The sequence below is a fragment of the Diplotaxodon limnothrissa genome, linkage group LG1 (genome assembly GCF_057381915.1).
Source record: "Diplotaxodon limnothrissa isolate DT_005_m linkage group LG1, D_limnothrissa_male_GT1.1, whole genome shotgun sequence".
Classification (NCBI taxonomy): Eukaryota; Metazoa; Chordata; class Actinopteri; order Cichliformes; family Cichlidae; genus Diplotaxodon; species Diplotaxodon limnothrissa.
The window spans coordinates 43,168,669-43,238,458 of record NC_140596.1 but is presented as its reverse complement, the minus strand read 5'-3'; the positions used below and the strand labels follow the sequence as shown (position 1 = coordinate 43,238,458).

The following is a 69,790-nucleotide window of genomic DNA, read 5'->3' as shown; positions in this document are numbered from 1 at the left end:
CAAATTTAGACGATCCCAATGATGTAGTTTCTTTCCACTGTGTTCCCGTTAATGAAAAACTACAAATTTACCCCAGAGTACTAAAATATCGATATTTTAATGTGAGAATCAATTCTAGAACATAAATTGCTGGTATCGGAGGAACTGAGATTTCAATATCGATCCGCACACCACTACTGGAACCTGTGGATTATTTTCGCTGGTGACTGTACGAAGTTTTGTTTCCTCACCAGGATTTTTGTCTCCCTTTTTCTCCGGATCGCCTCGTTTGGTTTGTTTCCCTTTCGGAGGTTTTTGGCAAACAGTACTAAGTAAGTTCTCCAACTCTCGGTAAAGTCTCTTTTATAGTTTTCTCGGTTTCGGGCAAGACCCTCCTAATTCTCCTGTTCCTCTCTCCTCAGATCGAGTGCCAGTGTGCATCTCCTCACCCGCATGTCCCGGCTCCGCGTTCACATTTTATTGTATATACACTGTCCCTGAAAATGCATCCCCTTCACTGTAAATAAATTGTTTCACCGCAACTCTGTGCCTCCGTGCGTTCTGCCCGGTATGTTTCATGACATTTAGAGTCATTTAAATCACTTTTCCCCACTCTAATGCTCGTTTTCAACTTCAGCACATTGTCTTATCCAGGTCTGCATGCCTAACTCTACAGTTGCTGTATATATTTTTGTTAATGGCAGCTGAATGCTTAACAGGCGTACCTAATATAATGGCTTGTCAACACAACGTTAAAGCTTACTTTTCCACAGCCTAGTAAAGGAGACATTAAAATCACTTCTGTTTGTCACAGAAAAAAGTATTTTTAATGTGACAGATTGAACAGGCATTCTTGGTGTGTTCTGGTAGCTGCCATTGCAACAGTGTAAAATGGTCAATGAAACAAACTGACACTGACAGACAACCTGCTGGTCACAAGAGCAGCGCCCTGTATGGACAGAAACAATGAAAATAGACTTAGCAGCAAATTTAAATGAAGCATAAAAACATTTTTTAAATCACCAAGCGCAAGCGCAGATGGACACCTACAGACCAGTGCGCTCTAAAAACGAAAACTGATATTTACTTAACATTTTTGAGGCAACGCCTTTACACTTAAAAATATTGAGTAGATTGGAAACCAGTCAAATCTGTTCAATATACTTGATCAATTGCATAACTAAAGCTTGAACTAAAGCTTGAACATATTAAGTTGAAATGAATAATTGTAGTTGTTACAGAAACATGAAAAAATTGAGTAAATAACACTGACATGCTTGGTCATGTAACTGAAATATAGATGTCAGTTAATCCAAACTTTTGTTCCATTTGCTTAATATTGTAAACTGAACGTGATCAAAATTGTACTAATAAATAGTATTTGTATGTCGCTTTACTCAGTCCCTATGGACCCCAAAGTGCTTTACACTACATCCAGTCATCCACCCACACTGGTGACGGCAGCTACGTTGCAGCCACAGCTGCCCTGGGGGGCACTGACAGAGCAGGCCAGGCGACTGAGACTGTGCCGGGGCTCGAACCGGCAACCTTCCGATTACAAGAATACCTGCCAACTCCTGAGCCACGATCGCCCCCTGACATTCAAACATGAATGTTATTGTATTTCACTGGTAGTTTAAGGCTAAAAAACCAAACTAATATGTAGTTGTGTGTTTCATAATACATGCATGAAAAACGACCACATCTTAAACATTTTTCCAAATAAAAATTTTATTCTCATAAACATGGCGATAACTTGAAATAAACAAGCACTAAAAAGACAAGAGCCTCTCCCCTTTTAGCTCAAAGCCTCACATACTTGCAGGATGAATGTCAAACCAGGAGAGCAAACACAAACGCTCAGAGTATTTAAAAAACAAAATGAACAAAACAAGGAAAAAGGCTCATGGTACTCAATTACTCTACGTTATCGTGTTTTACTTGTTTATGATTTTAGTCCAAGATACTGATGAGTATAGATACCTATTTCTCAAATATTTTGATTCAATTTTAAACAAAAATATTAAGCACATGCAAAGAAGGTATTCTGTGAAGCACATACTGAATTTTTTGTCTGAGATAACAACCTTAATTTAACACAAACATATATGTTAACATTTTAGACATTTATTTCAACTTATCAAACTCAAATAATTACTAAAGGGATAAGATAGATTTTATCAGGCTCGTCTAACTTATATTTATAGTGATATTTACTAAGCCTCTGAAATACTTAGACTCTTTCAATGATGAGGATGTAACATCCTGGACAAGCAGGAACGCTGGTTTGAGGGCGGAGTCAAGGAGGCCATTTACGTGAAAAGGGAAAGACCATCTCTGAATGGAGGAGGGGCCTAAGGGTACATCTGTCACCATCTTACACTGCTGTGATTGCAGCCATTCCCCAACTCTCTGTGAATGGGACTCATGGCCATTGGTCAGTGGTTGCTGATCAGTGGTCATGACAATTTGCATATTAATGATCAAAAAACTCCCATCACAGCCCATTCTTCACCAGTGGTGGTCGTTTCAGTCGTTATACAAATGTACTGTTTATAACACAGGGGTTCAAACTTGCGGCCTGGGGGCCACTTGCGGCCCACGTCACCCCTACTTACGGCCTGTATATTTACGTAAAGAAATTAGTGCTGTCAGTGTTAATCTCATTAAAATGACGTTAACGCCATAATCGCATTAGCGCAGCAAATCTCTGTTAGCGAGTTAACACGGATCGCCCTGCGCGTGGGGCACGGCGTCAACACGTTAGCACCTTAGCACCGTCCAGCCCCAACCATGGGATGATCCGCGTTAACTCGCTAACGGAGATTTGCCACGTTAACAACATTTTTTTCAGATTAACGCTGACAGCACTAAAATAAATATAATGCAATTTGGCCCTTGAAGTTGTGAAGTTGTGCTAATGTGGTAGTGGTTCTGGTAGTTCAATGAAAGGCTTCAGTCAGTTAAGAGTGAGGAAAACACAAAAGATCTGCACTCACATTTGCAGTTTTGTCTAAAAAACAAACAAAACGTTACATCTTTGGATATATTTCTGGGTGTTTTCTTGTTTGTTTGATTTTTTTTGTACTACTTGAACAACACTAAAGTGGCTCTCCACTGAGGTGACAGTGGCAACAGTGGCCAACAGCTCATTTATGCTTGATACCCCAGGTTTATAAGGTTGGGGAAACCTGCAGTCAGCCGACTCTGGATGAGTGACGAAATGTTTCTCCCACTGAAAACGTTACGTCCAGATGAAGCTTTTGGGATCAGCTCTGAAAGTGAGCCACAGCTGATCAGAATCCAGCTAAAAAGACAAGGGGAAAGTAACCGTAAATGGGCTTAGCCCTGGGTCTGTGGCCCAGTGTGTGTTTTCTAGTTTAATTAAAATGAGTTGAATTTGTGTTATATTTCTAGCTCTTAGGTTCTTGTTCATGTAATCTGTATAACACAGATTAACACATATTCTGGCTCTCTTGGTCTGTGTTCTCCCAGCCTGTCGTGTCTCTCGCCCTCTCCGTCTCCTCAGTCTGATTGTTCCCATGTCTCTCTCCCCCAAGTCCCAGTGTCAAGATTTTATCTTTTAGTCTGCATCTCAGTGTGTTTCTTGTTTTATTTTGAAAGCCTCTCGTCCTGTGTTCAGTTTTGCTTCCTCCCTGCCCAATTGTGTCTGATTACTTCAAGATGTGTCTGTGAAGGTTCCCAGTCATCCAGGTCATTGTCTAAGAAGCTTGGAAAGAAAAGTGTCTGAATTTCTTTAAGTTTCCTTTAGAGATGGACCGATCCGATATTACGTATCGGTATCGGTCTGATACTGACCTAAATTACTGGATCGGATATCGGAGAAAAATAAAAAATGTAATCCGATCCATTAAATATCACGAAAGCACCTCACAAAACTTGCAACACGCCGTAACTCACCTCAGAACGTTAGCACGTCGGAGCAGTATGCATCACGTGATAGAGCGGCTGTGGCATGCGGGACCTGTCGGTGGTCTGGATAGCATGTGGAGCTTCGCTAGCAACCCGGCATTTCATCTCCGACAAAGTTATCCCCGAGAGAAGTAAAGCAAGTGTGTAAGTCCATCTCTGAATGTAAAGCATTCCTGCGTTAAGCTTAACAAGCGATATATGGAGCGACTGCCTCTTCTTGCTGCTACTTCAATCATGAAACTGCTTAACGATCAGCTGATCGGCTTTTCTGTCGCGAGTCTGTCTCTAGTTTGTTTTTGGCCCACTTTGCACCAGAAAGAGGAAACCAGCGGCTGAACAACAGCAGCACGTTTAAGCTTGATAAGCTGTTGTTAGAATGTATTTAATATTACTTTCTACTCGACGGCTGGTAACTGTGCAGGGGCGGATCTAGCAAAGTTTAGCCAGGGGGGCCGATAGGGCATTAACAGGGAAAAGGGGGCACAAAGACATACTTTTCTTTCTTATTCTCATTTAAAATGTCGAGCTTTTAATAAATAATTATCTGACACCCAAAGTTTTAATTTGATGTAAAATGAATAGAAGTCAATTACTGTATATAGTAACTATTAAGTCTATTATAACCTAGTAAGCTATAGTACTTTTTCCTTTGGGAAGGTACCATCTGTGCAGTCTGCAGCTCTGTTGAAGAAAGATGTTGAGTCTATTTAATATTTCTTGAAAAATAATTGATTTCTGTGCATTTTTTTTCACACTGCATCAAATTAAGGTTGATTACGTCGATTAAGCATCATGAGGTGGAGCGTGAGGGGTGGTTCCCTATTTTTTATTTATTTATTTTTGTTGTTGCTGGGAGTTGGAACCCTATTAGTTAGGTTGCTTAATATTTACGCTAAGTACTCTTTAAAATACCAGAATAGGGAGGATGGTGTAGGTTTAAGTTTATTAGATTGATCAGTATTGCTGAACTATGAAACATTTTTTTTGCATACAGGTATAACAGAATAGCTTTAGTGTAGTTGTTGTTTTAAACTTGAGTATGAACTTATACAAAATGCAGCAAGATATTTAAAAAACAGTTTTGTTGATTAAAAAACACTATATCGGATTCATATCGGTATCGGCAGATATCCAAATTTATGATATCGGTATCGGTATCGGACATAAAAAAGTGGTATCGTGCCATCTCTAGTTTCCTTAACCTCCTAGGACCTGATGTCCACATATGTGGACATCAGATTTTGGGTTGTCTACACCAAAATACAGTGGAACCCCGACTTACGAAATTAATTCGTTCAAGACGGTCTGTCGTAAGTCAAAATTTTCGTAAGTCGAAGCACCTTTTTCCGTCGCCTTTTGAGTGAGGCGATGCTGGCTGAAGACGAAGTTCTTGGTGGAGGTGGCGGAGGTTGAAGAAAGCATACGTATGCATGCATACATACGTACATGTGCATGTACATAACATGGAATTTCATTTCATTTTTTCTAATTTTCTATTTTTTCTATTTCGTTACGCGGGCATTTTGCCGTACCTCGGGCAGACATATTGCTTTTAAGTGCCTTCGTAACTTTAATTTTTCGTTAAACGGGGTCTTCGTAAGCCGGGGTTCCACTGTGTTGTAAAGACCCACGTTTTAGCACATCCCAGCACACCCACTCACTTCACCAGATGCACCTTGTTTACTTCTCTCCCCTTTGATTGGGTGTGGTGCTTGTCCTTAATTGCACTCACCTGTCACACATTATATAAGGACTGCATTCACTTTTGGCTCACTCTTTCTTCACTCCCACACGGGGCCCCAGCAGAGGTGAGGTTCTGTTTGGGGGTTTTTATTTTATGTATTGTTTAAGGTAATGAGTAACTTAAATCTGTTTTCTTTCAGCATTGGCAGTCCATGTGTGTCTTTCCTTCCTTCTTTGCTTTATTGATTTGGAGAATAAAAGGAGAACCCTGTGAATGATTAGATGACTGCTTATTCTTATTCTAATCGGATGAGCTCATGATGCTGATTACTTAAGCCCTGAGCCTTCCTTCCTTCCTAACACGCTGTATTACGTTTTGCTCTACAAGGGCCTGATATCCACTTACGAGGACATTAAACTGCCACTGTTCTATTGAAATTTTAAACAAATATCCTCATATGTGGATCTCATTTTTCTCAGAAACAAAAATTATGTAAAAAAAAAAAATCTGGTAATTCTTTGTTTTTACATTCATCAGGTGCCAATCAGTCCAAATATCAAAGAGAAATTTAGATGAATGTCATGGAAGAGTTTGGGTGTTAGGCGGTTAAAGATATTTCCCCTCTCATCTGAGAAGCTTTTTCAGTTCTGAAGAACTGAAACGTCTTCAAGGAAACTAAAGAAGCCCAGACACTTTTCTTTTCACGCTCCTTAGATTTCAAGATGTTTTCCCTCCTGTTTCCTGTTCTCTCGTGATCCTGTGTTTTGAAGTCCTCTGTTGTCGTGTTGTCCCTTATTGCTGTGTGTCCCTTATTGCTACTCCCTGCTCCTAGTTTCTAGTTCCCAGTTTCTTAGTTTACTGTTCCTAGGTTCTAGTTTAGGTTTCGTTTTGTTTGTATTGTTTGAATTTTTCATAGCAATAAAGCTCCTTCTTTTTGTTTATCCCTTTGTGTTATGAGTCCTGATTTTGGGACCAATTTCACACATGACAAGACAAAAGGAAGTACCAAAATAAAACAGAAAGCAACTAAAAATAATAGGGACTTGGCATCAACGCACTGTAGAAACTAGCCCAATACCAGCATGAGTAAACTGAAAACAAAATGACAGTTCTAACAGAACCCAGAAATGCTAAAATAATCATGAAAACAATAACAAAACTCCATTTACAATAATAACGAGAACTAATTGTCATAGCAACAAAACTAATTTCGACTGGTCAATAATCATCCATCCATCCATCCATTCGCTTCCGCTTATCCTTTTTCAGGGTCGCGGGGGGCGCTGGAGCCTATCCCAGCTGTCATAGGGCGAGAGGCGGGGTACACCCTGGACAGGTCTCCAGTCTGTTACAGGGCTAACACACAGGGACAGGGACAATAATAACCAGAAACCCCAAAATAAGCCAACAAAAACAGACTTATTTAACATACATGGACTACACACTGGGGGATGGTTGAATGAAGAAACTCTGCAACCATTCACCATGACTGCAGTGGTGTCTCCCCAGAGAAGTCTTAAGAAAAACTTGGGTGTGGGCTCTTTAAAGCAACACCCAGGGCAACGAAAGTCTTTTTATTATTGAGAAACACAGTAGGTAGACTAAGCTCATTAAAATGCACACCTCTTTTCCCTTCTAGCATAGCCTGTTCTGAAATTACCACTGTGAAGGCTTGAGTTTCAGCACCAGTGTCCATACTGACAGTCATGATGAAAATGTGGCAAATTCTTTGCAAACAGCAGTCCCTGGTTTGATTTGAAGCAGCTGTTGTAGGGTTAAAAGCACAGATGCTATAGTCTGACATCAGGCTATACCCCACACAGGTCAGGTTTGATTGCTTTCACTGTTGCATTAAGGAACTGTGCATTCACCAACAGTGTATACATGAATTTGCATGCATATGTGCATTTAGTCCTGATGTATGCACGTAAGCAGCGGCACCCAGTTCTGCTCTACAGATGAAAGAGCTTCCTCTTGACAGCGAGTAGATGTAAAATTCCACACCACCACATCTGCTCCTCCCACTGCAGCTCTTTGCAAATAGTAAACTGAATGTGCTTTTATTTTGTAGGGGCAAAAGTTTACAGTTCAACCATTCATAAGGTGTTTCTGTAATTATTGCAACTGCTGTTACTGCTGCTGCTTTTTCTACTTTTGCTGCTAATACTGCTACTACAACTGCATTTGTTGTTGTTCCCATTAAAGGAAGCAGGAGGTCGAAGGACTAAACGTAGAATAGATGGAAATACGACAGGATAAAGTGCATGGTTTAGAATGGCAAATAATATGATAATGCTTGTCCACACTGCTTAAGACAAAGCTATCTTTAGTGATGCACCACACCCGTTCTATAGTCAGTATGAGGTATTACGATCAGGATGGAGTAACAGGACACTATCTTTGCATGGTTTGGACCCACAGAAAAGGATCTAGATCACTTGTTCTAGACCAGCAATGCACAAGACATGCATTCATTTTTTAGTGGATTTTTTACTACTAGCTCTTCCTTTTCTAAACAGGAAACCTCTGCACACAAAGTTGCACTTTGAATAGGGAAATACACATGCTGCTGAAACATTTGGTAGGAAAACATTTAAGAAGGGTTCCCGATTGTTGTTCGTTTTTCTCTGCAACGCATTGTACATTGCCTGGTTGCTGTCAACAAAACAAGACAGTTTCCTACATATATGCAGTTTGTCTGTTCTTTAAAAAAATTTGCTCTGTCCTTAAACATGACTTCAGAGGATGTGTGTGTGTGTGTTTCAGAACTGGAAAACTACCAGGAGTCTACTGCAAGTCTGAACATGCCTGTATGGGAATGACTGTTTCTGAGTTGCCTCCCTGTCTGCATTTGTGATATTGCCTTGCCTCTGTCCATCCATCCTTAATAAAGAAATTCATGCTATCACATCTATCAGCCTGACAGTCACAGCATGCATGTTTTATTTGCTTTTGGATATGTACTCTGTGGGCTTCGCACCATTCAGTCCCATGCTTGTACAGTGCCACATCACACAACCCACCAATTACTTAATTGTTGTGGGAGGAGAGTCTTTACCTGAGAAGACCAGAGGCACTTCCTCCTCCACCCTCTCTGTACAGGTGAGAGGGAAGTATTAGCTTGTCAGTACTTGCATTTACCTTCTACTAAACTTTGCTCTGCAACTCCGGAAAAACAGGTAAATATTCATTACTATCAACGAGACAGTTTTCCTTTAAACTGGTAGGAAAGTTGCACTTGCTGTCTCCTGCTTTCTTTATGCTTTTTGCAGAATGCAGCTCAGCCTGTTTGTTTTTATGTCATTTGTCTATATGGTGTGTGATAGCTGATCTCTCTCTCTTTGATTGACTTTAAAAACATGCATTTATTGTCTGTTTTGCGTCAAACGACGCGATACGCGTTTGCCTATGCGCGTTCATTTAAATCTTTGAGAGTCGTGTTTGTGCTGGCCCGCGGAAGGAGACGCGCTTACAGTTGTTTGCTTCATGAATTACAAAATGGATCGGTCGCGGTTCATTCGCGTCGTTTCCAGTCTCCGAGAGTTTAGACCTCAATATTCGCGATTAACTCTCCAGAAGGTGTCACAGTGTGACAGTCACACTGAAGGCTGGCGAGCATTCCCCCTGTGGGCACGGAGAGCAGACACACTGCAGTCTAACATGGAGAGAAGAAGCATTTCTTTCTGGTCTGGGTAGAAAATGTCCTAAACTGACAGAGTTCTTAAGAGCAGACCGATATCTCAGACTGCGGCGGCGTTTATAGACGTCCATAGCTGCTTTCTGCGGGCTTGGATCAGTCTGTTCCTGATTGCCACTTTACGCTCACCTCGCACCCACTGGAAAAGACCCCAGCTCGAGTAGGCGGCACCAGTTGACTCAGTGATGCTCAGGCTCGACAAAAATGCGGCATTCACATCTGACAGGAAATCATAAGCTCTACAGTTGAAGCAATTCCTGAGCTCCCATTGCATTCCTTTACTAATTTGCTAGTGCACATTTTAAATATTTGTCATCACAGCTGTTTGTACAGCAGATCTCTAATCTTACATCCACCAAAATGGAGGGCTGTGGGACAAGGTCGGGTTTCTATGTCCACATGCTGTCTTTTAATGTAATGACAGCATGGATGTAACTTGACCTCTGCACAAGAATTCCAATGTGCATGGACTGTTGGTCCTGTGCGCAAAATGCAAATAGAAATCTTGAATCTCACCTGCTTAGCTGTCTTATAAATGACCGTCTCACTGCCATAAATCAACGTTCATATTTAATTAGTACTTGTCTTGTGCTTTTAAATGAACAGTCATGTCTTGTACACGCCCTCTCAGCTTGTAAATGACATGTAAATGTCCTCCTCCTCTCCCCTCCTTGAGACTGGTTCTGCCCGAGGTTTCGTCCTCTTAAAAGGGAGTTTATCCTTCCCACTGTTGCCAAACAGCTTGCTCATAGGGGGTCATATGATTGTTGATTATTACTGCTACTAATAATGTATGTTAATGAAGCTTTTCCTTTTCGGAGATATTTACGATTCCCAACCGCGAGTGAAACGTTTCCCTGTTTTTATCATGGAAATGAATGCAACATGCTTGTGGGGCTTTTTTTCAGCACGATCTTTCGCTGAGCGCCCGCGCGTTAATGCTGTGCTGTTTGTATCCAAAAGACGTGTTCGCACACACGGGCATGGTCATTTTGACACATTTCATGTAGACGGGGCTAATTAAATTCTGAAGGACCTCCACTTTTCATCGCAGTCACACAGTCGCGTCTCTGGTGCAGTTTCTTTGGAAACAGTTGCTTTTAGTCTCCGAGCTGTCCAAAGGATCGGTAGGTGGCAGCTCTCCGTCCAGCGTTTCCATGCAACAGCGCGGGCGGCTGTGAGGAATAGATGATGCAGCAGAGGGCCATGTTTCTGTAGATTTGGTAGGGTATCTGTGGAACCCTGAGCGCCTTCATATTTCCGATGGACCGTCAGAGGAAGCGGGCGGATAGCTTGGACCAAAATGATAGCGCATTGGAGCTCGGTAAGAGGTTTAACATTTTCGCTGGAATGAGTTTGATGATGATGAAATAAAGCTCTATTTTTGTCATCCGGGGAAGACCTTTAAGCCATTTCAGTAGCTTTCGCTGTATTGTGGCTGTAGCTGGGCACATAGGCGCACTGATACAGAGTCGATGGGGCTGTAGTGCTGCGCCATAGTCTCTAATCATGTTGCTACATTAAGATGCTGATGGCTTTGAGTGCCGTAGACTTGATGCCCATTTAACTTGCACGCAGGCCTGCTAGTACCGAAGTGAACTCCTATTATTTTACCAGCCTTGACCTTTAAACGGCTAGTTCAGATTTTGTAGTAGAGCTAATAAACAACGTGCCATTTTCATTTGAATGGCTTCTCTGATTTAGCCCGCAGGTCCTCTGGGGCTAAATCACAGAATACTGAATACTTGCTTTGCATGTTTCTACGGACCAGAGCGTGACCACATACACAACGTTGCGTTGACACAGTGTCCTACTTTGTCTTGGTCCCTGTTAGCTCCTGAGAAAACTGCCTGGATCTTCAGCTACTGAAGGCTGCACTGGGCTCACCTGTTGATCTTTCCTTTTGTCTGTGAGGTCGGGTAGAGTGCTGTGGCATGTCACAGCTTATTGGTAGGTTCAATTAGGTTGTGTGAAATCTGTGAACCAGAACAGACCGCATCAAAAAGTTTAATGTCAATCTCGAGGAGCACATTGTTTTCATCCTCACTGAATGAGATGTTCTCAAAAATGTAGATTTCAACACTGTTTTGTGCAGTAAATGAATGTAATGTAACAAATGTATTTCCACATATTAACATAAAAATATGCATTTAATTTTAACATTTTAATTATAGAAATTTCCAAAGAAAGCTGTTGATGTGAAGCTGCACGCGTGTGGTATACACTGCTCAGGAATTCCTGATGTAGCACACAATGACCAATCCACCATGCCATACAAGCAACACCAGTTTCACCTCTGGCATTTCAGGCTCCTGAGTATAAACAGGCAATATTTGTTCTCTTATGGTTACTGCAGGCCAGGTAAGGTCAAGGAAAGTTAAAAAAAAAAAAAAGTTAAATCCTTAATAAAACAAACAAATTTTGAACTAACTGGGTTTTGAAGTACGCGTGTTTTATACAGAATTGTAGAAAGGTGGTCATTTTGAAATGGCTCGGCATTCTGCCACTTATATCTTATTGTATCAGTATTAGTAAATTTTCGCTAATAGAAACTGACAAAGAGGGAAAACTCCCTAATATGTACGTCCATAGCAAAGAGTATGTCCTCGCTCTTTGCCGTAAATGGACACAACCTCTTAAGACACGAGGTTCTTTATATTTCTGTCAGAGAGAGTACTTCAGAATACTTTTAGATGAGGTACATCACTAGGGTTTTCAGTCATTTTCAGAGTTGTGCGTCCACATTGAAACGTCTGAAAATGCTCACGTTCCAGTCCTGCGCATGCGTGAAACCAAGAAGATTCGGCCTGCCTCATTTCTGTCTGCCGTTAATTTACTTTCCAGCTCGTTGAAACGTCGCGGCAAAATGTCAAGGAAAAGCACCGAGTTTTTTTTTAAATGGACCAACAATGAGCTGGAGTTGTTGCTGCGAGTAACACAAAAGTACAAAGTTGCAAAAGCGAGTGAGAGTTAAAGAATTTGAAGAAAAGCTCTCAGGAGCGCGTGCAGACTGGTGTTAATCTTTAATAGGGCTGTCAAACCTGAGAGCAAACAAAACAACTGCTGTATAATGCCCTCCGCTATCTTAGTTTGATTGGTCACATGACTGCATCATATGACTAACATGTGTCATCGTTTTGGAAAGTTTGCACTTTCGCTGTCCACACTGCGACGCGAAAGCACCGTTTTCAAAATGCTGCGTTTTCCATCAGTGAAAACGCAGCATGGACGGGAGGCCAAAACGGAGAGAAAAAGATGCGTTTCCAAATGAAAACGCATTATTGTGGACATAGCCATAAATAGTCTCTGGTTTCCGAAAACTTTGACTCCAGCTCCATGTTTAACACAGCACTGTGAGAGTGGCAACCCTCTTCTTGAATTTCAAGTTCTTTCTTCAAAAAGCCAAACATGGGGTGCATATATCTGTGATGTGCTCATAATAATGAAATAAAAATACATCATAGATTAAAAACATCGATCGAATTACCGGTGTTCTTTTGAAATGTATATAGATTTGTATAAGCACGTTGGTGGGCTACAGAGAGCCCTTTATGAACGTGGTAAAGAACTGAACACTAGTATATTCAACTGAATATTACTTATTGATCAACAGACTGCTCTGCATATCATATTTAAAAACATTATACATGTATTCATAATTACCATTGCTCATTAAAGAGAAAAACATATTTTTCTTATCATCTTTTTGTTCTAGTAGACTCAGAGAATTTATAAGAGACGGCTGGTGTGTAGAATACTGTTGAATAAATATTAAGAACCTTTTCTGGAATAGGCCTGGTATCGCTGTTTTGGATATCCAAAGACAGTGTCAGCATCACCCATGGGAGTGGCTGTTGCTCAGGAGGTAAAGCAAGTCATCTACTGATTGGAAGGTCAGTGGTTCGACCCTGGCTCCTCGAGGCTGTATGGCAAGATACTAACCCCAAGTTGCTCTCTGATGCATCTATCGGAGTGTAAATGTGTATGAATGTTAGCTAGGAAGCACTAAGAAATTTATAAGAAAGTGCTTGGGTGAATGTGGCATGTTGGATTGAGTGCTTTGAGTGCTCTGGGAGAGTAGAAAACCGCTATATTAGAATCAGTCCACTTACCATTAGATATCGCCTAAATGGGGGATAAACAGAGGATATAACTCAGTGAGACGTGTCTGTCTGTAGGGGGGTTTCAGGGCTTTAGCTTTGATGAATCCTCAATACCAAATATTCGAAGATTGCACCTTAAAAAAAATCTTAAGTGTATTTTATAGCACAGTAACTTTCAAAGCTTTACACAATTGAGACAATTGATTCTAAATGCACTCCAGGATGCTTCGTTCCGTTATCAGGGATATAGCAAGGCAACCAAGCAGATGTCAGGGTCTGCTGATGAGCCACCGTGACAGGTTGGATTATTTGAATGCTTCTCAGTGTAAATGATATGAGCAGTTTCTTGGGAAAGTGGTTTCATTTCAAAAGATGGTGTCAACACTGCTGATTATCACATTATGTTCATTTTCAACAGTTTTAGTGAAATATCAGAGAATAGAGGTCAAAATCAGCGGTGTGCAATACCACAACCTGCGGTGAGACAACAAAGGCAAGATTTCCTGAGACAGTTTGAAAAATCTACAAAATTCAGTAACTTGAATTAGTGGTACTAATAGAGCTGCGCCATTGTATTCTTATTGTTTACTGAGGCAGATTTAACAGGACTTTCTTTTTCAGGATTCATCAAAAGTGAAATGTTCAGCAGAAACATGATTTGTATTTTAAAAAGCTCTAAATGCATTTCTGATTTCCTCCTCAGATTCTAGCCCCCTATCATCTTGTGAGCACTCAAGCAGCCTGCAGCAGACGCATCCTACAATTATGAGTGCTGATTATGAGCCGGTCTGTAGTGAGGAGAAGAACCTGGACGTGGATTTTGTCACCAGGGCAAAGAACAATGAGTCTATAGTAGGTATCTGCTATAAAGGTTTCCACAGGTCTCAGAAATACATAGAAACTGTATGATGTGAAGGGGGTGGCTGCAGGAATGTGTTTGCAACTGCTATGCAATTGCAAATTTATAGCACCCTATCCCGTAAATGCAGGGAGGTGTAACACGCAGTGAGTGAAAAGAGGTGACTGAAGAAGAAATACTCAGTGCATCACGGGAATCCCCGGCAGCCTGGAGCTATTGCAGCATAACTAAGGGAGGATTCAGGGTCACCTGATCCAGTCCTAACTATATGCTGTAGTAAAAACGAAAGTTTGAAGCCTAATCTTACAAGGAGAGCTAGTGTCTGTTTCTCCACAGAAAGGGCCCTGAAAGCTGAAGGCTCTGCCTCCCATTGTACTTCTAAATATTCTAGGAACCAGGAGTGAAGCGCTCTCAGACTATGAGGTCTTTGAGATAAGATGGGACTTCTCCTTTCAGCAAGACAAGGCCAAATCACACACTCAGGTTGTCAGCAGCAAAAGCTTGAATTAACTGTACCAAAGACTGATTGGAGTCGTTTGGACGTAGATGTTTGACCTGATGCATCATTTGCAATAATAATAATGAAGGGATGACTGATGTTTGCAGTAAATTGATAAAGAAAAAAAATCAATCATCAAAAATTTCCAAAGAACAGAAAACAAATGAAATAGAAAAAAAACAAATAAAAAAATCAGATGAAACTAAAACGGAACAAGTAGACACAAGAACAAAAATTTAAAAAGGCCTGGAACTCAAATTTTAATGCAATCGTAGCATCCCAGGCTCGACAGTTACTAGAGTCAATATCTTTTTCTTAATTCATGTCCATGAAATCAGTCGAGCTTTTTTTACTCCACCCAGTGTTACCAATTAATGCTACACAGACACTCTTCACAATAAAAGAATCGAAAAATGTAGTCAGTATTATTATGCACTAAAATAAGATGCCTTGGAGCTTGATTATTATTTCTCACTGTCGAGTAGGGCTGCCACGATTAGTCGACTAGTCACGATTACATCGACTATCAAAATCGTCGACGACTGATAGTCGACGCATCGTTTGAAGCTTTGCAAGATCCCAAAAGACGCAGGAATAAGTAGCAGGATTTAAGCGTGTAATAACGGACTGAAACAGAAGATGGCAGCACTGCATGTACAAGGATGCCAGCTGCCGTTAAACCCCGAAGAAGACGAAGTAGCAGCTGTGTCCCAGAATTCATAGCGCAGCTCAGTTTCCAACAATGGTGGCAGCTAGTTAGTTTTAATGTTACTCTTATTATTCTTTCTGGGTCACAAAATAAACGTTTTACATATGTTCAGGCGAGAATGTAGCTGTAAACCTCAAATATCTGCTCAGTTTATCAGGACACCACATATTTTCAAAAGCGCTCCGACGTTTTCGGAGACGTCTGTTACCCACTAGCTCGATAGCTAGCCGGGGGCTAGGCTAACTAGAGCCGTGAGAACACCGGACTCCCCGCAGATCATTTTCAAACCCACCGCCGTCTTTCGCTACTCAGGTTAAACATATATAAGTCACTTAGATAACTTAAACATGTTATTGTTTGGCTTTTTTAGTATTTTATTTGTTCCTGAGTAAATCGGTTTGGCTGAGATTAAAGTTATAGTTTTTACACAGCTGAATAAACGTCAAGCAGACAGCTGATTATCAGAAGTGTGAGATGCTCGAGAATTTACTGAATTTACTATTAAACTTCACCGAAACAATCTGCAAATTTCATTAAAATTTAATAAACTATCATCTTGTCTTTATTGTTAGTTAGCACAGACCTTAAACACTTAAAGCTGTAAGCTAATGATAGTTATATAAGAGCAGATGCTGCTGGTGCAATAAGCTGTAGTTTTACATCCAGTGGATGATGATCTGATTAGTCGACTAATCGCAGAAATAATCGGTGACTAGTCGACTATCAAAATAATTGTTTGTGGCGGCCCTATTGTCAAGATTCTCCTAGTTTTAAGTAGAGCTGGGCGATATAAGATTTTTTCATATCACGATATGTTTTTTTCATTTCAGGCGATAACGATATCTATCACGATATAAGCCAAATAACTATATTTGTAAGATTTAAATGTGCCGTTGCTCACAAGTAAAATGTGAAATAATCAGCAGCTTGTTTTTATTTAAATATTTATTTCCCATAATAAGTTCAACAGGGTAGATGTACTTAAGGAACATGAGACTTTTTCAGATAAATAAAGGCAAATATTGCAAACTACACAAAAGACAGCCGCTAAAGCGTTTAAGTTTCAAAATAGAACAAACGAAACAGACTAAACTGTCAATTCCACTTAGAAACAAAATATTAATTCTAAAAATAAATCTTAGTTTGTTTTACAGAAGAACAGACAAAACTGACTAACTTTTGTCAACATCAAATAAACTGAGAACTAAAAGGAAATTCTCAATCTCTCCTTGTTGTATAGCTGAGCTTTTCAAACAGTTTTAACAGTTACTTTAGTCTGACAAAAGCCGAATGAAGAATTAGCGCTTCCAGTCAGAGACTGAGGCTACGTCCACACGTACACGGGTATTTTTGAAAACGGAGATTTTCCGTTTTCGTTTTAAAAAATAATCCCGTCCACACATAAAGGGAGAAATGAAGGAAAACGCTGCTATGAACATGCCAAAGCAGCAGGTGGCGCTAGATTCCTAACCGTGCAGAAATGTTGGCCAATCAGAAGTCTAGAAGCCTCGGTGGGAAAAAGTAAACAAAGCTGGGGCATAGAAGCAGAACCGAGTCGTATGTGTGGACGGACAGTAACTGTGTGTATATGTAAGCATTTAAACACTGCAGAGAGTAGAATTAACAGTATTGTAGAAATTCATTTCACCGAAACAATAACGTGGCGCACAGTGTGACGTCAAAAAGTGCGCACACCTTTGATGCTGCGTTTTCTCCGTTTTTCTGGTCCACACGTAAATGCAAAAACTGAGTTTTCAAAAATCTTCGTTTTCAGTGACCAAAAACGCCGTTTACGTGTGGACGAAAGGTGCAAATGCATAGAAAAATCTGCGTTTTCAAGAATGCCCGGGTACGTGTGGACGTAGCGCATGCACCAGTTTATTGTATTTCCAGACTTGCTTTCGGCACAATTTACAGTGCACGCTACTCTGTTTTTTGTCAGACTTGAAATAGCCGAAATACCTTCACACTACGGAACTTCTATGGCTCTTCCGTTCGACAATCTCTCCGGCGTTGGAACCATCGTCTGTTTTCTCTTCGGTCACGCTCGGTTGATTTTTCTAGTCGGCACACTCATTTCCTCCATTACCCGGGCAGTACGGTCGCTGGCTGCTTCCCAAACAAATACACATGTGCGGCTTGGCACTTGTGCTGTACGTAACAAGTCACGTGACGTGACGCTGCGGCTGTGATTGGTTCGGCTCTGCGCTACGTAATTTGGATTGGCTGTTCTTTTTTTTTTTTTTTTTTTTTTTTTTTTTTTTTAAAGAGGACAAGATCGGCGAGGTCTATCGCGATAGTTTAATTTTTCTATCGAGAAAAAGTTATATCGCGATACATATCGTTATCGTTCTATCGCCCAGCTCTAGTTTTAAGTTGAATCCTGTACACGTATTCATAAAATACATCTAAAAGTATTCTAGAGTCAAATATGAAGCATCGGTCTGACAGCTAAAGCTTGCCTGAAATTGGGTCCTCTACTGTAAGGTAAAGACTCTACAATAATCTTGAGATCCCTCCTGAAGTGCTTCAGGTGACCTCAGTAGGTCACATGATAGGTGATGGTAACAACCCATGGCTAATGTGACGACTCGCACCACCTCTCCACACCTGTGACTATCCAGCTTTTGTTTTTAGAACTGAAGAAGCCTCTTGGCTGAGACATGAAATGTTTTCACAAACTTAGAGCAGCCAGTGATTACCTCAACGGTCTAAAGAAAACAGATGGCAACTGGGCTTCTTTAAGTCAACAGTAGGCTCGCAACATATGTTACATTTCAGATGACCAACAGCCAGTTATTGCTAACCTATATGCAGAAGAGTCTGTCAGTGTCTGTGTGCACAAGTCAGCAGAATAAAAAGGAAGGATTCAGCGTAATGCAGTGCTGTTTAACAGCTGCACTTCTATTCTTCTCTTCCACCTTTGAGTATGCTGAAGCCCTGGAGGAGAGGAGAACCACATTTCCTGGTGGCTTGGTGAGAAAAGAGATCCTTTTGGTCTGTGATGCATGGACTACTACATCCTCATGGGCCCTCAGAGAAGCAACCTCTGACCTATGCAGCTATGACTACTTCCTTTTAAGAGGGGGTGAACCAGAGTGTGTGTGCTTAATCAGCGCGTGTGTGTGTGTGCTCCTGTAATGCTTCCTATCGCAGACACACACACACGATTGCTGCACAGTGGAGTGGCTGCACACTCCACTGTGCTCAAAAAAAAAATGCTCACAAAAGCTAAATCATTGTGAGTTTTATGATTCATTGTTGACCTACAGTTATGAAGAGAATTCACATGTATTCACCTGGATTTCGACATTTGACTAATCTGTGTAACCTAGTTCTATTCTACACTGTTTTATCTAGTAATATGCAAAAGTCTTGAGCCACCACTCTCTTTATACGTTGATAGAAAAATTGGAAATAGATGCACAGATTTATCGAAAAATGTGAAAATATACATGTAAATATAGTATATAAGGCAACACAGATTTTAACAAGCTTGAATTAAAATCAGGTATGACTACATTTATTCTTCAACGCAGCCTGAACTCTGAGGCAGTTTTCTTCTGATCTCTTTAAGCAGTCTTTGGGAATAGGACAGCCGTCTTGAAGGACTTCTTTGGGTGTTTCTGCCTTTGGTTCTGTTCTCTGTCAGGCGGGTCCCAGACTTCGCCTTTTTTTTTTTTTTTTTTTTTGCTGACCATATTTGATTTAATGGTGTGTTTGTGATCATTGTCTTGCTGAAAAATTAAAAGTTCTCAGACAGATTTTCATGAAATTGTATTTTTATTTATATAGTACCAAACCACAACAACAGTTAGCTCAGGGTGCTTTATATTGTAAGATTTAAGACTTTAAGTATGCTTGAATAATTTTCCAACAGGACTGTCTGTTATCTACTTTACCCTCCCTTCTCAGTACTCACCACATCTATCAGTCTCCATCTTTGTTTGCATTTCCTCCTCCTCCCCCCACAGTGCATGTGTTATCGTCACTATTCACTTTAGCTAAAGTTATTAAGTTAGCTAAAGAGTTGGGATGCTGTGTAAGGCATAAATAAAGCTAAAATACAAAGGTTTGGACACCGTTTTGCATGTTTCCCTACTGTAGGGGTCTCTGCAAGCATACAGAGGGGGTACTCTGAGAGGGTCCAAGATGACAACTTTGGAATTCTACTAGAAACAGTCGATCATATTTGTTTGTCGAAACTGAATCCAGAGCAAACTACGCTAAATTAGCGTTTTGAGCTAACAGCTACAATAAGCATAACAGTTACTGTACGGCTATCATTTGTTAACATGACGCTTGTTCTTATACATGTAATACATTTATTACCAACCTGAGAGTTTATCCGCTGGTCATTCGACATGACGAATGACTTCTGAAGTCTTAATTCAGCTCAAGACGCTGTAGATTCCCGTCAGTAACACTTTCGGTCCGCTAGTAAAACGTAGTTCTATTAATCTGCACTAATCGCACTCTAACCGGATTTAAGTCCCAAAAAGCTGAACTGTAGAACTGAAACTGAATGGTGAGAAGTGAATCTGAAATTATTCGAGAGCTGAATTTTTAAAGGATAAAATGCAGTTTCAAAGCAAATGAATTCAATTTCAAAATATAAAATTCAATTTCAATTTAGTGATCGATTTAGTGATCATTTTCAAACCAATAAATTGAATTTCAAATTGGGCTAATTCAAATTCAGTTTTTAAAAACATTTATTCAAGTTACAATTCAGATTCGATCCGAGCAATTCAAATTTAACTTATTCAACTTCAGTTTCTGATGGCACAGATTTCTGCCCATACATTTTTCTGTGCTTCCACACAATGACCTTTCTAAAACATAGTGACTTACAGAATTTAAAATGGGAGGCTATAACTATCAAAAGTTCCTTCCACCTCTCCTGTTCACTCCATTGTTGATTTCACTCTTCTCGAGTTAAAACAGAAGTGAAGGAACTAATTTCATTGTTATTTTTAGTGTTAGACACGCGCACACAAACTTACTGCTTTAGCCCTTTTTATCAAGTTTTTGACTGGATGTCCTTACCGGGCAAAGTTATTCCAGGGTCCTTCATTGAGAACATATTAAATCAGGAATAAAATGCTTCTAATTGGTGGATTCAAATGGAGTTCTCTCTGGTCTGTCTCTGCTGGACTGCATTACATCAAAATTCAAATTTTAATGTGGCCGTGGCATAAAGACAATCACAGGGAAGAAGCACCATTCAAAATTTCTCCTCAACTTGCTGCTGTGTCTGCTTAATGCGCCTTATAATCTGGTGTGTCTTATGGCCCAAAAAATACAGTGTCTTCTACCTTCATTTACTTCATTTATGTCCAAAGTCCAACTTTTTGTGCGATGGTTAGCATCTTCCTCTGCCTTTTGGGTGCTACTGCAGGTGCCTTCCCATATGGAAAAGAAATAGTAAAAACTTACATGATTTACTCATGAAAGTGGCCACTTTCTCATTACTTTCATATATTTAGTAAGTATCCAAAACATACAAGTTTCATTTATATAATTTTTCAAGGGATATTATATCTGTTTTTACTCTTGTATGCTTTTCATACAAGTTTCACACAAGACAGATACAAACTTTATAAGATTTATAAATATCTTTTCCATTTGGGTTTGACGGTGCAAAACGTTTCGTCGACATTGTGGTTTGTTGGGGAGAAAACGTACAAACATAAAGTACAGCATTTCAGAGTCACACTGCTAGCGATCGAAGATTTATGTCAATTCAACAAGCTGAATGCATTCTGTACGGCACGGCACAATACTGATCGACAATGGTCTCCAGCCAATCAGGATGCAGAACACAATGCGCTGTTTAAAGAAAAAGAAAAAGAAAAGCGTGCAAAATTGCACAAACAAATCTGCAAAACAACGAGGCCGCGAAAGGTGAACCGCGTTACAGCGAAGTTTGGAGTCTTTAGTGAATAACTCCATGACTCTACAGGAAGTTGGCGACCTCTGTGCACTATGCGCCTCCGCTCTGTGATTTTACTTGGCCTACTATTTTGTGACTGAGTTGATGTCGTTCCTAATTGCTTACACTTTGTTATAATACCATTAACAGTTGACTGTGTAAAGTTTTGTAGCGAGGAAACTCCATGACTAGACTTGCTGCACAAGTGGCATTCTGTCACTGTACCAAGCTGGAATTAACGGAGTACCAGCTGAGTGACCCATTCATTCACAAATGTTTGTAGATGCAGTCTGCATGCATGGTGAACACCTAAATTCAATTTGGGTGGAAGATGTTATAAATAAATTAGGGTGGCTCAACACTTTTGTAGAATACTATAGTTATTGTTAATATGAAGCATTTTAAAAGGTTAATTTGGTCTGTCCATTCAGGATATCCAGGTGCTTTTTGCAGCATAATTGAAGCTGCATTGTATCAGTTTTATATTACCGTATATTGAGCTAGTGTCAGAAAAACAAATGTGCAGATGCCATCCATTCTTGAAACCAAATGAATTATTTCAGTGACATTGCCTTTGACAAAGAATCATCTGTTGTGTGCTACATGTAAAAAAGCTTAACTTCACACAAGGCCTCTTCAAAGCTCATGTAGCTCGTGTGTAAACATGACTCCCAACAGCTACCTGTACTGTTTAGTATATCAACATTGGTCCTGTTTAAATAATAATATCAGTGAGGTTTTCAACATTGAAGGTTAAAACTGCTCAATGTGCCTGACTTGCATTAAAAATACAGAAGAGAAGAAAAATCATATCAAGAATGTCGTATATTTTTCCTCTGATTTTATTGCATACATAATCAGTGACGATCAATGATACTCCCTGTAAGTGTAAAGTAGTTTAAACAAGACTTTGCATTTAATCATCAGTTGTTATTATTCTCTGGTTCCCTTCCACAGTGGGCGATTTGTCTTCCTCCCCTCAGCCAGTTACAGCTCTATGGCCCTTCCTGTTCTGCTGCAGGTTTCCTGTTAAAAGGGAGGTTTTCTCTCCCACTGTCACTAAACCACTTGCTCAAGGGAGGAAGGGGGGTGTAATTGTTGGGGATTTTTTTTTGTATTATTTTAGGGGCTTCACCTTACAGTATAAAATGCTTTGGTCCTATATAATGCTATATAAATACAATTTAATGGAAATGTTTTGAATCTCTGTCTTGCTTCCAGCCAATGAAGGATCTATGCTCAGACAAAGTGCTTGGCCTGTACTTCTCTGATGGGAAGCGACGTGTGGACTATGTTCTGACTTACCATATCCAAAAGTCTGGCAGCACACGAAGACAGTCATCGAAGTTTGGGGATAACAGCTTCATACGACGACTTCGGCGCAGCCTGAGCAAGAGAAGCAGCCGAGCTCCGCTACAACCAAAAGAAGACCCAGAGGTTGCCGCACAGGAGCATCAGACTGACTATCATGAGGATGACAAGCGCTTTAAACGGGATGAGTTTGAGGAAAACCTCCAGAAGACAGGGCTAGAACTGGAAAAGGATGAAGGGGTGAGAAGGGAGAGGGCTGGGGTGAGGGAAATTGTTTGATTAGGGTAATGTAATGATGACATTTTGATTTTAACATAATCCTGTTCGTTTTTGCTCAGGTTTATCCCTGCTCTCAGTTAATAACAGGACTGATTTGCTAACAAAAAGTCCTCTAAGCCGGTGGTCCCCAACCCACCACGGACTGGTTCATGTCCGACAGTATTTTCACAGACTGGCCTTTAAGGTGTCAGAGACAAATACAACAAAATAAAACCAGTACCGGTAACAAAAGAGAAGATTTATTCATAACACGTGGGAAAAGACCCAGGGAAACCGAGTTAACAATAAAAACCCTGAAAACCATAAATTTCACACCCGAGCCTCAACTTTCGCGGCCCGGTACTAAACGACTCATGGACCGATAGCGGTCCGTGGCTCGGGGGTTGGGGACCACTGCACTAAGCAGTATGTGCTGATTCTTGATCATCAGCTAATGGTGATGTTTCATTTCTTTTGCACTTCAGAAAACTATTAATCCCTAAGGAAATTCATACATGTGGTCAGCTGCTCCCGCACTCAATAAAAGGCAACAGTCACTCTATAATGAGTTGATCCAATAACGAATACAAAATATATTCATTAACAATAATTCAAAATAAGAACACACTTCCTCCTGAGGGTCCAAGTTCACCAACAATTGAGCCTTTTTGATTATTTTATTTAGTCTGTGAATGTTCTTTTTGAAACAGCACCCCCAGCACCACATAGAGAAGCATACTGGGAACCATCGACTGTTAAACTCACTCCAGCAGATGTTAAGATACAAGCCTCCATAGGGAGGTCCTTCCTGTAGAGAAGGTTGGTGTTAGGGGTGGGTTTTGATTATCGGTTTATCGATTAAAATCGATTCTGGCTTGGATAAGGTGATATCAATCGATTACAATCCTGAAATGATTTTTAATATAAATGTATTTTAGCCAAAATGCCAGAATCTCAGGTTAAACCTCACAAAATTTCAACAACCGCTAAGACAGTAATGAGAGCAGGAACACGGATTCTGCACAGAGACGTAAACACAAAGCGCCGACCCGCCGACAGATCAGAATCAGTGAGATGCAACTTTCTCACGGTCGGGGCTGAAAGCCGACAGCTCGCTGATTCTGATGTTTCGGCGGGTCGGCGCTTTGTGTTCACGCCCTTTTTGCGCTGATTCTAAAGCTGTTAGTTTGATCTCTCTCCAAACAACATTGACTGAACCAGCAGCAAAAGAAGATCCAAACTGGGCTTCACATAAACATCGTTATGGATTCAGTCTGACTTTTACTGTTTTGCTTCCACCAGGATAAAACCACACTTCATGCACAGCTCTCTCTCTCGCGCTCGCTCTCTCTCGCTCGCTCTCTCGCTCTCTCTCTCGCTCGCTCTCTCTCTTCAAGAACAGTTTCCTGTCTAAAAATCTGTTTTCTGCATTATTCGCTTGCTTGTTACGCACAAGTCTACCGTTGTTTACAGGCTGTTGGCCGCTGTTTTTTCCCTTTTACTTACTTCCAAAAAGAAAGCCTCATTTCTGCTGTTCAATACTGAACAAATTTAAACTTTAAAATTATGCAAAATTGCAAAACGCTGTGTCTCTAATAAAACCTGTAACTTTGCTCTGCTTCACGTCAGCAGCATCAGGTAACGTTCATATGTTGATTAATGGTTTTCTTTTGTTTTTGATCTACTGCAGAATGTTTTTATAAAATCCCAGGCCAGGAAATCACCTTCATGTTTTTCTGTGTTTTATGCTCAGACATCGGCTCTGATGCTCACACCTTTGACAAAGTCCCACAAGTGTCAGCTTTCTTTTTATAGATATAAAATTATCTGAATTATAATATTTCTGACTGTCTGAGGCAAAAATTCCCCGATTCGAATTGAATCGAATTGTGGATCGAATCGATTCGGGACCTTGTGAATTGGAATTGAATCGATTCTACACAGCAAATTCAAAAGTGTTAAATGTTTTGGTGTTAATAGTCTTCTTGCAAAAGTAGAGTTAATTTTACTCTAAGCAGAGTCACATTCTTTTAATGTAACTCTGAGGTGTAAAATGATAGTAGTTAAAATCGAGTGTTAAAAATGAGTGTTTCTCTGTCAAATCTGGAGGTGTTACAATGGAAACATTAACTCTTGACCTCTTAACTCTGAACTCCTACAGGGGCTATGACACCAACAGAGTAAATTCACAGACTCCGCCCCCAGCACGGCTCCAATCGAAGCTGAAGTGAAGCCGTTTCAGAACATTTTGCTCTACATATTTGAGTTGTTTGCCATGCTTGGTAAGTCATTTTTTCAAAGATTGTTTCAATTATTATTATCAGCTTTTACTTCTGTGGCTCTTTGGAGTTGAGACAAAGCTGTGTGAAAGGCATTAGCCATGTTGCTCGCTGATAGCATAATATTCTGTTTTAGCTAGCTGAAAGGTATTGTTTGCGGGCAAATACCACAGCCATGAAAAAAAGCTTGCATGCGAATTTTCAGTCAAACTTTTGGTCAAATACACCTAAAACAATGTCTAGAATGTGAAATGTTGGTATAATGGTGCTACTTGAAGCCTGAAAACGATCTCCCATAAAAAAAAAACGAGCAAACAGCAGTAGCTGACGTCCTGACTGGGTTCTACGTTAGCATTTAGATCCCTCCAGAGTTTTGTGCACACGGTTTAGGTAAAAATGAAAAAGGTTGAGGTTTTACATTTAGTTCAGTATTACCTGTTGCCTGTGTCTTTGTCTTTTGGGAAAATACTTTACACAAGTAATGGCTCAAAGAGGATTCCTTTTTTTTTTTTTACTGTGCTGCAATTGTTTACTGGATTATTTGTGCCATTAATTAGTGTCAACTAATTTTTATTCAATCTCCGCACAGGATATGCTTGTGAAGATGGAATATGGGGGAGAGCAGAAGTGCGTTGAAGTTCCACAAAGGGATGAATGAAGGACATGCATATTGTATTGAAGAAATAAGTGATGAGAACGCTGTTATTTGCATTTACCATGTCAGACCTTTTGATAAACAAAATTCTAATGAAAGTGAGAACATGTATACTGTTACATCTTTCAGAAAATGTTTTGAAATTGTGGTGCACAGTTCAGAATAAATGTTTTTCAAAAACCATTGCATCTTTTTAGTAAATGTTTATTTCCAAAAGAAATTTCTAGAAGTTCAGAACAGTAAAATTCCCGCTTTTTAGAATGAATTAGAAGATAACTCTTACGTAGTTAAACTAAAATAGTCTTTGAGAGTTAATATATAAACTCTTAACACCAAGTGTTAAATTATCAACTCCAGACAGATTTGGTGTTTAACACTAAATCAGAGTTAACGTACCAACTCTCCAAAAAGAGTTAAATTAACACTCTCTGGTGTGGACCCATACAGACACTTTAATAGTGTTGAAATCAAATCCGACAGTGTTAATTTGGACATGCTGGATTTGCTGTGTAGAAATCAGTGATGATACCCAGCCCTAGTTGGTGTTTGGCTCACAGTCCAGTTTATTGTCTAGTAGGAACCCCAGATATTTAGAACGCGAGTATCCCTACAGATGAAGACACTCCAAATTGTCATTCCTGTGGCGTTCAAGAAGACGAGGACTTTGTTTTTGAAGCCCTTCAGTCTCAGATGCCATCTGATGGTTATGGGGCTGCAGCTACAGTAACTGCCTTAATCTGAGTCGAGGATTGTCCAGTGTCTTGGCGGACAGCCAATTGGATCCTCCGGCTCAGGACTGGTGACATTTTCCACTTGACTTTTTCGTTCCATAACCCTCAGGATCATTTAAGAAATTCCAAATGACTGTCTTCCTGCAACCCACCATCCCAACAGTGATGGCGTGTTGCAAGAGACCCTGCTTGTGCAGCTGAACAACGTTCAAGAGGGGAAAGTTTCTTTACCTGACAGAAAATGACAGTGAATCCAGATTTTTTTTGCACAGATTTACAGATTTGGCCTTTTAAAGGCATGAGGTCCTAAACTGTAAAACAGCAAAATATTTCAAAATAAATATTTTTCAAGGTAAAAGAGTGCAAATGCATTTATAAAAATAAAAGGAAGAAAGAAAGAAGGAAAATGAAAGGAAAATAAAATTAAAAAGATGTTTTTTCTACTGGGTTACACAGTCTCTCCTGCATTAAGTCCAGATGGGTGGGTGTTTGATGCTACAAAGCTGACTCGGAGCTGTAAAATCCTCCATGAGTATGGTAGGGAACAGATTGCATTATTTAATTGTAGTAATAATATAGCTTCATAGTGATTACACGACATCAGACTACTTGTTCTCATTGCTTAATAATGCAGAATAATCATATAGAAATAAAAAAAAATCTGAAGTTGTGCGCTAATTGAGCATGTTGCCTGCCTGCAGCACTAAAGGACTCTGCGAGAGACGTCTGTCTCGCCCCAGCAGCACCTTCCCCGTCCTCCTCCTCAACATAAGCTCATCATATTCTGTGATATGATTTACTCTGACGTGTTTGATGAGGTCAGTGGTGTTGCCACAACACCTCACTGTCTTGACACATGTATCGCAAACCGCGTCTGGGCTGTTTGCGGAGGTAAAATACGTCCACACAGGACTCCGTTTACGCTCAGCCATTGTTGTGAGTGCGCACGCCAGGGGCTGGACACATTTACACAACTGTGTTTTGCATATGACTATGAAAGGCGGAAGAGGAAGTAGTTCCTTCCAATTTAGATGATCCAAATGATATAGTTTCTTTCCACTGCGTTCCTTTTAATGGGGAAAAACTACAAAATTACCCCAGAGTACTAAAATATCGATATTTTAATATGAGAATCAATTCTAGAACATAAATAACTGGTATCTGAAGAATCGATATTTCAATATCGATCCGCACACCACTAGTCAACACACAAACAAAGACACAAAAATAATTGGTTGATGTTTACATTTTCTAAAGTATCAGCAGTGATTTAATAACTTTATGACCTCTGCGAAAATAATTTCCACATCATTTACTGTATATAATACAGCATTCAGGGCCTTTGTATCTTATCTTCTGTACCTTTACCACACGTTTGACTAGCTTTAGGTACTGTACAAATTCTACTGATTGAAATATACTGGACATTCAATGCTAAGATTCAGCATACCGTGTTCGGGGCTGGGATTGGATAAATTCATAAAACATCCAACTTTTATGTATTAATTTTCAGATTGCATTAATAAAGACAGGCATCATGTAAAAAATAAAACTGCACATTATCCTCGATCATCATTTATCTGCAGAATGAATGTGTGCACTCACGTATTCAAATAAATTAACTTAAATAGTGCCATCTCCAGTCTTAGCAGACACGAGAGAACTGACAGCTATCCGGTCGTTCAGTCTGACGTCACTAGCCGTGTCTGGGCCTAAACTCCGCTGCAGGTCCATATATCAAACGATCATATGGCATTACTGAGAGTTGAAAAACTGTCTAAAGTCTTTCATCTTTAATAAAATGATCAGCGTTCTGCTCTACCAGGTGTAACAATTGAGTTTAACATCCAGGCATCCATGAAAACGGAATTTATGACATTTAACGGAGTTAGAAGTTAGCAGGAAGTTAGCTCGCTAGCTTCTATCTAAATACAATATAGCATGTCCTGACTGCGGGGTTTTGGAAACAAATTAAAACGTACAGCTCTGTTATCACTTCCAGCATAAATGAAGACAGAAAACTAAACAGCATGACGTTTGTAGGGTTACTGAAGTTTGGCTAGCTGGTATATAATGATGTGCTACGTGACCGCTAGCGACACAGCTATGTTAGCATAATATAAACAAGCTAACTTTTTTTCCACTCGATAAAAGTTAACGTGAGTGTTCTCGGTGGTCAGGAACAAATGTAATCGCATGGCAGGATGCTGTAAAAGGACCAAACTTTCAGCCAGGAGAACAACTGAGATAATCCATCCACAGTGTTGGGGAGTAACGGAATACATGTACCGCCGTTACGTATTTAGAATACAAAATATGAGTAACTGTATTCCGTTACAGTTACCGTTTAAAAAGGTGGTATTCAGAATACAGTTACTTTGTTGAAATAAATGGATTACACTGCGGTACTTTCCTGTTTCATTTTGTCGCGGGTCAGGACTGTTTGGGTTTTGTTTGACAGCTGTGTTCTGTTGTTCCAGGCGGCAGCGTTACGGTTGCCATGGTTACAGGGCGACGCTCTCTCTCTCTCTCTCTCTGCGACTGTGTGTTTCCTGGGTGAGAGAGCGCCTTTTCGTTGTTGTTGTGCTAAGCTAACAGGCAGAATGCTACAAGCATAGCTCTAAAGAATGTAGCATCATGGGCAGTGTAGTCCGTGTTGCAGGGAGAATGGGCTGCCATACACATTATGGGTCTGTGAGCGCGAGGAGGGAGAAAAAGGGGAGTGGAAGCATGTAAATATAATAATAACCACTGCAGCCAAGAAGAGAGCCTGACGAGCCCAGTTGTAAGTAAGCTATTAAGACTCGACTGTACACCGTGTTCGTGTTTTCCTCCGAAAACAATAAGTTCCGTTGGAGCAGCCTTTCAACGCCTCTCTCTCTCTCTTTCGCAAGAAAAGTTGACCCACACAACAAAGTAAAGCTAGTTTTCGGCTACGAGCCGACAGGGACCCCGCCGTATTAGTCAGAGGTCCCTTTACTACAGTTCGGAGTCGCGGACCTTCAGTAACAGTAATAAATCACACAGCAATAGTACATTCACGTTGTTGTAAAAAGCATGATAATATATTAAGTAATCCAAAGTATTCAGAATACGTTACTGTCATTGAGTAACGTAATGTAATACGTTACAGAATACATTTTGGGGCATGTATTCTGTATTCTGTAATGGAATACATTTTAAAAGTAACCTTCCCAACACTGTCCATCCACAATACGAGGTTAGTCATTCATATACTGCTGCATGGGCTGGGCTGTAGTTACATCCTAAGGTTTTAAAAACTGAGCTTAAATAAATGATTAGCGGTAATAAAAGCCGAGGGAGGTCAACAGTGATCACTGACTGTTTTAGGAGCTTTTTGAGATTAAATAGAAGAAAATACATAACATTAAACATGTTAACAACACAAAAGCCATATTAAACGCAGACTACTTTAGACCCGGAAGCAGGATTCGTCATGTCATCACTTAATGACCGGATTATTTTAATCACCATGTCTCAGTTCTTTTAACTCTTTTAATGTAACTGGGCTCAGTGTTGGTTCAAGCCTTTATTCGTGGAAAGCCCATTAGCTTACAAAAACGGCTTGTACTAAAATATGAATACGTAATATTTGTGATGCTAACTAACATTAGTCATGTTAGCACCTTGACTTCAACAAGCGCACAGTTCTCATTTCACTGCAAAGACGCTTCATTCTTCATATATCCGTGTTGGACAGAGTCTAAATGCCGAAGCTGAAAGACCTTTGCACAAGCACACACACTTCTTAGCTTCGCTGTGCAAAACTAAGTGCACAAACAGGAGTGTAAAAAAGACAGGCAACAAGCCTGTCTGTCTAACCAATCAGAGACCTCCTTACATCACACTGTGTGGCTAATTTGCATTGCTCCGGGATTTCTGAAATGAGATCCAGTCTTTAAGTGATAACGTGATGAATTCTGCTTCCGGGCCCAAACTACTCTGTGTTTAATGAGCCTTTTATGTTTTTTTTACATGTTTTAATGCTTTGTATCTTGTTCTATTTAATCTCAACAAGTTCCTAAAAACAGTCAGTGATCACTGTCGGCCTCTCTCTGGTTTTATTACCGCTAATCATTTTAAAGCTCAGTTTTTAAAACCTTATGACGTAACTACAGCCCAGCCCATGCAGCACTATATTAATAACTAACCTCGTACTGTGGATGGATTATCTCAGTTGTTCTCCCGATTGAAGTTTGGCCCATTTACAGCATCCTGCCCGAACCTTCGGGAACCCTCACGTTAACTTTTATTGAGTGGAAAAAAGTTATTGTTCATTCACCAGCTTCACTGTTTATATTATGCTAACATAGCTGTGTTGCTAGCAATCACGTAGCGACACAGCTATGTTAGCCAAACTTCAGTAACCCTACCTATGTCACAGCCGTTTAGTTTTCTGTCTGCATTTATGTTGGAAGTGATAGTAGAGCTGTACGTCTTAATTTGTTTCAGAAATCTCTCTGTCAGAACACGGTATATCATGTTTACGTGGAAACTAGCGAGCTAACTTCCTGCTGACTTCTAACTCCGTTAAATTTCATAAATTCTGTTTTCATGGATGCCTGGATGTTAAACTTAATTGTTACACCTGGTAAAGCAGCAACGCTGATCATTTTGTTACAGATGAAAGAATTTAAACTGTTTTTAACTCTCAGTGATGCCGCAGTGATCATGTGACTTGGGGACCTGCAGCTGAGTTTGGGCCCAGGCACGGCTAATGGCGTCAGACTTAAAGACCGGATAGCTAATCCAATAGTTATTAGTTAAAAAGTTAATTCACAGATTTGCTAATATAATAGCAAGTCTGTGAGCTAACAGGAAAGGGAAAAGGAAAGGCATTTTCAAATGAGGAGTGGAATCACCATTTTTAATGTGATAGTTGGAGAAGATTATATTTTTATAACTCTTTTTGAACAGTTTTATGTTTGGACGTTGCTTTAATTCCATATTCAGACTGTTCCACAGTTTCACTCCATGAACAGAAACACAAAACCTTTTTCTTGTAGTACGTACCTTCCCTGTTTTGAAGTTACAAAAACCCCTTAAATTATAACTTCTTTCAAAAAAACATACTCTGAATATTACCTGGCAGTTCTTTATTTTTTGCTTTGAATAGAATTTGTGCTGTCTGGAATTTTACTAGATCGACTGCAAAATAGTGAGTTTGTATGTTCCCTTTAACCTGCAATGTGGATGATTCGAATTGCTTTTTTTTGAAGAGTAAAAAGTGAATGTAATGTGGTTTTATAGTTATTGCCCCAGACCTCTGCACAATAGTTTAAGTATGGTGAAACCAGTGAACAGTATAGAATATGAAGTGATGTTCTGTCGAATATCAAGTATTTATTAATGGACTAATAATTCATTTTGAAATATTGATTTATAAATAGTGTTTTTATTTTTAATTAAATTGCTAAGTAATAAATTACTAATGTTTCAGTACATAAAATAATTAATAATGAATTTACAAATACATATCTTATTGCATAATTCATTATTCAAGCACAGAATCTCGATATGTGTGACTCTTGTGGTCCTCCATGCTCCCTGTGTTACTCCGGGTACACCAGCTTCCTCCCACAGCTAAAAGACATGCACTTAACTGGTGAATCCAAATATCCCCTAAGTGTGAGTCCAAATGGTTGTCTGTCTCTGGGTGGGAGCCCTGCGACAGACTGGCGACCTGTCCAGGGTGTACCCCGCCTCTTGCTGTATGGTAGCTGGCTCCAGCCCCCTGCGATCCTGATAAGGATAGGCTCTGGATAAGAGCCTCTCAAAGTTATTTATTAATTTTGTTTTTGTTTTTTTAAAAACAAAATCACAAAGGGTGTTCTTTTGTGATTTTGCTTCCATCCATTTTTGTAAAATTGTGTCATTAGAGGACATAGCATACATTTTCACTGCTATGCAGGTAATACTCTGCTTTATCTGTTCATAAAGCCATATACCACACCAGTTAGTTAAAACGCGGAAAATTCCTTAAAGACATAAATGAACAGTTTTATAGGGGTATGGGCTATCATGATAATGATCAAAATCAAAGCGTCCTCTGAACACTCTGTTTCCTGACTTTTGTAGCTGATGAAAAAAATATTTAAAAAAAATACTCCAGGATGCTTCACCTCAGTCTGTGTAAATGGTTTGTGAATTTTGTTGAGATGCTAGGCTTAGATCTTGATGCCTAAAGGTCAAACTGGCTCAGAATTGCATAGGGGTATTTGCATCCTTTTATAATTGCTTATATCTGTACTTGTTATTCTTCACTGTGCATAAGTAATGGTATATATAAAAGTGATTTTAACTCTGCCCTTATGGATATAACTGAATTAAGTTTTACTTTAAATGATGAAAAAGGCTCTCTGCAGAAACACATAAGCATGTTTTTAACTTGATTCCTGCTAAGAAAACAGTAGAATGTGTATATATTATGTTTGTGCACTTTGCAATTTAGGATGTGCTCTTTTTTTGGAATTAATCCGTTAGAATTTTTAATGATGTTTTTTTTTTTTTTTTTTTTAAATATCCAAACCTCTGTTGTATTTCAGAGTACTATCCCTGGAGTTGGCTTCTTAAAGATCCATGCTCCTTGGAATGTTTTGTGTCGAGAGGCTGAATTCATGAAACTCAAAATGCCAACAAAGAAGGTACTCCACCAATTATTTCCCATTTCTAAAATATGAACTCAGTGTTGCTGCTGTGCTTTGACTTCAGAAGTGTTCAGATGCTGTCCTGTAGCACAATCCTTTGCACAAAATACAAAATATCAGCTGACTCAGTCCAAAAATATCATATCATATCATACAGTCCCCTATTTGTATTAGTTTGTGCTTTTCTTAAAGTGTTTTGAAAGTATCTCCAATAATGTAGTCCAGTTTATGATCGCTGTAGTACCCAAGTAAATTATTTTTAAATTTATTGACCATCAGCCTGTTTTTAATAAACTGACAGCAAAATGTATGTGAAAGAACACAGCAACAGAAAGAACTACAGCTCTCTACACCTCAACCTTTCAAGGCTCTTGAAGTGAATGGCTGGTAAACACAAAATGGAAAAAGTATATATTACATTTTAGCTCTTGGAATGAAATCATTATTCAATCAAATTGCTACTTTTGGGTAGTTTTTGGATTGTTTGGTTTTGTTTTGTTTTTTTATTTCTTTTCTTTTATTATTTGGATCTCCTCTGCAGGTTTATGAAGTGAAACAAGGCAGTAGTGTGGTGGAGAAGATCAGGATGTTCATTCACAAAGTTACAGCTCCTCTCCACCCTAAAGTCGATACCAGCCGAGCACAGTGTCAGAAACCCCTCTCTCAACCCTTCTCCAGAGAAAAACAGCACCTGTAAGTAAAATATCTGGTTATAATTATAAAGACAATTGAAAAATAGTATATCTCAAACTTAGGCTTTTACACATGTTCTTAGGCATACACTATAGAACCCGTGTGTGTTGTCTCTGAGTTGTCCAGTTTGTTGACAACCACAAATTTGTAGCTTGTTACTAATTTCCAATTTCAACTCCAAAAGTTGATTCTGTTCATCTGGACGTTTTCAGTGGGAGAAACATTTCGTCACTCATCCAGGTGACTTCTTCAGTACATACTTCTTATAAACAGTACAGTAAATGTCCTGTTTATAAGATTGGGGAAACCTGCAGTCAGCTGAGACTGAAGAAGTCACTTTTTACTTTTAACTGCATTTTCACAAGTTTTACAAAAACCCACCCCGTGTTATTCACAATACAGCAAAGTAATTGATAATTTCTCTAATTTTACACATTTAATTCTTGTGGTTTAAGACCAAAGCGTCATGCTTTGATGCTTTGGTCTTAAACTACAGGGAGTGCAGAATTATTAGGCAAGTTGTATTTTTGAGGAATAATTTTATTATTGAACAACAACCATGTTCTCAATGAACCCAAAAAACTCATTAATATCAAAGCTGAATGTTTTTGGAAGTAGTTTTTAGTTTGTTTTTAGTTTGAGCTATTTTAGGGGGATATCTGTGTGTGCAGGTGACTATTACTGTGCATAATTATTAGGCAACTTAACAAAAAACAAATATATACCCATTTCAATGATTTATTTTTACCAGTGAAACCAATATAACATCTCCACATTCACAAATATACATTTCTGACATTCAAAAACAAAACAAAACAAATCAGCGACCAATATAGCCACCTTTCTTTGCAAGGACACTCAAAAGCCTGCCATCCATGGATTCTGTCAGTGTTTTGATCTGTTCACCATCAACATTGCGTGCAGCAGCAACCACAGCCTCCCAGACACTGTTCAGAGAGGTGTACTGTTTTCCCTCCTTGTAAATCTCACATTTGATGATGGACCACAGGTTCTCAATGGGGTTCAGATCAGGTGAACAAGGAGGCCATGTCATTAGTTTTTCTTCTTTTATACCCTTTCTTGCCAGCCACGCTGTGGAGTACTTGGACGCGTGTGATGGAGCATTGTCCTGCATGAAAATCATGTTTTTCTTGAAGGATGCAGACTTCTTCCTGTACCACTGCTTGAAGAAGGTGTCTTCCAGAAACTGGCAGTAGGACTGGGAGTTGAGCTTGACTCCATCCTCAACCCGAAAAGGCCCCACAAGCTCATCTTTGATGATACCAGCCCAAACCAGTACTCCACCTCCACCTTGCTGGCGTCTGAGTGGGACTGGAGCTCTCTGCCCTTTACCAATCCAGCCACGGGCCCATCCATCTGGCCCATCAAGACTCACTCTCATTTCATCAGTCCATAAAACCTTAGAAAAACCAGTCTTGAGATATTTCTTGGCCCAGTCTTGACGTTTCAGCTTGTGTGTCTTGTTCAGTGGTGGTCGTCTTTCAGCCTTTCTTACCTTGGCCATGTCTCTGAGTATTGCACACCTTGTGCTTTTGGGCACTCCAGTGATGTTGCAGCTCTGAAATATGGCCAAACTGGTGGCAAGTGGCATCTTGGCAGCTGCACGCTTGACTTTTCTCAGTTCATGGGCAGTTATTTTGCGCCTTGGTTTTTCCACACGCTTCTTGCGACCCTGTTGACTATTTTGAATGAAACGCTTGATTGTTCGATGATCACGCTTCAGAAGCTTTGCAATTTTGAGACTGCTGCATCCCTCTGCAAGATATCTCACTATTTTTGACTTTTCTGAGCCTGTCAAGTCCTTCTTTTGACCCATTTTGCCAAAGGAAAGGACGTTGCCTAATAACACCTGATATAGGGTGTTGATGTCATTAGACCACACCCCTTCTCATTACAGAGATGCACATCACCTAATATGCTTAATTGGTAGTAGGCTTTCGAGCCTATACAGCTTGGAGTAAGACAACATGCATGAAGAGGATGATGTGGACAAAATACTTATTTGCTTAATAATTCTGCACTCCCTGTATTTTAAGAGCTGCTTTTCTTTCATTGGCAGCATTTCTTTATCTTTGTGGGACAAACACACAATTATCCCATACATGATGTATTTTCCCAAAAACAAGGTTAACAAATCATCACTTAATTTAATTGTCGTAAAAGGAACTGTCCAATTAATTATTAATTACATTTATTAACTTGAAAAATGAATGTGTGTTTGACATATACCTTGACATTCAAAGGGCTGTGCATAAAAATATCTAAAAAGAGAATCAAATATGCTGGAGCCTACTTCCATAAAGTTAAACAGAAATTGCTTGCATCTTTAATTACATACCAACTGATGATATCCAGGTAAGTAAATCTCCAAAGGTTTATTCTGTTCATCTGGACGTAGCATTTTCAGTGGGAGAAACGTTTCGTCACTCATCCAGGACTGCCTAGAGCTTGGACGTCAGTATGAGCAAACAGCACGTAAGATGGCGGATAACAGGAACCACCTGAGATTCAGCCTCAGATGCCGACAAAACAGGATTACTCCTAAAAGTCTGCAAATGAGCTCTTCAGTTAAAGGCTTCCGGGCAACAAAAATCCTCCAGAAGGCACAGCATCAGCTGCTTAATGAACGGGTGAGGCAAACAAATTTTACCATCGACGTGCTAAAATCTCAAGAAGAGCGGATGCGACAGAGACTGACAATGCTTCTAGATGAGAATACTCTTAAAAAGGTGTTTGACTACACTGAGAAGGCTCGTCTAGCACAGCACACGAAGTCTCAGTCCAGGCAACAGAGGAATTTTGACTTACTTGTTGTATGTCGGAAACCACGGCAAAATACGGAGAGTGTCCTCAACAGCCAGAAGAGAGAAGGATGCAACACCGATGTGGACAAGTGGGTGAAGAATTTGTCTGACAGACAGATCACCCAAACAGAGAAAAACATCCTTGCTAAAGGGTTGAATTTTGCTGTCATGCCGAGACAAATCCTGCTAGCGGACCTGATCACAGCCACAGAAACAGCAATTTGAAACAACAATATTGCAGAAGTGGAAGCAGAGCAACTACGGACGAAAGTTTTAGCCTGTCTCAGCAATGCAAAGCCCCCAGCATCCAACATCACCATGGAGGAGAGGAAGGCACTCACATCACTTAGTAATGACAACAACATCATCATCCTTCCGGCAGACAACTGTCACTGCTCAATCATGAAAATACTTATGAGCCCCTGAAACGAGACCCAGGTAGTGGTTATAGGAAGAGGGTGATAGACCGTCTGAAGCAGTTAGAACAAGACAATGTTGTTGACCGGACCTCATACCACAGGCTGTACCCAGGGGGGTCTACACCAAGTCTGTATGGTTTACCAAAGATACATAAACAGGACGCACCTTTAAGACCGATTGTCTGTATGATTAACTCGGTCAAGCCCAAGACAAGGTCTAGAGTGTGGCCCTTGCGTGTTGGCCCAGACACAAATTGTGTGAAGTTTAAGGAATCAAGTACATTCAAGAAATCTTTGACCAGGGGTTTATCCTCACAACACAGATGAATATTAAAGTCCACCACTATAAGAATCCTTTCATAGTGAGTGATAAAACATGTCAAGAAGTCTGAAAATTACGAAGTAAACAAGTCATTATATTTAGGTGGACGATAGATGACTATAATTAGAACCACAGGACAGCCTAAAGTCAGAAGTTGGGACTCAAATGAGGTAAAAACACCAGGACTTTGTTTTAAATGCAAACAGATACAGTCTTTGATGATAGAGGCTACCCCGCCTCCCCTCCCACACAACCTGGGGGAGCTGAAGAAGCTGGCATCGGTGGGGCAGAGTTCCAGCAAGGGTGCCACTTACCAACGCGCAGCCATGTCTCAGTTAGGAGCATGGCATCCAGCTTATGAGTACCAAAGAAGTCCCGAAGAACATGAGTTCTATTTGATACGGATCTTGCGTTTAAGAGAGCTAATTTAACTCTCTGTCCATCCGTGGCAGCAGGCAGTATTTGTAGGTTGTTCATATTTGCTCCACCGCTCCTCGTATCCCGTCGGCATGGCGACCAATGAAGCAGCCTCGGGTGAGCGTGCTCCGATGACGTCGGGTAAATAGGAAGAAGGCAGCGCTGTTTGAGGCCAAAATAAAGTCCTAAACAGCCAGGGTCACCGATGGTAAGGACCCGCCGCATCCGAGTTCTGACCCGAACACGCTTCCCAGAGCGTGTGCCGCGCATTCGCACTGCCGTTTCAAAGGATTCCAGGGGGGATCACGGCGATGTAGTTCCCCCGGTACCGACGCCAGAGCGAGTCCTCCACATCGCTCGCTAACGCTGGAGAGCTTCAGTAGTGAGTCACGGATGTAAAGCAGCGTCTGTCGCTCATATACCAACAGGGAGTGAGTTTTTAAAACTAGCAGGGACACCACTAAGAACATAAAACGTAAACATTGCAGAACCGAGAGACGGCGTGCCATGACATCCGGCGCCATCTTCAATCTATTATTTAAAACAAAATTAAAATGAAGACAACAAAGTAGTTGACCCTATGTGAAATTTGCAAGTAAGCTTGCTTACTGGTTTGAGTTTCCAAAAATTCAGTGACGATATATTCAACAGGGATTCAAACCTTACCCAGGGCACCACCCTAGAGCCAATTCATTTGAAAGCATGTAGGCCTTAACCCATAGGGCCTGGCTGGGCTCAGCTTATATAGGTAAAGACCTACAGATCCTGTATTTTGTGGATTGGTGTACAGTTGAAGGTCTTGCTGATCTAATATACAGCTCCTTTAGGCATATGGAGTGCCACCTCTCTGGTGTGGAAGGAGCCTGAGCTTATGGTTGAGAAACCTCAACCTCATTTCACAGCCTTTTTGCTGAGGAGGCAGCACAGACCTTTCATTATTTGGTAGCTGCTACTTGTTGTAGCACCAGTACATGATCTACATGGTGGACACCAGAGATGAAAAATGCTGTCAGGTGAAAGCAGTCCTGTTGAGCTTTGTTGGCTTTTGGGATCCTGGATACACCTGTTAGGTACCAACTGAAACAAAACCTTGGTGATTTCTGAAAGGCTTTTGTTTGGTTCAAAGTCATTCGGGTAGACCATCAGAAAATTTTGGAAAGGGAAAATTTTCCCTACCCACTGTTTACTGGATTGCTATTGACTTCAACTTAGGATGCATTCAGGCAGTAGCAGCAATTTGAGTTTTCCTAAACAGTACTGACATGTCTGCTGTAGAGAAGGTAGTCTGGAAACACAGGGTCAGCTGAGATCCCTGGGATGGTTAAAAACATGCTTTAAATGTTGGGGGTTATCCTAGTTATTGTCTGAATTGCTGTGGTGGTCCACCTATTAAAAAGGGGGAACAAATAGTGTGCTTTAACAATTCTCAGATTCCCTGAGGAGCTCTATTTGAGGATACTAGAGAAGAACGTCTCCCCGTTAGTCAAATCTTGAATTCAGAAGTTAAAATGTAGCTTTTATCCCAGTAGTGGGACACTCAAGGCTATTCAAGGATACATGGAAGGTTGTCCAGCCAGTCTTCATCTGAGTTTTGCACTTCAAGAATGTATTCAAATGCATCCTTTGAGATGTACACTACAGGGAGCTTTGGTAATATGGGGTTCTGGGCTTAATGGTTTTGGCTATTTGGACCATGTGCAACCATTGTGGAAACTTGGTTTTGTACTGCTGGCAAAGAGTAAGACTTCGCTGAGTGTACTGGACTCCAGTCTCTGTCACCAGTTTTAGTCATAATTTATGGATCAAATTTCTAGGCACAGCTAAGAGGTTGAGGATGTTGGATTCAATTTTCTCTGCATCTAATCCTAGCTTTTTCCAGTTGGTGTGATTCTGTTGGCTTTATGAAGCATTTAGGTTACTCTGGGGTTTCTGCAGCCAAAAGTAGAGCTACTAAGATGTGGATTGGAACTTCTGAGTCTGAGGCCATGGTTCTCAGTTGGAAAAGGTTGCAGTGCCACCTCCAGGTTGGGAATGAATTTCTGCCCCAAGTGAAAACATTCAAGTATCTTCGTGGCTTTCTAGAAAGAGCCTAGAAGCCCACTTTATACTCCGTAGCAAATAGCAGTAAGATAAGAAGCTATAAGGCTGTTTCTGAACAAGTCTTAAATAACAATTTTCAGTGCCTGCTGTACATTGAAACAGAGGCGATACAAAATGAAAATATAGGTTTTAGATTTATCAAGTGACCAAAAACTAATTTAAAAATATGCTAATTGTGTTTGATGTCAGTTGTGTGTTAATTTTAAACACCTTTAAAATGTGGATAATAAAGAAAGGAAGCTCGATGTATCCATTCAAAAACATTAAATAGTTGAATAAATGAGCAATGTTAGCTGACAGAGAGTGTTCTCCGAGGGAAACAAGAACATTACTATCAGTTTTAGAATTAAAAACCAGAGAGAAGATTACTGCAAATCTGGAATCAGAGAAAAATACATTCACAGGATAGACTTTGATATTTCATATTGTTTTTCTAAACTGAACTGAAGTTGGAACTGGCAACTTTACAACTTTATAACAGGAAAGCTGAAGCTTTCATCATGATCAGGTTCGCATAGTGATCAAATAAAGCTAGTCTACAGCAAACATTTATTTTATCAGCACAATGAAAGAGAAATCCCAGAATAAAAGATTTAGAATAACTTGACTAAATATAGGCTGCACAGGCTTTATGTTCTCTCTATAAGTGAATTTGCTTTTAAAGGCAGTAATAAGAGAACACTAATGTCTTACAGTCATCCTGCTGGGATGTATGGAGGAGAGAGTGGGCAGTGAGCAGCTATATTTGGAGCTCTGACTAACAGCTTGCAAGAGATATCCCTCCACATTTTCTCTGTTACTTAATGTTCGGCTCTGAAATCACTCTAACCTAAGCAACTTTCCTAGTTCTAGATTACAAAATGTATCTTACAAAGCATTTCTGGCTTCATTAGAAATGCTTTTGATTCCTACATATCTCCACAGTTGTCTTGAACTAAATGATGTAATTTCCAAAGAAATGTTACGTTTCTTGGTATGAAACAAGAACACCATTCAACCAATAAAACTGCAGCTGTAACATATTAATGCTGGCTGACAGAGCTGATGGAACTTATAAACAAGGCCAAACAACTACTATGAAAAACACAATTGCTGATTGACTGGAATGATTCAAAATGACCAACAGAATATCACCGAGAGGCTAATAAACATCACAGAACTGGAAAGAAGAACATGAGATGGGTGGGAGTGCCTGATCTGAAAAGAAACAGTTCATAATGAAATGATTAATAAATAATAATTAATAAATGAAAAAAAAGCCAAAAGCTTTATTTAAGTTGAGGGTTATCGAGGTAACATGGGGAATAGCTTTGTGGAATTCCTGTCTGATATTGGAATTATAACGGATTCACTCAGTTCAGACTTTCTGTATGTTTTTCTTTTCCTGCATCTATTATATAGACTACATAGTGAAAAAGAGCACATTTCACAAACATGTCACAAGTGTTTCTTTGCATCTGTAACTCATCTGTGTTGTTTTCTTTTTTCTTTCTTATCAGATTTGATCTCTCTGACAAGAACAAGTTCTTTGACAGCAAGACTCGGAGCTCCATAGTAAGTATTTGTTTTAGTAGATGGATGGTTGAAGAGTTAATCCTGTATATATTGATACATGTCAAAATAAAGAAATAATTGTTTGGCTTATGATTATAAGGTTCTAATTCTGTACAACAAGAGAGTGGCTGGAATTTAACCAAAACACTTCATGAATCGGAGTTCCCTGCTTTGTTTTCTGTTAAATGTTCAGCTCCTCATCCTCAAAGAGACAAACTGCATTATTGCTACAGTTTTCTTTTTTGTTGTTTAACGGTCAGGTCTATGAGGTACTGAAGAGGACAAAATGCATCAAACCCAAATATCCCTTGGGTAAGAAATCTGCCTTTCTGATACTAGGAATGAATCAATGTGCAATTAATCCTAGTCTCTCTTTGATTAGGTCCACAGGCCGAGAGCGGTCTTGACACATGTAGAATTCCCCATCATGTCCATTTTAACCATATCAGTACAATAGCTGAAATATTAGATAATGAACGTCAATAATCCCACAGAGGATTTTTGACTGTGTGAGAAACAGAATTGTACTGAAAAAACTCCTTTATTCTAACACGAAAAAACAGCCTAACACAGTGAAACAATTTTTAAAGTCCACTTCTAGGTTTTAACAGCACCTGAAGAAAAATATTAAATTAAATTAAGAATATAAAATGTAGCTGACAGTCACATAACTCAGACGAAGGTCAGATTTGCACAACAAATGATAATAAAATTGTGACCACCAGCACTGTTATTATCAGCAAAAGTGGCAGTGATCTGCACAACTGTACAAAATACAGAAACTCTGTAGGACAGCAGCTTTGCACTAGCTTTTATTTATGAGCGGTTTACTGAATATGTTGATGATCAGAGCCGACTGTGACATTATGCTCAAAAGCAACTCAAGGGCTTCAGATAACGAACTAATGGTTGATCATGCACTCTTTTCTGCATTTAATTATACAACATGGGGTGTGTGTGTGTGTGTGTGTGTGTGTGTGTGTGTGTGTGTGTGTGTTTCTGAATTATAATTCTGTTAAATGTGCCTTCATGCAGGGCTCACCAGTCTGCTAGCCAATGGTGTGTACACATCTGCTTATCCTCTCCATGATGTGAGTATCACACTTTTGGGCTCCCCCATGTTTGACTGAGAAGGCTGATGTTTATACACCACGATAATGATTATAGTTCAGTGGGTTTCCTAAAATCTACAATTACTAAGCTGCTTGTACACTATTATTTAAAAAGAAACAAAAAAACCAAAACATTGTTTACATTTACTCTCAGCTCTCTCTGTGATTTTATGTATTTTTATGTAGCTCAGTTTAAGACAGCAATATTTTTTAATTGTGATGCTGTAATTGGGGCGGCTGTAGCTCAGGTGGTAGAGCAGGTCACCTAATAACCAAAGGTTGGTGGTTTGATCCCAGTCTGCTGTGTGACTCGTGAATGTACAAGTTGTGTAAAGTGCTGTGTGTGTGTTTTTAGTTCATGGTGTATTGACTTTTATTTCCATGGTGTCTTTCTACTGTTTTATCTTATATCTGCTGTGATTTTGTTGTTTAGTTGCTTGTAAAATGTAAATAAAATGTATTATTGTTGTTATTTTTACCAATATTCCTTTTCTAAATGTTAACCTAAAGTCAACTAGGGAGGCTGTTATACAGTGGAAATGTGTATAATACTGAATATGAAACCTGTGTGTTACAGGGAGACATTGAAGGGGTGAGTGCAGAACCTAATGACAGGAAGGTAAGTAGAGAATACAAATACTTCTTTGTAACAGTATTACACCAAAACATAGTCTATTAAAAAAAATCTCACTTATATTCAACCTAAACTGACTGATGACAAAACTGTGACCTTACACCCTGTTTTTAACTGACAATGGAGTTTGGAAGCTATCGTGGAAGCTCAAGTGAAGTAGAAAAGCACTACGTAATAACTAATAACGAGTCCATTTAGCATTACAGATACTGAATTAACTATCATGTATCTGGATGCACGCTCAATCTTCCAGGTAAGGAAATCACAAAAGGTTGATTCTGTTCATCTGGACGTTTTCAGTGGGAGAAACGTGTCGTCACTCGTCCAGGTGACTTCTTCAGTCTCAGCTGACTGCAGGTTTCCTCTTCCTCTGATGGCCATGAGTCCCATTCACAGAGAGTTGGGGAATGGCTCCAATCACAGCATTGTGAGATGGTGACAGATGGACAATTAGACCCCCTGCTCGATTCAGAGATGGTCTCTCTCTTTTCACGTAAATGGCCTCCTTGACTCACCCTTAAACCAGCGTTCCTCGCTGTACAGGATGTGTACATTCTCATTGAAAGAGTGTCCACTGGCCTGTAGGTGTCACCCACATACCTGAATCAGTGACTTGGTCGTGTTCCTGGATAGGATAACATGGCCCTCTTTTCTACTTCTTCTATGTACAAGTTGGCCACGATGGGTGAAACTGGGAGCCCACGGCACACCTGCGTTTCTGTCTGTAGCACCGACCCTTGTATGTGAAATAGGTGGAATGAAGACACAGTTCAAACACACTTGATCGGTGCTGAGATCGGGGTCATCCTGTAATCTCTTACGCACTACGTCGACTGCTTCAGTGACTCGAACACAAGTAAGAGAGACGTAACATCATACAACACCATGGTTTCATCTGCCTCCATAATGACATCTCTCAAAATCTGAAATGTTGTGGATGTGGTGCTCAGAGCTGCCCACCAGCGGGTTGAGGACTGAAGCCAGAAACTTGGAGATGTTACAGGTGACCGAGTGGATCATACAGACTGTTGGTCTTAAAGGTGCACCCTGTTTATGTAACTTTGGTAAACCTTTCAGACTTGGTGTAGCTTCCCTCTGGTTATATTAGTGATCAAAAACTGATCTCACAGCCATTGTTCATGTAGTGGGCTGGTTTCAGTCGTTGTGCAAATGTACTGTTTATAAGGTTGGGGAAACCTGCAGTCAGCTGAGGCTGAAGAAGTCATTTGGATGAGTGACGAAACGTTTCTCCCCCTGAAAACGTCCAGATGAACAGAATCAACCTTTTGGGCTAACTGTCATGTGCTGTCCCCCTGCTAGAATTAGGAAATGAGAATGTGCAGAGCTAATGCAGTCAACTGCTTTATAACTGCATCATATAGCAGTTGGGTGTGGGCATGACTATATATGTGAATGGTTGTCTGTTTCTGTGTCAGCCATGTAATAGACTGCTGATCCCCGAACCCCCAATAATGAATGGATGGATGATTATGAAATTAAAATCTGGAAACATTTCTTTTGGCACAATAAATGTTATTGCATTAGGACGTATAACGTGAAACTGATAAAAACTGATTCAATTCAGTTTTATTTATATAGCGCCAAATCACAACAAAAGTGGCCTCAAGGCGCTTCATAGATAAAAATTGATAAATCTGCAAAAAAATAGCCTCTAATTCTTTAAAAAAAGAAAAAAAAGAAAAAATATATATATATAAATAATAGGCAGCACGGTGGCACGGTGGTTAGCACTGTTGCCTCACAGCAAGAAGGTCCTGAGTTCAATTCCACCATCAGGCCGGGGTCTTTCTGTGTGGAGTTTGCATGTTCTCCCCGTGTTTGCGTGGGTTCCCTCCGGGTACTCCGGCTTCCTCCCACCGTCCAAAGACATGCAGCTTGTGGGGATAGGTTAATTGGATAATCCAAATTGTCACTAGGTGTGAATGGTTGTCTGTCCCTGTGTGTTGGCCCTGCGACAGACTGGCGACCTGTCCAGGGTGTACCCTGCCTCTCGCCCTATGACAGCTGGGATAGGCTCCAGCGCCCCCCGCGACCCTGAACAGGATAAGCGGAAGCGAATGGATGGATGGATGGATATAAATAATATATATATATTTGTAGCATGTGATATATTTATTGAGTCGTGCTTCTGTTCACAGCTCCTGTACGAACAGTGGGCAAGCTACAGTGTCTTCTACAAGTACCAGCCCATTGGACTTATCAGGTGAGATCCATATCTGGCATGAAATTGCTGACAGGAAATGCAGTTTGCAAAACCACAATTTATTTGTCCTCTGACTTTAAATTGAGGAAATTAATTTTAATCAGATAGGTCTTGTAATTATGACTTTAATAGTGGCATACATGACCTATTTACATGGAATTAAGCTCAACTATTAAGGAATCACAGTTAATTTTGCAGTGATGGATTTGACAGTGATGTGACCTCTGTATCTCCTCTCACCCAGGAAATATTTTGGGGAAAAGATTGGACTGTATTTTGCCTGGTTGGGAGTCTACACACAGATGCTGATCCCTGCTGCCATCATTGGAGTAATTGTATTTCTCTATGGCTGTGCTACTGTCGATGATAACATACCTAGGTACGCTGGACATATTTATTTATTTTTTATTGCCTTTATTGCAAGTGTCAGCTTGCTATGATTCCAATTTTGTCTAAAACTCACCGCAGGTAGGTAACATTTTTGTGATTTTATTTTATTTTATTTTATTTTATTTGTGACCTGTTGACATTTGCATCACAAATGGAGTGAACAAATTTCTCATTTTCATGTCTTAATAACAAGAAGAACGTAGCCAGGAGTACAAGAAAGCGTAGGTCTACAGTAAAGAGAGAGGTGGCAATGGAAAAGGCTTAGAGTGAGTTGTATGTGGAGCTAGAAGCTAAGAAACGAGAAAGGGACTTGCACACCCTTTCTGGCTTGGTACAACAGATTTTAGGTTTGACAAAAATGGAAATGTGCTAAGAAATGACGGAAATGTGTTGAGAAGATGAGCGAAGTACTAGAGGACTGTTGGTAAATCAGGAGGTGGAGAGGATTAGTAAGGAAGAAGTGAGAGTGGGATGAAGAGTGCATAGGAAGTATAGCAAGTTGGTCTCAGTAACAGACGGGAAGGTGTCTCCGGCTTTTGGCTTAGACTGATTCATATCTGAAATCTATTCTTTTTTGTTAGCATGGAAATTTGTGATCCCAGAAACAATATTACCATGTGTCCACTATGCGACCAAGCCTGCAGCTACTGGAAGCTGGTTACAGCATGTGGCACAGCCCGAGCCAGCCATCTGTTTGACAATGCAGCCACTGTGTTCTTCTCTGTCTTCATGGCTCTATGGGGTGAGTACAAATTGCTGTCCAAATATATAGGCAACAACCAGAAAATATGCAGCAAAGCATCGCTAAAACTGTACCAAATTCAAGACTGCATTGTCTGTAAAGGTTCTCAGTCATCCAGGTCATCGTAGTCTAAGGAGCTCGGAACAGAAGACTGTATTATTTTAAAGCTTTGATCTATGGAACCAGCACCTTTGTTTCAGTGTATTTTTAGTGCCAAATACTGCCAGACTTTATATTTCATATTTTATATTAAGAAATATGAAAGGTGCAATCATACAAGTGGAGTCATCAACTGTGAGCAATGTAACATCAGCACATCTTATTATGAACCCCTTATATGAATTAACAAAAAGCATTTGGAGGATTGTAAAATGTACATGATTTCCAAATAGTTTTATAAATCCGTACTTTTTAAATAAAGGCACTGCTTGCTGTTGATTATGTACATTATGTAACAAAACTTGCATAACCTTATATGAACAGGTACAATAAAAGTATAAAATGTTCACACTCTCTATGGTTGCCATTTATATATACGGAAAATAGCAAGAAACATGTTGCAGCTGGTGTCCGAGCATGCGTTGAGTTTGTGTGTCTTATTATGTAGCTGTTCTCTTTATGGAGCACTGGAAGAGGCGGCAGATGAGACTCAACTATGTCTGGGACCTCACAGGGTTTGGAGAGGAGGAGGAGGTGAGATAACCCCACATGTGTTTTAATGCACAGAGCATAATTGTTACCTAGTGTTAATTAGTAAATAGTGATAATGAATAATAAGTTTGCACTTTTTGCACAAGTTCTTTTTCTGTGCAAATATTACTGTCCATCTTTTTAATGTTAATGTGCTAATTATATTTTTAGGACCACAATAACTACAAAACCTGCACAGTTTGTAGTATAAACGTGTGATGCAAGATGCTAGAAACACAAATGAAATAGAAACTTGAAGTTTGTTGTTGCAGTGCCATATGTTCCAGTTGATCTTTGCTCGTTTTACAAAGTGCTTTGGTCAAACATGAAAGCAGATGTTAAGGTTTAACAACACTCTTCTTCAAACAGAGACAAATATGGATATAAAGGATACAGGAATGCAGCTATCTTAAAAACACATTCCTACAGTAATAAGTAACATAATGGTTGAGATAAGATAAGGTTCCCACACAAACCTTTAGGAGTGAATGTCTTTTAAATCATAATGTACACAGTACAATTCAATACAATATCATATCGTCATTATATTACTCTTAAAAAACATGAAATGTTTTTAACTTGACACGTAAACTGATATCGCTTTTATGTTCTTATGTGTTTGGTTTACTTCACAGGGGGAACACAAGGTTTGACTTCTTTTTCACTAACTGTTACAGATCTGTTCTGACTTTTCTTCTCTTTTAAGGTGTCTAACAGTCTCCATGTGGTCTTTTTACCTGACTTTGTCTCTGTGGTTCAGTTGTGTTGCACATCTGGCTTGACTATCTTTTGAGGTTTGTTCTGAAGATGTGGTCTAGTTAATTAGTTGATCAATACAGCAGTCTTGGCATTTCTAGGACTCACAGCTCTGAAGTTGTCTGACTTTTATCTTTTTTATCCATTTTTTTATTTTTGGTGGGAATAACTTAGAAATGACCACATTATGACATTCTGGTTTCTTCCTTGTCACCCTGCTATTACAGTGTTATTACGGAGCTGTATTTCCATATTATTACCCCCAGTTTTGGCGCTCTTATTATCCTATTACGGTAATTTCATGGTAATAATACTCAACTGTAACTACTGTTGCTACCATTATATTACCTGCATATTAAGTGGTTATTACTTTAGTAATTGCATAGTAACGAGTTAGAAATTACCATATTATTACTCTTGTTACCTACTATTACCCCTTTATTACTGAGCTGTAATAGCAAGTGCTACCAATTCTTGACTTTTAATCTTCTTGAAATAAAAATCTCAAATGCAATGAGGATTCAATACAGGCAGGATATTTTGGCGCCATGTTTGATGTGTATTTAAAATGGTTTAACAATTCATTGACTGAGACACGCCTTAGATGAAGGAGCAACTAAGAATGTTCTAGAGAAGCTGCTAGCTGACCTTTGAGTTCAGAGAGAGCAAATGCAGGTAGAAGTCTCTGAGAAGGAAATGGAGCCAAGCTATGAAACATAAAAAGCTTGTAAGCAGATGAATTAAGGTAAAGTAATTCAGTGTTATTCATGAGATGCTGTAGCCCAGCACAAGGTCCAGTGTAGTTGGCTTTTGACTGACTTTTCAAGATTAAATGTCTCGAACATGGTGATTAAAACGAGCAGTAAAGCTAGAAAAAGAAGAAAGAGAGCAAAGGTAATTATGTGTGGTTGTTATTACAAACGATAGCCATCCCACCCCCATATTTGAGTTGCTAGGCATGAGTAGTTAGGATGGCCTCTCTTTGTCAGCGGGATGTGGTATCCCATCCTTTGGCAGGACTCAGTGATGAAGAAAAATCAATGTTGTGAATAAAATACATCTTTGGGACCTCATTAAGTCAACAAAACAAAGAAAAAACAAAACCTAGTAGAAAAACTAGAATCGGTGATAAATACAGCTGAAGGTTGTGATGGCTTGCATAAAAAACTGAGTTAGTTACTGAAACAGAATTATTAGGGCAGAAATGTCCACGTACAGTAAGGCAGATGCAGAGTAAATGGTGGGGGTTCAGCACGACCTTGTGAAACATGCTGAGGAGGATTGACTTGTAGGATAGGTCGTGCAAGGTTCAGGAACGTTGCAATGCAAATGGCATCATCTGTGTAAGTGGCAAATATGTTGGTCCTACTGATCCAGGTCTGCAGGTTATGGGGTTCAGTTAAAGCACAGGCTTAGGTAGGTCCACATAATACAGAATTATGAACTTCAAAATGCTTTTAGATCACTTTTAGCTCCGGTGGTACCTCAGTGGACATGTAGGCTGGTAGAATAATCTTATGTCAAATACATGTATTTTCTCCAAAATGGATCAAATAAAAAATCTCAGTGGAAATATGGAAGCAAATACATTCTTCATGTCGTCTACTTTCTGTAGTTCATACGTCAGTGTTGAAATCGACACTGTGATAATGTAAAGCAGGTTCTGAATTAATGTCTTGTTAAACATCTAGATGAGATGGTATAAAAAATGGTTACTTGAAAAAGTTCAAGCTATTTCTACTTGATCGGTCCACATGAAAAATAGCCTTGTTCAGCACAGACCAGTTCTTCTGCTTACTCAGCTGTACTGGACAACATTGTCATTTTTCCTATTTGGAAGCTTGCTCATGTGTGTTTCACTGAGCCTGTGTGTCTGTACATTAGTCTGACACATGTACCTTTAGGCCACTGTCTAACCGTCAGCTTTGTTTTCTAGTGATGCAGTTTCTCTTTACACACAGCTCCTCCTCCGCTGGGTACACATCCATTCAATTCTGGCTGCATATCACATTCCTTAAGATATAAACATGTATTTCTCACCATTAAAGGAACATTTCACCATCAGCTACACACGTCACTATTACACAACCATTTAATTTCATTTGTAAATTAAATGGTTAAGAGTTAAAATTTGGAAGGAAAGAATAAAAATTGGGAACCAATCTAATGTTTAAGAATACAGAGAAGAAAAATAACGGTATTAATCCTAAAGGAAAAATGATATGCATCATTAATCATCATCATGTGTCATTGTTTTAAACTTTATGTAATACTTGTTTGTTCGTATCTTTGGGGATTTTTGTTTTTTTTGGGGGGGTCCCAGAAATATAAGAAATCCCCAAAATACTGCCTTTTTAATAAAGGCAGTAAATTTCTAAATGAGCTAGAAATATGATGGATTGATGCTTTCCACCTTAAAATTCTGTAAATGCCAAAATAGGATAAACTACTGGTGTAGCTGGTGTATTTCTTTCATGGTGAGTTGATACATATCTTCCTTTTCTTGTGCAGAGTTGTACAGAAACCTAAACACCTTTAACTTATTCCTGTCTCCATTCTGAATTCCAAATGGGATCTTCTCTTGCAAGTTTAACGTCTTGCACATTTAGTACTAATCAACAAAAAGCACCATCAATAAAAGTAACAAGCAAATGTTCTCTTCCAGGACCACAATCGAGCTGAGTACGAGTTCCGGGTCATGCAAAAGAAAGTGAAACTGGAACATTCGGACTTGATGGTAAAATTAAGTCAATTTTTTTCTGACAAAATCTTTTCATGTTTCCAGTGCTTTATGAAAATATGGATATTGGATACATCACAATTTTATTTACATAGACAGTTGCTGATTTAAAATAGTGTTGGTTCAGTGGTTGCTGTCACGTCACCTTTTCCCAAAGTTCAAATTGATGCATGTTAGGTTAACTGGTTATTCTAAATTGCCATTGGATGTAGATATAAGCACATATGATAAAGCACTGTGTGCGAAATGGTCAATGTGGGTTTAATGTAAATCACTATGTAATATGTTGTGTTCTGCTATGTAATGACCTGCAAGCCACAGAGGTCACTACATAGTGATAACTTGCTTGGTTTAACTGGTTTTCTGAGTACAGCCTGATTTAATCTAATTGGTTGTTAATGATGTTGCTTTTGAATAAAGATAAGGCTCAAAGTGTAAGATATCCTGAGCCCCCCCCAAAAATCCTTGCGTTATATCAAGGACACACCTTTTTCATCCTATAAACATGGAGTCATCTCAGCATCTTGACCCAATTTTAAGTCACTCAAATGTGACACTACAGCTGAGGGCAGAATTAACTCTGCTCCACTGGAGCCACTGATTTGTGTCTATGCTTGTTATATGTGCTTTGTGCAACTCCATGACCAGTGTATAAAGGGCTGCTACTGAAAGACAGAAATAAGGCAGTGGAAGGGGAATTGCACATCTGCATCAGGTCTTAATGCCCTTCATTGTGTGTGTGTGTGTGTGTGTGTGTGCGTGTGTGTGTGTGTGTGTGTGTGTGTGTGTGTGTGTGTGTGTGTGTGTGTATAGGATGAAAAGGTGAAGCTGACATGTACAGATAGGCTGCCTGCTTACCTGACTACTGTGGTCATGATGGGTTTTATGGTGAGTACCAGTAGTCTCCCACTGTGTTCACCAACATGTGTTTCTGAAGCATGAGTGATGATGTCATTGTCCCATATTATTTCTGTTTCTGGCAATACTACGTTGAAAGGTTTTTGTAAATGAGAAAGGCGAGAATATAATGTTACTGCATAAGTTTTAGGATTTGGACGACAATAATGTGCTTAATCACAAAATGAATTCAGGCTCTTATTAATTGAAGTATTGACAATGTATTTATATTTGCCTACAAATACTTGAAGATAGGCACACTTCAATACATGGGTGATATTAAACCTGCTTCTTTGGTCCCCATGATAGAACAGAGAAAACCCGACTCAGTGGTCAAAACATTTATAATTGTTTATTCAATCATCAGAAGAGAGAGCCCTGCACAGCCCAAAGCCAGCTGCAGAATCTCTGACATTAGCAGCCAAACATGTGTCTCATATAGGTGTTATTTTGGTCCTTGTATGTACTAGGACGCTTTTCTGTCTGGTTTCATGTATTCCTATACCTCTGCAGCTCTACCCTAGACTACCTGTTTTTCAGTCTGGCTAAGCACTTGGTTTATCAAAAGTGGCCTTGCTTTACAAACCTTCATTATTAAAGTACATAAAAACAATATAATCAGAAAATAAGCACTAAGAATATATTAATTACATGACAGTTTTTACAGAAAACAACTGTGAAAACTGTAATTTAGCAGAAAAACAAGTATTTCCTCATCTCACATCATAAATATGCAGTAGTTTCTGGGCAGGAACTATATTATGGAGGCGATTCATTGTTCATGCCTTTACATCTTTAATAGTCAGTGTTTATATGCTTGATGGATGTTTTATTAACTCCTCATTTTATCAACGTAAATGTGATAAATGCTGTTCTACCCTACCAACTTACAAGAAAAATGAATACCATAAAAATGTCCTGGCTGATGTGACCTTATAACAATAAAGCCAAGTCTAACTTTTTTTAAATACATTTCACTGTTCAAACATAACTTTCAAAAGTGTTTCCTGTCCTTTAAAATACCTGGACCTTAGGCAAGGTTAAGCCACTCAAAACATGACCTGAAACGCGTACTTTCAGTTTGAAAGTTTTATTTGTCACATACACAATCATACACAGTATGACATACAGGGAAATGCTTATTGTTTTGCAATCAGATTGACAGTGAACAAAAACAGTTATTGGTCATTATTTTGTTATTAAGTGCATGGAACGTGTCGAGAGCCCAGTCTTACATGTTTCCCACCCTCACTGACTGGTGAGGATCCACTGACAGTGGTCCTAGTTGGTGAAAAGAGCTGAGGGGATTATACTACTGAACTACGGAAACTTAAAATGTTATTATTGTAAAATGCATGAAGTTATACACTACTTACATGGTTAATGGCGTGATTTTTATATAGCACTTTATACAGCATGGCATGCAGACTGGAGCAGCCAGGGATCTAACCACCAACCTTATGATTAGTAGATGACCTGCTCTGTCTAGTAGTGTGTTAGCATTCTCTTTTGCCAATCTCAAAGAAATTGTAGACATTTTACCTTTAGCACCACTTTCAGTCATTAATCCTTAAAGACAATATGAACTCCTCCTCATACCAGTGTCTTAAAAGTAGTTTTTTTTATACCACTTAACAAATGCAAGTACATTCCCATAACAAGGTCCTTAGAATTACAAGGTCATCAAACAACTTGGCTATGGAGCATACATTACCTTTGCAAAGCACTTTATAGGGTATTTATTATGTGATTATGTGGAATGAAATGAAGGCTGCGATTGAATATGCTGTTGTATGAAAATGTGGGTATTTAATAATAATAATTCATTGCATTTATATAGCGCTTTTCGAGACCCTCAAAGCGCTTTACAATACCACTATTCATTCACTCTCACATTCACACACTGGTGGAGGCAGCTACAGGTGTAGCCACAGCTGCCCTGGGGCAGACTGACAGAAGCGAGGCTGCCATATCGCGCCATCGGCCCCTCTGACCACCACCAGTAGGCGGCAGGTGAAGTGTCTCGCCCAAGGACACAACGACCTTCTGATTACAAGACAAACACCCAACTCTTGAGCCACGATCGCCCTAAATAAATGTGTCTTCTACAAAAAACTGGAATCAAAATACTGAACTTAAGCTGCTACTGAAATTTCATCAAGACCAATCTAAATGCTTCAATATGGTGGTTAGGTTAACTGGTGATTTTAATTTGCCCCTCAATATGTGTTAGATAAAGCATGCAGAATAATCCACTATGTGCTTAGAATAGAATAGAAAAGAATAGAATTCAACTTTATTGTTATTGCACATGTCACAAGTACAAGGCAACGAAAAACGGTTTGCATCCATCCAGAAAGTGCTTTAGACATAATATAGATATATTACAGAATGGGTCTATTATAGGTATGTTACAATGTACACGGTATTAAGGTATGTTATGAATATGCTATAACTATATGTACAGGCTATGAACAGGATATAAATATAAAGCTATACAGAAATATGAACTATGCAAGTTATAAACAGCATTTACAGTAGTGCAGTTAAGAAATATGTGGATAATTTCCACAGAGGTATATAAAGTGCTGGTGGTTGTGAGTGGTGGTTCAGTCCATGTTGTTATTGTGTGTATGAGGGTACAGTTGTCCATTTGTTTGTTTTTGTCCATTTTGTGTGTGTTCAGTTATAGGTGGTTGTGTGTGTGTTCAGTCCATGAGTTTAATGTGGGTCAGATGTCAGGAGGCAGAGCTTGAGAGAGCTGTAAGACTAGAAAAGGGCTCTCAAAAAGGCCTGTCCATTAAGTTGTCACTAGAGAGTTTTTGATGTAAGGGTCCTTGGAAAGGGACTTGATCCCCTAGAACGCAGAGCGAAGATCATTCTCTGGGAAGTTGGGTTTGTTTTGGTCTCACGGTGCTCACTGTGTGCCGCAGGTTCAGTAGCTGAAAACCAAGCTTTTTCCGTGTGGACGCATTTAACCAACACACTTATTAATTCTGCCTCTCTTGTATTTTAGATAATTGTGACGTTTGTTATAGTCTTTGGAGTCATCCTGTACCGGATTAGCATTAGGGCAGCGCTGCACATGAGCAGCCACCCTGTAGTTCGGTATAATATCCGAGCCACAGTCAAAACCACTGCTGCCATCATCAACCTCATCATCATCATCATCTTGGATGAAATCTATGGAGCCATTGCCCGCTGGCTCACTAGACTGGGTGAGGCACATTTTGTTGGATTGATGTTCTTACCAAATATTATTTTCTTCCTACTGTTTGTAGTAGTATTTGTATGCCACACAAAAGGACTTTAGAACACAAAGTGTCATAATAGGCTGTGTGCAGGAAAGGACCCAATCGCAGCACTCTCAAAGACAGGACTTAACTCAAAACGCAGCATCTGTTGCTGGAAAAACTCCTCATGAATAAAACTGAAACAAAACAAAACTCTGCACATAGGAACTGAGCCACTAAACCGGAGTACAAGCCAAAACACACAGAGGGTAGCAACATTAACGACGTGACAGAGAGCAAAGAGAAACACAGGGCTTATGTACACAGAGGGATAATCAGGGAATGGGAAACAGGAGACACAGCTGGGAGAAATTAGGCCTAACGAGACAGGGGGAAGTAAAACCGAATACACTGACATAAGACATGGACCTTCAAAGTAAAACAGGAAACAAGAAACAAATAACAAAGACGCAGACGTGACACTGAACTAAATCTAGAACAATAATAATCAAAACAGCACAACTAAAGAATCAGAACATAAATCCTAATACAGAAAAAACACCAAAATATAAGAAACAGGAAATGCTGGGTCAAAATGAGCAAGAGCCATGACACAAAGCCTTTCTTTTTATCAGTCCTTTTTAATTTGATTATCTGAAGTCAGTTGTGGTGGCAGGAGGGTGTTCCTGGTACCCTTTTCTCCAGCAGTGTTTTCATTCATCCTGGGCAGAAACACCAATCCCCTTCCAGACCACATGAGAGATAATAAAGAGAATTATGGGTCTTCTCTTAGTTTGGTGTGCATGGTAAGCTTGCCCGTGCCCAAATCTAGCCATTATGGACATGCAACAATTACTCTGAGCTGCCTTAAAAGTTCTCTAAGCCCGAGCGCCACCTTAATGATATCTTTCTTTCAGACATTACCTTGAGCTTGTGGCCAAATGTGAGCGCTAGAATATCTTCAGCTCAACAGTCTAGAACAACAGCTGCATTAGTGCAGATGTCATTCCACCTTCTCATTGTTTGTTTAGACATCTTTAAATTTGCTTGGGGCTGCAACAGCCCCCACAAATGTGGAAACCATAGAAAGCCGAGGATGTCTCATCGACAGTACAGCATTAGTCCTATAGATTGCATAAATGGTGCTTGACGTAGCAATCTCAGACTAATGTCCCCGACATAGGACGAGAATGGCATCTTAGGAGAGTCTAACACTACATCGACTGTGCGCTTTTTCAGAAGTTCCAAAGACGGACAAGAGCTTTGAGGAACGCCTCATCTTCAAGACTTTTATCTTGAAGTTCGTCAATGCCTTCACACCCATTGTCTACTTGGCCTTTTTCAGGGGCAGGTAAAACAACAGTTTCTCACATAATTTAGTTTCAGATCATTTTAGTCAAACTAAACTGGACTGTAGGGAAATCAAGCACTATAATGTGTTACTGACAATGCACACACAGCTTTATCCAACTCACTGTTGTCTGCAGATGTTTTGCTGGAAGAAGGAAACATGATGATTCTGTAAAGTCAATGCTTTCTTTGTCAGACTTTGTGACTGTGGTTTTGTTTTTATAGGCTTGTTGGGAGGCCTGGAAACTACTTGTATGTTGTTGGGTCTTACAGGATGGAAGAGGTAATCCACTTTAAATATGCTCAAGAGAAGAGAGGGAGGGAATGGAGCCAGTTGTCTCTAGATAACAATTAACAGCTAGATTAGATGGTGCTTTATGACTAAGAGCACACAGTCACCTTTATTTTTAGTTTAACATTCTCATATAAAGATTAAGGGGAAAAAATCCTAGTAACTAATAGTAAGTTAAATTTTACATTTCTTTTCTCAAATGGTCTGTTTCGAATGTTTCACTATTGTCTGTTTCTACACTTGTTCACTGTCTCTCCTACAGTGTGCCCATGCAGGTTGCCTCATGGAGCTGTGCATTCAGTTGTGCATCACTATGCTAGGCAAACAGCTCATCCAGAACAACTTGTTTGAGATTGGCTTACCGTGAGTGCAAAACAGAGACTGCAGCAAGCTCAAAAACACACTTGAACACAGATTGAATGAGGGATCGGCATCAAATCAAATCAGTTTTATTGACACGTTACATGTGCTGATACACTGGTACAGCACACATGAGGGAAATTCTTGTGTGCAAGCTTCACAAGCAACAGTGGTGTGCACAGATCCCACTGTGTGGGTTCAGTAAGTCACAGATCACATAATGCACACCCACTCAGTTATGTGTATGTCTGAGAATACTGCTCGTCTAGTTTTCATCTACATTTCCCTGGAAACCAGACAGCACCTTGCTGAACTGTAAGCCTGTAGTCTGCTCAGCCTCTCTGTGCACATACACTGTGACTGAGGTTTATGCCACATGTTTGGCTCTTCCAGCAGTGTTAGACATCCAAATTATCATCCCTAACAATTAAGAACTCAAGACTTTGAAGAATTTACCGCTTATCGTAGTCGTAGTATTCAGAATAGAGTTCCTGTATTTGTCCAAATGTGGTTAATAATCTCCCAAATTTTAGGATACATAATCCATTAAGTTAAGGAGAAATCTACAACAACAACAAAAATCAAAGATGCGCATGCATTTGCACAATAACACTTTAGAAACTGAGTGATGCTTTTACAAATCTCATTGTGTAATTTCTTAATGGATTGTTGGGATTTGCAGGAAGCTGAAAAAAATGCTCCGCAGGAGGAAGTCAGAAATGGTTTCCATTCAAGAGCCAGTGCCGCATAAAACTCTGAAACGCTATGAGAAGGACCAGCTCCTGGGTCCATTTGTTGGCCTCAATCCAGAGTACATGGAAATGAGTAAATAAGTTTCATCACTTTTGTTAATCATGTTGTTAGCAAATAAATAAATTACCTGGTTTGCACTAAATGCATTTAAAGAGTAGTGGTGGACAAAGACGAGCAGAGCAAATAAAGTTTGTTTCTGACATACCTGATTAAGATCAAACTACAGTTACAAGAAACTCAGTAATAATTGTAACATTAGGAGGCAGCCAGAATCTCGTGACTTTAAACATGGCATGCTTAAACAGAAATAGGTTTTCACAACTGTCCACCGCTATCAAAATTGGCTTTCTTTTCATTTTTAAAGAAATTCTGAAGGAATTTTTTTTTCATGCTTATTTATAGATGTTAAAAATAGTTTTCTGTATTAATTTTCTTTCACCCAATCGAGGATGAGTCATTGCTAAATGCTGTTCTATTTGTCTGTTTTTTCCCTTTTCCTTTAGTAATCCAGTTTGGGATGGTGACTCTGTTCGTGGCCTCCTTCCCTCTGGCGCCGCTCTTTGCTCTTCTGAATAACATAATTGAAATTCGTCTGGATGCTAAGAAGTTTGTTACCGAGCTTCGCAGGCCTATTGCAGCTAAAGCCAAAGACATTGGTTCGTTTCTTTTATCTCTATGTGAGATTAAACCCTCTTAAAATTGCAGTAACATCTGCTGTTAAGAAATGTGTTTTACTAATGTTACAAAAATATAAACCCAGTACAAAAAATCCACACAGACTGAAAACAGCACACAAAAGTAGCACATTGCAATTGCTAATAGTGCTCGTTTGTGTATTTTTCTTTTGCAGCCTTTAGTCAGTTTAATCAATGAACTAAATTAGCACTCTGTTATTCAGACTTCAAGAAAATATGCCCTAAGATGTCTTCAACAGCATTTCTTTCATTTGGGTGAAAAAAGAGGTGAATTTGCAGTACAGTGTCCCGACAAACTGAAACTAAATACATGTATCCTCACCCATCTGTCTTTGGAGGTGGCCCCCATCCCATGAACTTGTTTCTGTCAGTGGTTTCTTCCTGTTAAAGGGAGTTTCCCTTCCCATTGTTGTGCACTCAAACGGGATCATCTCATTGTTGAGGTTTCCTCTCTGTTATTGTAAGGTCTATAGCTTACAATATGAAAAGCCTGAAGGTGACTGTCCTCGTGGTTTGAGGCTATATGAATAAAATACATTTCAATTGATTTCAAATTAAATTTATGACTCTCACACTAGGCAGAACACATAAAAATAAGGACTGCTACATATGCCATTCTAGTAGGCTGCTGTAAGGAAAAAGACTCTGCTTACAGCTGAATTACACTACAGCAAACCTATTATGAAGCTAACATTGTGTAGAGTTATATGTTGCAAGACTGAAATCTCTGAAAGCTGGTTTTCTTCACGTAGAGAAGTTAAGTGACTCGATTAAGTAGCTTAATCTCAGAACCCGTCTGCAGTGGCATTTCCAATATGCAGAGAACACTCAGCACCAGTGAGTTGCAGTTGTACTAAATCACCCTGTGCAAACTCTAGTCGTGTGCATGTCGGAGCTGCTGTTTTCTCATGAATAACGGCTCTTCTGTCTTTCTGCAGGGATCTGGTACAACCTCTTGAGGGGCCTCAGCAAGGTAGCGGTCATTGTCAACGTAAGTCTTATCAGCAATCTGTATGGTTATACAATGCCAATATAAAAACAATGCCAAGGCTGTCCTGGAAAACGATTTTCACTCAGTTAGGACTACACTAGTACATTGTCTTGGTCCTCTTAGTACCATTGATGTTAAGTTAGACTCTTTTTCTCCAATTGATCTTTCTGAGTTAGCTTCAATAATTACTTCCTCCAAACCATCAACGTGTCTTTTAGACCCCATTCCTACAAAACTGCTCAAAGAAGTCCTGCCATTAATTAATTCTTCGATCTTAAATATGATCAACCTATCTCTAATGATCGGCTATGTACCACAGGCCTTCAAGCTGGCTGTAGTTAAACCTTTACTCAAAAAGCATCTCTAGACCCAGCAGTCTTAGCTAATTATAGGCCGATCTCCAACCTTCCTTTATATCAAACATCCTTGAAAGAGTAGTTGTCAAACAGCTAACAGATCATCTGCAGAGGTTTATTTGAAGAGTTTCAGTCAGGTTTCAGAGCTCATCACAGCACAGAAACAGCTTTAGTGAAGGTTACAAATGATCTTCTTATGGCCTCTGACAGTGGACTCATCTCTGTGCTTGTCCTGCTAGACCTCAGTGCAGCGTTCGATACTGTCGACCATAATATCCTATTAGAGCGATTAGAACATGCTGTAGGTATTACAGGTACTGCACTGCAGTGGTTTGTATCATATCTATCTAATAGACTCCAGTTTGTGCATGTAAATGGAGAGTCCTCTTCACTCACTGAGGTTAATTATGGAGTTCCACAGGGTTCAGTGCTAGGACCAATTCTGTTTACATTATACATGCTTCCCTTAGGCAGCATCATTAGAAGACATAGCATACATTTACACTGCTATGCAGATGACAACTTCATATATCCATAAAGATATGAAGACCTGGATGACCTCTAATTTTCTGCTTCTAAATTCAGATCCAACTGAGGTTATTGTACTCGGCCCTAAAAATCTTAGAAATATGGTGTCTAACCAGATTCTTAGTCTGGACAGCATTACCTTGGCCAGACAGACACTATCTCTACTTTCAAGATCAGGCTTCAAACTTTCCTTTTTGCTAAAGCATATAGTTAGGGCTGGACCAGGTGACCCTGAATCCTCCCTTAGTTATGCTGCAGTGGGTCTAGGCTGCTGAGAGATTCCCATGATGCACTGGGTGTTTCTTCTACAGTCACCTTTCTCACTCACTCTGTGTTTATACACATTTCTGCTTTCAGTTATTAGTTATTATTCATCTCTGGCTCTCTTCCACAGCATGTCTTTGTCTTGTCTTCCTCCCCTCACCCCGACCGGTCATGGCTCCTCCTGCCTGAGCTTGTTTTTTTTTGTTAAAAGAAAGTTCTTACGTCCCACTGTCACCAAAATGTTTTCTTATGAGGGTTCATATGATTGTTGCTGTTGTTTTGAGTTGGTGCTATATAAAGAAATTGAATTGAACTTTTTGTCTTCCAGGCCTTTGTCATCGCTTTCACCTCTGACTTCATCCCTCGGCTTGTCTACCAATACATGTACAGTCCTGACGGCACCTTGCATGGCTTTGTCAACCACACTCTGTCATACTTCAATGTCACTGACTTCGATCCAGGCACAGAACCTCTGCAGCCAATGCACCTGGGCTACAAGGTATCAGTATGCAGGTAAGCTTTTGCTTTCCTAGGGTCTGGAAACTGAGGCTGCTGAAGTCATCAGACGATATTCATATAATGAAGACTCAATATATCCAAACATATTCAAATTTCTCATTTATCTATTATAAAAGCACAACAACAGTTTGAATAAACTTTATGTAAAAAAGCTTTTGTGTTTTTTACTGCTAGATACAAGGACTACAGAGATCCTCCCTGGTCCAGTACGAAATATGAACTTTCCAAGGAATTCTGGGCCATTCTAGCAGCTCGTCTCGCCTTCGTTATTGTTTTTCAGGTTCGGAACAATGCACAGATAAGATCGCACAAAGCAAACAAACCATTTATGATTTCGTTTATTTCATGAAATAAGTCGTTGATAGAAATCGTCTGAACATAGCCTGTGACATCTCATTTGAAGGTACTCATTTTCCTAACCTGCTGTTTCACAGCCTTAAGTGCAGAGTACTCGTCAGTCATAAAACATTAGTATAAAAACAGGAAGTTGAGTTCTACAGTTGACTTATTGAGGTAGCTGTAATTCAGGAGTTAGAGCATATTATCTGCTAATCAGAAGGTCAATCCCTGGCTGCTCCAGTCTGCATGCCAAGACATGGCATCAGACAAGTTCCTCTCCAACGTGTCCATCAGTCTGAAATGTGTGAATGTTAGATAGAAAGCCATTAAGCATAGAAAAGGGTGTATGCAAACCTATATGAGTAAGTGTGAATGGGGGAATGAGACATGTTGTATAAAGCACGTTGAGTCCTCAGTAGTGTAGAAAAGCACTATATCAGGTCTTATTAGGTGATGAACCTGCTTCCAGGTCCGAACCACTCTGCATTTATTACGGCGTTTTTAACCTGTTTTCATGGATGCCTGCATGTTAAACTTCATAGTTACACCTGGTGGAGCAGCGACACTGATCATTTTATTAAAGATGAAAGAATTTACAGTTTTGACTTTGGGACCTGAAGCGAATATTTGGACCCGGAAACGTCTGATGACGTCAGACTTAAAGGACTGGATAAGAACCAGTCCATTTATTCCTTTAACCTCCTAAAACCCGAACTCTTCCACGGCAGCATTTTTAATTTCTCTTTGATATTTGGGCTGATTGGGGCCCGATGAATGTAAAAAGAATTACCTGATTTTTGTTTTGTTTTTTACCTGATTTTTGTTTCTAAGAAAAGTGAGAGCCACGTATGAGGATATTCATTTAAATTTTGATAGAACTGTAGCAGCATAATGTCCTCGTAAGTGGATATCAGGCCCCTGTAGAGCAAAATTAAGTATTTTGGTCTAAATAACCCAAAATGTGATGTCCACATATGTGGACGCAGGTCCTAGGAGGTTAAAACTAATGTTGAGTCTACACAGAGCCATATGAATTATTATGTTCCTGCCATTTTCAGCGATCTTCTCTGAACTTGTTGAACTTATGCTTCTGTAGATTTGAGATTTCTGTAGAGCTCCACTCATATGCTGTCTTCCTCCTCTATCTAAAAGGAGGTAAATGATATAACTATTAGTTGATTTAGCACTCTTTGCTACTTCTGTTGCAGCTGACTTGGATTAATGGTTTATTTATTGCACATTTTATTCTTAATGTAAGAGAAGAAGAAGAAAGGTTCAATCACTAATGAGAATTGTTTTATAATGATCTGTGTTCTCTGTTGACTCTGCCCTTTGCAGAATGTGGTGATGCTTATGAGTGACTTTGTGGACTGGCTTATCCCAGACATTCCTAAGGACATCAGCCTCCAGATCCACAAGGAGAAGATCCTAATGGTGGAGCTCTTTATGAAAGAGGAGCAGGGGAAAAGGTTTGCAGCAAGAGACAACCAAGACAACTGCACAGTTCCTCTGTCAGCTAATCAGAGGCCACCACAGCCACGCTCACGCCCTGTTTCACAGGCAAACTGCTCCTAACCTGTTGGTTGGTGGGAAAAGAATCACAAATGGCAATAAGCAAAACAAAGTCTTACTGAGCTGTTAGAGCGGTCTGGTTGAGGTACAAGCTAACTGTGTAAAGTCCACATTAACAGTCAGTTTTGTAATATCAGCAAAGGTTTTGCTGCACTTGCATGTGACATTTTCCATCTTAGACCACTAACCATAAATCCTCAACTTATTTTACCAACTTCTTCTTTATTGGATGTAAACAAGGAAAGAAAAAGCCATTCAGCCTTCAGCCTCTCTCTTTAACCCATTCTCTACTCAGCAAATGGAACCTGTCGGCTTTACAGAGCCCAGAAGAAGTGATTCAAACTCTAAAACAATTTACAGCATTTCAGGTGCCATTTTATTTATTTGAAGATTTTGCCAAAGAAAAACATTTTCCACTACAGCCGCTCACACTTTGCAATTCAAGCTATTATTTTGCATAGCTAGCTATCAACTATGAGTAAGTAAATGTCCGGTGCATTTTCTTAATTACTAGTGTAGAGTTTGTGTGCTAATAAGGGAAAGGAAATATAGTAGTAAGTGTTTGCGGTGTGCGTGTTATTGTGTTTTTAAAATGTGGAGTGTCAACGAGACAAGAACTTTGCATTTTTTTAAGTTGTTGATGTCTCTGAAAAGTAGGACCAGTGTATCACATAAAGTCACCACAGGAACAGGTTTGAACCCGGTCAAAGCGTTACGAAGTTGTCTGCCTTAAATCACTCAACTCCTCAACAGATTTCCAGCATGAGATGATCATCTTTCTGTCGACAATGATCATTCACCATTTTTCATATATTTGTATTTAAAAACATTACCTTGCAACAATTTTTAAAGCTGCAATTCCAGCTTTTTAAGCACAAAGCATGAATAACGTTGTCTTTTATATTTATTCAATGAATTAGTTTCATGAATCCGTAGGTGACCAGGGATCTACTAACTTTAGCTACTTTCTAAAAATGTTTTATTGTTGTCCCAATTTGAATTCATAGTTTTGTAAACAAGAAACTATAACTATTCTTATCACTAACGGTGTAACTTCTTTCTGAGCTGTGACAAAAACTGCACATTTTAATTTACCAAATAATTTTCCCATAGTAATCTCTGGCTTAGTTGGTTAGTAGTCATAGTCATTAATAGAGCACATGTACGGGGTAGTAGTGCCTTTGTTAGCTTAATTTCTTTCCATCACAGCCTTTTATAACTTTGTAAAACCTGATGTCGTACATGAACACCCTCTTTGGATTGCCCTGATGAGATCATATTCTCCTGTTTTCAACACTAATGAAACAACAAATGTAACATCCTAGTATTTAAACTAATGTGTGTCAGTGCACATTCATGGCTGTCTTTGATAACTTGTCTGTTTATTATTTATATTTACTGCAAAATAAAGGGTGAATGTCCTCAAGTTGTTTTATGTGTTGAGTAATTTCACATCTTTTGCACAGTTGGAGTCAGGGTAGATTTGGAGTTTGTATTATTTGCTCAAGTTGTGACTGCACGAGTCAGCAGAGACAGTTTGTGTTAGATAATAGTTTTATTTGTTTTTAGTGAGGTTTTTAGGGCAGGGATAGCTCAGTAGGGCAGGGATAGCTCAGTAGGGCAGGGATAGCTCAGTAGGTAGAGTGGTTGCCCCATGATCGGAAGGTCGGGGGTTCGATTCCCCTTAACAGCTACCCTGAGGTACCCCTGAGCAAGGTACCGTCCCTACACACTGCTCCCCGGGCGCCCAATGGCTGCCCACTGCTTCACTGAGTGAATGGGTTAAATGCAGAGAGCAATTTCCCCACGGGGCTCAATAAAGTACAATAATGTACACACAATAATGTGTATCACTAATAAAGGTATGTTTAATACCTTTATGATATAAATAATTTGTGTGTGTGTGACTGAATTGTATCTGTAGGTACTTTGTTACTATAGCAGCCTTTTACAAAACACAGTTCGTTCCAACTTCTTTAGTTAAACCCATGAATATTGACTAACTACTAGTATATTATTTTATTTTCCAACTTAAAATTCTGTTTACATGCTACACTGTGTGCGCTTACTTTACATATGGGTGAAGTAGCTAAGATATGCTTTTTGGGGTCAATCTTGGGAGCACTGTCTGCCACAGCACAACGTTACCATCGCATTATTAAATAATAACTGTAACAACACGTGATTCTATCACAACTGTTTAATTCAAAGAAAAGTCTTTGGCGGTCTGAGCCGCTGGGATCAGCGGACCAGCTCCTGTGCGCCCTCGGATCTAGCATAACCGTAACACCGCTCAGCAGACGGGCATGCTTACGGCAAACCTCCCCCATCCCCGCAAACACACTCCTCGGTGTTGTACGTGTGCCGTGTTTCCATTGGTTATCGGTAAGCGGAAGTTTAACAACAGACACGCCGGATAGACGTAACTCACCGAAATGAAAGTGAAAGTCAGCCGCCCAGAGGCTGTGCTGTGTTTGTGCTCGAGCCTGTCGACATGAGCGCCTTACAGTTTAACAGCGTTTTGTTGGAGATCTCTAACGCCATGTCTGCTGATCAGCTGAATGAAATGAAGTTCCTGGTTCTACAAGAGATCGGGAAAAGAAATCTGGAAAAGATCGGCAGCGGCCGGGAACTCTTTCAGCTTTTCAGGGAAAGAGGCAAACTGTCAGAAGATAACACGGCCTTTCTTTCAAAGCTTCTCAGAGAAATTAAGCGACAAGATCTCTCGGACAAGATAGACAACTTCAGTATTCAGCCTGAAGCTGACGATGGCCTGAGTGAGGAGGAGAAAGGTACGACATGAACGTGTTCGTGTGAGCACAGTCACAGTGTGGGGAGACAAGAGCAACGATAACAACAGTAATAATAATGCACGTCTGCAGAGTATCGTGCTCCAAAGTATGGGCGCTGATTTATACAGAAAACGAGTGACTTTCACTTTAGACACCAGCATGTTTGATTGTATCAACCGCAGACTCGAGCCTTCCTCATTTAGTGCCAAACATTCAAATATTCTTTTTAGGCAATAAAACATGTCGTCTCACAAGCTTCATTTGAGGTTTATACAAAGAGTGCCAAAGGATGCACTGGGTTCCTGTGACTGGGCAGAGTTAGCCATTTATTCTGTCTGAGCTTCCACCCATACTTAACACAGCTGACCACATCTGTGAAGTCGTCTGGTCATTGGAGGGTAAAGGATGCTGTCACAGTGCAGGATGAAAGCTGCTTTGTTTAGCAGTCACACACTTACTCCTGCCACCGATTGCAAAGAGAAAAAAGAGAAAATGAAAAGTTCTCAATCCTGAAATCTTTCGACCAAAAATGTTTTCAGAAGCCTGAGACACTGTTTTTGTGTCGTTCAGTATAAAATCACCCAAATGCCACAATAGTTTCCAGCTGACCTCAAAATCAAGTAGTTGTTGTAATGTACAGTAACTTTAGCTTTTTGACGTATTTAACTACGTTTATGGTGTAATTAATCTTTATTTTTTAATTAAGACGTGCCAAAATCTTGTGTTCTTATTAGTAAAAAAGGCCCTGGATGTACCAGGACAATGTTTATCACAAGACTCTGCAGGCTCACGATTCAGGGACTTGTGGAACCGTGTTCAGCAGCAATAACGTGAACGAATGGTTTTCTGTTTGACTTTCAGTGTTTCACATAATTGTAGAGGAAGTCTTCCCCACTCTTCTTAACAAAGGTTATGGAGGCATTAATTTACTCTTAGCTGTCCTAACGTCACACCACAGTGTTAGTTAGTTAGGTCGAGGTCTGGACTTTGACTTTTTCAGTGTTTTTCTAACTACACTGACTTGAAATGTAACATTTTTCAGGCCTGTAGAGTGGGTTATGGTGTCTGTGATTTTGGGCTAGGACACACATAAATGATCAAAAAAGTTTTGGTTTTACAGCGTTTGTCACATCTGCTGATAATCAATTAATCACATTTGATGAGCAGCACCTGTCTGCCACATGCCCTCTTAATTTTTATGAAATTGGTAAGGATGCACTTGTGCTAAAGACGTTTATGACACTACTACCTCAGGTTGTAGAGAGAAAGAAAACCCTACCTCACGACCCTCTAAGCGAAAGCCTGTAACGACAGTGGGAAGGAAAAAATCTGGAGCAGAACCAGGCTCAGGGAGGGGCGGGGCCATCTGCCATGAACAGTTGGGGGTGAGTGGAGAGAGAAGAGAGCACAGACACACCGCTTAAAAGATGCTCATGGGAGAGAGCCAGAGTTTTAACCCTCTCAGGCCCAATTAAGTTTTTTGTTGCTAATGCACAACCAAGTCCTGCAGTGGTACTTCTGAGTAAAGCAACTCATAAAATATGTCTGTGGGGTGATCAGGTTGTTAGTTCTTAACGGTTGCAAATCTGCAGCGTCTGCCTGGAGAGGGTTAAAAACCTGCTGGGGGGAGTTTTTCCTTCCCACTGTCGTCACGTGCTTTCTCTTAGAGGGTTGTGAGGTAGGGTTTTATCTCTACATACAACAAAGCAGATTTGCACTGTTGTATGTATAACCATAAATACATCAAGAATGTATTGTATTGTCTGCAGACTTATGCCGTCTGCAACAGTCATTGACTAGATAAGTGGAATTATAAGTAGGTCTTTACGCAGGGAGTTTTAGATAGGCTTGTTTCTAGTTGTCCCTGTTTGGGGCCACGTTTCATTGTTTCCTGGTAGGGTGTTTAGATGGCTGCCCTGGTTTCCAGAAAGTATCTTAAAGTTGAATCTTTACCCATATCAGAAAAATGTTTTATATTTAACCTGTTAATATGTTTTTCTCCTTTGCAGCAAAACTGAAAATTGCCACAGAGGTAATTGCCGAAAATCTTGGAAAGAGTTGGCGAAAACTAGGCCGCAAATTAGGTTTGAGTGAAACCAAGCTGGAGTCCATCTCTAACAGGCGTCCAACAGATCTCGAGGAGACGGCAGTGGAGCTGCTCAAGGAGTGGAGGAAGAGTCAAGGAGCTGAAGCCCAAACAAAGATGCTGATAGATGCTTTGAGAGCTTGCCAGTTGAATATGACTGCTGATAAAGTAGAGGAAAGACTCTAGCAACCTAGAATACACTCTTAAATTGAAAATTGTTGCTCAAGGAAATGGCAAACAAAAAGGTTAAAAGTCATGAAAGTAATTTGTCTATGTCCTGTTATCGTTATTATTAGTTTGCTGTTTGGGTCTCCTGCTTTGTGAAAGCAATGTTGCTCTCAGTCTTTCAAGGTGACTAAATTGCTCGTGATATTTGTTAATATGGCTCATATATAAAAGTGTTCAACTGTATTGAGGTACAGGATCTTCTCATCAAGCGTTCCAAAATTATGAAAGATATTTTTTATGTCACACTATTCATCCAAGATTTTGCTCTTGATTCACAATTTAGACGAAAAGGGAAATAATTAGGAAAAGAAGCTGATTTTGGAAAGTAAAATGAGATTTGTGTTGTTGTTCTTTTTATTCTTTGTCAACAGACAGCTTTGTATTTCAATGCTTTTGCTCGTCTAACCCAAAATATACCCCGAATCCAACTCTTTTCCCTCGTAGGCTTTGATGTCATCAAGGTGGCAGGTCCTCTGCCCAGGGTGCAGTTTCTGCAGACAAAAATGAATCTCATTAAGGGAACCTTTCTGTAAGAACCAAAATGGGACTGACAGATGATAACTGTGACACGGTGGGAAGGAAATATTCCCTTTAGCAGGAGGAAGGCTCGGGGACTTACCTGTTGGGAGTGAGGGGAAAGAGAAAAGCAGAAGCACACAAAATAAAAGGCATGAGAGCCAGCGTTTAAAAGGAACGAATAATAATTCAATAGAGAGTGAAATGAGAAAGAAGAAACAACGCCCTAACTATATGCTTCAGCAAAAAAGAAAGTTTTAAGCCTAGTCTAAAGAAACCAGAGGGTGTCTGTCTCCCAAATCCAACCTGGGAGCCGTTTCCACAGAGGAGAGGCTCTGCCTCCCATTCTACTTTTAAATATCCTAGGAACCAAAAGTAAGCCCGCAGTCTTTTCTCACTCTTTTCTGATTACAGTACTATGAAGTCTTTAAGATAGGATGGGCCCCGATTATGCAAGTAGCATTTTAAACCGAATCTGCAAAGGAATGTTTGTAAAGTTAGAGATGTTGCACAAAATTAAGCAGAAGCGTCCAACTTTTCAGCTTTTCAGGGAGTTTTTAGGAAATCCTGATAATAATGAATTACAGTCGTCCAGTCTAGAAGTAATAAATGCAGGAACTAGTTTTTCAGCTTTTTTTTATTTTAGAGATATTGCACAAATGGAAAGCAGTCCTACATATCTGTTTAATTTACACATTGAAGGACAAATCCTGGTCGAATATGATCTCACAGTGTTACTGTTGACGCCATCTAACGCAAATATCTGGTCAGACAGGATATTTCTTTGTGACTGCAGTTTAACAATGCCAGGATAATTAATAATAATAACTAAATGGTGTCTCATATTGTGTGGGATAGAAACAATTTCATGCTTAAAAACAACGAACCTTTGATTGGATGGTTCACCCTGATCTCCTTTCTGTGTGGCTCTCTGTGTAGCTACAGATGGTGCTAGCATATGAACATGAACTGATGCTAGTTTGGGTCACTTGCAGAAATCTGCATTTTCCTCTTTTGAGGAAATTCGGGGCAAACCTGCTGCAGGGCAGTTCAAAAAATCCATGCATGAGACTTATTTTCATTTTACATGATATCTACTTG

General features: G+C 39.7%; 3 protein-coding genes across 3 annotated transcripts in view; 2 read left to right on the top strand and 1 right to left on the bottom strand.

The window, feature by feature from the left end:
- Positions 1-10,556: 10,556 nt before the first annotated feature.
- Positions 10,557-63,070, top strand: ano1a (anoctamin 1, calcium activated chloride channel a). The gene is made up of 26 exons (XM_085350700.1): positions 10,557-10,617; positions 14,100-14,248; positions 22,620-22,949; positions 33,199-33,297; positions 33,842-33,993; positions 41,576-41,630; positions 41,891-41,942; positions 42,666-42,721; positions 43,320-43,361; positions 45,536-45,600; positions 45,845-45,979; positions 46,572-46,732; positions 47,340-47,425; positions 48,058-48,069; positions 50,844-50,915; positions 51,732-51,806; positions 54,832-55,033; positions 56,288-56,399; positions 56,624-56,681; positions 56,953-57,053; positions 57,733-57,875; positions 58,307-58,459; positions 59,437-59,489; positions 60,966-61,150; positions 61,331-61,436; positions 62,834-63,070. The coding sequence occupies exons 1-26, from the start codon at positions 10,557-10,559 to the stop codon at positions 63,068-63,070; spliced, it is 2,952 nt and encodes a 983-aa protein (XP_085206826.1).
- A 2,459-nt stretch (positions 63,071-65,529) lies between these two features.
- Positions 65,530-68,177, top strand: fadd (Fas (tnfrsf6)-associated via death domain). The gene is made up of 2 exons (XM_085350753.1): positions 65,530-65,859; positions 67,869-68,177. Exons 1-2 carry the CDS (start codon positions 65,562-65,564, stop codon positions 68,129-68,131), a joined length of 561 nt encoding a protein of 186 aa, XP_085206879.1. The 5' UTR covers positions 65,530-65,561; the 3' UTR covers positions 68,132-68,177.
- Positions 68,178-68,497: 320 nt separating this feature from the next.
- LOC146640279 (hatching enzyme 1.2-like) overlaps positions 68,498-69,790 on the bottom strand; it is a 7,165-nt gene continuing 5,872 nt past the window's right edge. Inside the window, exon 9 of the mRNA XM_085350778.1 lies at positions 68,498-68,664. Coding sequence (XP_085206904.1) covers positions 68,663-68,664 — 2 coding nt within the window. The 3' untranslated portion in view covers positions 68,498-68,662. The remainder of the gene's footprint in view (positions 68,665-69,790) is intronic.

What these genes read in the sequence shown, in the direction of transcription:
- ano1a (XM_085350700.1), top strand. Translation starts at nt 10,557, where the DNA reads ATGGACCGTCAGAGGAAGCGGGCGGATAGCTTGGACCAAAATGATAGC. An exon ending in TGATAGCGCATTGGAGCTCG is followed by an intron (nt 10,618 to 14,099) that starts GTAAGAGGTTTA and finishes TTTCCTCCTCAG; the next exon opens with ATTCTAGCCCCCTATCATCT. An exon ending in GCAAGACTCGGAGCTCCATA is followed by an intron (nt 41,631 to 41,890) that starts GTAAGTATTTGT and finishes TTTAACGGTCAG; the next exon opens with GTCTATGAGGTACTGAAGAG.
- fadd (XM_085350753.1), top strand. Translation starts at nt 65,562, where the DNA reads ATGAGCGCCTTACAGTTTAACAGCGTTTTGTTGGAGATCTCTAACGCC. An exon ending in CCTGAGTGAGGAGGAGAAAG is followed by an intron (nt 65,860 to 67,868) that starts GTACGACATGAA and finishes TCTCCTTTGCAG; the next exon opens with CAAAACTGAAAATTGCCACA.